General features: G+C 36.6%; 1 protein-coding gene across 1 annotated transcript; it reads left to right on the top strand.

The window, feature by feature from the left end:
* The first annotated feature begins 14,656 nt into the window (after window positions 1-14,656).
* LOC115630681 (protein phosphatase inhibitor 2-like) lies at window positions 14,657-15,674 on the top strand. The gene has a single exon (XM_030527327.1). It carries the CDS (start codon window positions 14,768-14,770, stop codon window positions 15,611-15,613), a length of 846 nt encoding a protein of 281 aa, XP_030383187.1. The 5' UTR covers window positions 14,657-14,767; the 3' UTR covers window positions 15,614-15,674.
* Window positions 15,675-55,618: the final 39,944 nt, after the last annotated feature.

Consider the following 55,618-nt stretch of genomic DNA (forward strand, 5'->3'; position numbering starts at 1 on the left):
ATAATCGGGCTTAGCAGAAAGAGATGCTCGTACTTGCAGAAGTATTTGTTATTTTTGTACCAATTATATTTTTGACAACTGTCAAGTTTTCAAGCATTGATTAATTTTACATATTTATCTTTATTTAATATAATTTTATCTTAGTTAAGCTGCTACTAACTCTTAAAAAATAACTCTGTTCAAAAAAAATCTAAAAGTACTATCCGTTGACAGAAATATTGCATCGTTTTTATTCCTATTAATTTAATATATATATATAGGGTTTATAATTTAAAAAATGTATAAATATACTGGTTTTCAGTTTTTACGTACTTTTTTCATCTTTTTTTCAATTTGTACATTTTTTTAAATTTTAATTTCTAACGATCTTACTGAATTGAAGCCTGTTCGGCTTCTATGCTGCTACTCATAAAAAACTTCCAACAACTAACCTATATGCTTAGGTTGAGTCCCTTTACAGAATATTTGATTCGGAATTATATGTTAGCATAGACAAGACTACTTTTTTATAACAAGCTTTTATTTAATTATACAAGAATTCGCAAGCTTCCATTTAATATGCTAGTTCGTAGTTCGAGTTTTACGTTCTGTGAGCGTTCACTGTAACGACATATACTCGTACATACTACGAAATCAACTTTACTGTATTTTTTTTTAATGTGTCCAACTTTCTTGTGCAATAAATATGAAGCACAACGTTACCAAGTTGCAAGGGAGAATGGCAAACTGGGATTTCGTTACCACTACGACTGCTGGCCATGACAACAAATGAAACTTCATGCGCTTTGGTGAAGGCAGAACTTTTTAGTGCCTGAAATTGGACGCACATTACTGCCACTGCCACTGCCACAGCAACTGCTGTTGTTGCAGCTGCAAGTGCGTAAGTCAATTTCAACAGCATTTCACGCAGCTCAAACGAACGCTTTGATTTTCTGTTACAGCCCTCTGTTTGCGCTCACTCTGCACTCGTATGCCTTGTATGTCAAACTCAACTTACATTTGACTTGGGTCAAGTCGGACCTGAGTGTGTGTATGTAAATGACACACGTGACCTCTTTTCCGCAGTAACTAGCAGCTTTTGCTGCCTGCTTGCTTACTTACTTTCTACAGAGTAAGACCAGACTTCAATTGCTTTCCAGAAACTCCATACAGTATAGTATGCCATTTCCTATTATAACTAGCAGCTGGAACAATTGATCTTAAGCTGCAACTTTTACCTAAACATTTTTCTTTGGACTACCCAATAAGAAATGAATACTTATTTGTCTAAACATATTCTTTGTTCAAAGAAATAATTATAAATACTTAGGGAGACTTTGCTTTTCATTTTGTTTTCATATAAAATAGTTTGTAAAGAGTACATCAGGTGGAAACAAGAGAGAAACTCCGACAGTGAAACAAACTTCCGCCACAGAAGCAAAAATGAGAAGAAGACTAAGAGCGAACACCACCAAAACCCCCCACCCCGCAGTAAAATTGTTTCGTTAATAACTTTTCTTAGAATTAACCGAATTATATGAAATTTAAAACAAAAGTAAGGAATTAGATATTACCTGTGTGATGTTTGGTTTATAGAGCTTTGAAATTATGGGCAGTATTAATGAAATTCGGCAGCAAGGAGAGGGAGGAAATATCATAATAAAATAAACTCGTGTTGCCTGGGGATTGGAAGCATCTACATACCAAGTTTGGTCAATGTGGGCTAAGCCGTCTTCGAAATCCAGACGGTCATGCAGACAGACGGGCGAACAAGTGGGCAGGACTGTATCGATTTCTCTTGTCACGCTGATTAAGAATAAATAGTAAGTATATACTTTATGTGGTCGAAGATGCTGTCTACTGCCTCTTACTTAGTCTTCGGATACAGAATTTTTAAGTGGCATAGAAAGAGCATCCTTCAAATTTGACGGTTTTGTTGGAAATATTAATGACAAACACATTAGCAACATAATTCAAATGTTTCCAAATGCCAACCGCTCTCCCCCTTTATCAGAACAGTAATATGGCTGCGAAAATGAACATGTGTTTCCTTGCTCTTAATTATTTGTAATTAATAAATTTTAATTGATATTCATGAGCATCATTTTACATTTTTACACTCTTACATTTATTCTGCCGTTTCTATTCTCAGTTAATATATTATTCCCTGATTTATTAGGATTTATTCTCTTTAAATACCTTTAAGTTAGAGGATATGCCACAAAATAACTTAACTGAAGCATTCCTGATTTTCGTGCCGCATCGTGGTCAATAAAATATTGTCGCTTTGCTAAAATCCTTGGCTTGTCTTTAAGACCTGCGCACTTTAATAGTTATGTTGTCCACTAGCTAAGCCTTTTGTGGAAGTACACGTGTGTGTACTTCTAGGTTGATTTATGCACAGCGAGCGAAGGCAAAAATAACACATTCAAGTGCATGGCAAACACTTGGCCCCAGACGCCGGCGGTTTTTTGTAATTTTTCATTTATACACACTTAGGCAGACTCGCAGGGAGGAGGACAGGCAGACAAGCCATAGGCAGCTGTAAATGCTGCATAAAAAGCCAGACAGCTGAGCATAAAATATTGTTGTTATATGAAAAGCAGCAGCCAGCCAGCCAGCCAGCCAGTCAGCACACAAAGGAAAATGCTAAAGCAGCTGCATTGGCCGCTTGTCTTGTGTGCCCGTTTTGAAAATGAGTGAAAAATGAACTGCCGTTGCACAAAAGTGCAGAAATGTCGTTGCCAGTTAGGCGTTTTGCGCAGTCATTGAACGGGCGTGCGTCAGAGTACAGAAGTTACGTATACGCAGCGTTGCGCAACTTTCGATGCTGCTACAAAATTCTTTTGCCACTCCACAGAGAACCAACAAAAAAAGTTTTGTGTGCTGGCTGTAAATGTTTGATAAGAAGCTGCTATTGATAGACGACTAAGAAGTTGCGCCAAGTTTCTTTAAAATATGCATTTTGCAAGTGTTTTTTCAAGTTGAAAGGCATTTGGTCATATAAACTAAGTATAAGCATTGACTGACTATAATAGATGCCACTAACTCTGTATCTCTTATAAATTCAACTTTTAAGAAGACCAATAAATTGAAATGTATAATCTTGTATTTTGTTGAGTGTACTTAGGCAATATATACATACAATATGTTTTAAAGTGTTGTTAAGCTTATTTAATTAGAAATCATAAATATAGATTGAGCAAACAGATCACACTACAGTGAAGATATAGATATAGATAGATACAAGAAAGGCTAATAACTACTTAAAAGAAGGAAACAAGACTTCAATTAAAGTAAAGTGTATGTAAAGTTATGATAAACTAAGTATGGTTTACGTTTTCAAAAGCTTTGCTGTGTATTCAATACCACGGCCATGGAGTAAAAGTCAGTTTATTCCAGTTCTCAAATTCTCAGATTCTCAATCTAGGTCTATTTGTAAATAAAGGCTTATCTAAGAAAAATAGTATAACATTAACTTAATCACATAAAATACTTGCGACTGAGACATAATTTATTTATTTGTTTATTTCATTTGTATAGTAATCTCTATCCTAGCGTTACAAGTATTAGGTTACTTTTAAGTTAGTATGCTAGTCATTAAATATTTAGAAGGATATAAATATACCTTAACAATACGTATCATGTTATTTTATCTAAATACATTTCTAATCTAATCTTATTCTTATTTCTTCTATTTTAATTTATAACACAATATTTTAAAAGTTAAATTTTTATCTACAAGTATAAATTTTAATATTATTAGGCTCTTTTCTTATTGTAATTACTTGCACATATGTATGTGTTGTACTATTTTCATTTAATTGTTCTCTTGAAAGTGTGCTTGAATACTAATTCTAAAATGCGTTTCACTGCTGATTACCGTTTGTTCCTGGATCTGGATCGTTTCCAAAAATAATTGGAATACTTCTGCTCAACAAATGAATAAAAACAACCCACAATATATGCTTACTTAGCGCTTCAGCTTCTATCAAGGAAACTGCCTTAGTTCGAGTTGCGAACGAAAATTGGCAGGAACAAGAGTATTTGCGGCTCCTTTCGATGCGAACTTGCTCTATGAAAATAAAGTAACTTTTTAAAAGTTATCCTTGGTGCTACCACATTACATTTCCCATATGTTCACCAAGACCAACACTCCGAACGGCCATCATAAGCTGTTGGCATTTGCCATTTATCACTTGAGCTCAAAAGCAGCCAGCAAGCCAACAAACTCCATGGAGCTAGATACTCGTACAAGTGCTAAATGCTTGGTGGTCACTTGTTTAATTTCTGTTTAACATTACGCTTAATGCGTTTACACAATAACCATGCGTCCGAACACATTCGTTTCTCCCCCTGCCCCTCTCGCAATGACATTGCCACGCGCTGCTAATGGCCCTATAATTACTGTCACTGGCGCACTGAGCTCAAGCGCCAAAAGCACCAGCACCAGCAGCAATAGCAACAGCAACAAACGCACTCAACATTAACGCCAAAAGTGGCCGGGGGAGAAAAAAATTGACTAAGCGAAGTTTTACAAGAGCACGGAATGGACAAAAAAAAAAGAAGGAAACTGCAGCAAGTTTCATTAACTGCTTGAATTATGTGCAGCGTCAACGACAAGCGGCAAGCATTTCAACGCGCCAAAAAGTGCTCTGCTTCAAGTACTGAGCAACGACAACCACAACCGCAACAACAACACAAGGTCGCTATAAGTGTCGCCGATTTAGAGAAGCGGGAGGGAAACGGAAGTGCGTTGAGCTGTCAGCCAGACACATCCCCCAGCGTCACATAAACTATGCAGAAAGCGTCCGCCCTGATATGCGCTTTTCGCTGAGGAGTTCAGCTTTAGCTGCATTTGCGCCCGTTCGCGTAACTCAGCTCCGCCAACTTTCGTCTAAGGCCAAAATGATGCTGGCCATATTTCGCGAAAAATATTGCTGGCAAAAATATGAAAATATTTTTTCCCATGCAAAATGTACGAAGACAAAAGTGCATAAGTTAAATGGACATATAAAAGTACTACATACATATATACAAATTCTAAGCCATTGCACAGTATCCCATTTCGATTATATAGGCAACCAAAAAAGGAATAGTTGTACCGAGATGCTAGCAACAAGCAATCTACTACTAAGGCAAGAATTTCACAAAAATCAAGCTCACTCAACGCTAAGTATATATCATTCGAAAGCTGATATCATCAATAAACATCTCGTTATCCAAGCATTTACGTAATTTAAGCAATGCTCTAGTTTTAAGCGATCATTTTAGAATAAGAATGTATGAAAAATATATGGACTTAAAATAACGCAGGTTAAATTTATATGAATTCATTCGTTATTTATTTTCATTCTCAATTAAAGTGTAAGCTCTTAGCAACTAGAGTTTGAAAATTTATTCGCTTTTAGGTTGACACGATTCCAATATTAAAACAAGATAGAACGCTACAGTCGAGCAAGCCCGACAGTAAAATAGCCTGTACTCTCCACAAAAAGGAAAAAATTAAAAAAAAAAAAAATTTTTTTAAAATTAAATTATTAAAAAAAATGAATGAATTAATTAATTAAAATAATTAATTAAATTAAATTAGAATACATGTTTATGTTCAGTTTAAACAGCATACATTTACATCACGTACCTATGCGTGTTTATATGCGTGTTTATATGCGTGTATGTATGCAGCACAAAGTTAAACCAAAGCAGCAACAACAACAACAGCTGCGGGCAGCGCTGCCGACAGAGGCAGCGCATGAGCAGCGATTTTACTTATGGCTATAACTTTCTTCAGAATTGACCTATCATGATGAAATTTGGCACACGGACACATTAGTACTAACTGGATGTACCTACCAAAATTGATTTCAAAATTCCGAGAATTACGGAAGTTATAAGAAAAAATACGAATTGCGGGGGAGTGGGGGGGTGTATCAGAAAAAATAAACAAACTCGTTCTGCCTAGGGCTTATAGGAACCTTGATACCAATTTTGGTTATCCTAGCTCTTGTACTTACTGAGATCCTTGCGCTCATACAGACAGACGGACAGACGGACAGACGGTCAGACGGACAGACGGACAGACGGACAGACGGACAGACGGACATGGCTATATCGACTCGTCTTCTCATCCTGATCAAGAATATATATACTTTGTGGGGTCTGCCACGCCTCCTTCTGTGTGTTACATACATGCGCACAAAACTAGTATAGCCTTTCACCCTTTGGGTACAGGCTATAACAAAACACCAATTGGTTACAGAATAATCAAAAGAGGTGAAAAAGCCTTAAATGCTGAAATAAAATTGAAGTTTTTCAAAAGTTCCAAATCTTCCAAGAGACTGCTCTTTGATAGATTATGCAGATGCTACAGTTCTAGTTAAAAAGTTCTTTATATCTTGACATATCATTATGATGTGGTTGGATAAAAAATTCAATGAAAGTAATACTAATAGCGGAATGTAGTGGGACGCATCTAGAAAAAACACTACACAAACAATGCGAACTTTCTGTTTTTTATACATTTGGAGATCCTTCCGTGCTATTCCGAGTCATCTGAACATATTGATCAAGAGTCTGCCAAAACTTCTCTTACCCTTTAACCTTTTGAGTAAAAGTTGAAGATCTGTTTAAAAACAAATTATTCCCCAATTAACTAAGGAAATACAAATACAAGTATGCATGTGTATGTTGAAACTTAGGAAGAACTGGAATATAGGCCAGCTGATCGATTATTTTTATTTATTTATTATAGGACGATAGGACGTTCTTTTCACATGCTCTGAATAAATAGAACCGCTCATGCTTTTTGAACACTCTCTTCTGACTGTTTGGTCACTACTAGTGATCGAATATTTTTTGTCGAAATATTTATATTAATTTTTTTAAACTTCTTTTACGTAATAAATAAAATAAGAACAACACAAGACCTGCTTAGATTGGAATGCGAAGAAACTTCTATAGTTACAGCGCAATTGTGTGCATAGCTCATATATCCAATGTATTCATCATATAGTTTTACAAGTCTACCAGGCGATAGAGACTGCTCCTGCTCCTGCTCCAGTCTCCGCCCTAAGCTGCAGCTGAAAGCTGTCCGCCCACTTTGATTGTGTCACCATGAGAGAGCCATGTGCGCAGAGCGAAGAAAGGAACGCTTGCCATGTAAATTGCCGCTGTGGCCTGTCATGCGAGTGGCTTTTGTTGTCTTATTGCTGTTGTTGTTGTTGTTGTGTCTGTAGTTACTACTGCTGCTACACTGGTTGTTGTTGTTGTTTTTGTTGTTGCTCTAGTTAGTGTTGTGCGGCGCTTAACCAACTCGTTTGACTAACGCCGCTAAGCGCAACGCTGCATGGTTAGTTAGACTGCCGGTCGCTCAATGCGCTGGCATTGCTTTTGCTGCTGATGTTCTTTTGTACATTTTTCCCATTTTTACAATTTTGAATTTGTAACAACATGCGCGCACGACAATTTGCATTTCCTGTGGCTCCCACACGCCATCGGGGGCGTTTGCTTCATTCCTTTTTTTTCCTTTAACTCGTAGCCTAGCTGCTCTATTTTCTGCGCTCTTGCGCAGCATTTTTGTTTTATGCACTCCAGGGGATTCTATTTCACTTTGAGCATATTTTGCTTATGATGCTTAAATTGTGCAAAAAACAAAAAAACATGATTTCAGAAGAGTAACAAATGAACAGAATGTTTAAAGTAGTCGGCATTAAATTGCATCGTGTTGCCTACTTCCAGGCGCACCCACATTGAAGACTCCTTTGTGTCGGAAAACAAACAGGATGCCAAACAGAAGTGCATTGAAGCCGAAAAACACAGCAGCAGCAACAACAACAACAACAACATGAACAATAGCCAAAACAACCACAGCGCCTGTCGCTTTGTTTGCCTAAACGGCCTGAACGGACAGCAGCTTATAATTGAACTGTATGCCGCTTGAGCAGTTTCTGTTCGAATTCGTTCGACATGGATCGCAGTGCAGATACCAAATATTGCAAATTTAACTTCATTTTTACCAATTTCTGCATTTGCTGCAATGCCAATTGTCACAATTTCAACTTTCATTAAACGAAGCCTCTCTCCTTTGCCTAAAATGAAGCCATAAGCCTTTTTGGCCAGCCTAGCCCAGCCAAGCCAAGCCACACGACAGTCTCAAACGAAGCCACATGCATAAAATGCGAGTGCATATAAAGCGTACGCTTTCTACCTTCACCACCGGTGCTGCTGCTGTTGTTGCTGCTGATGGTGCTATTGGTGTAAGCCAGCCATGACCACTACTGGAGCAAACGAAGCCGCACAATGGACACTAACTAACTGCACAGACTGATTTGAATGTAATAGCTTCGTAGTCTGTGTAGTTGTAGTTATTGTTGCTGTTGCTGTTGCTGTTGCTGTTGCCGCCGCTTTGATAGGTTCCTTGTTGACAATTTGTCCACAGTCGCCTCGTCAGAGCTCTACCATTGAGCCCAAAAATAACAATTTGCGGCCTCTGCACTGGCCATGATTTTTCAAATTGAAGCTTTCAATCAGTTTTTCTTCATTCTTTTTTTCATTTTCCTGCTATTGTGGCCAACACCCCAACACCCCTCCACATCAATGACCTTTATTGCTGTTTATTGGTTATTTCTTTTTCCTATAAGCTGCGCCAACGAATTGCCCAGGTAGAAAAACAAGCAGGCTTTATGGGCTTGTTATTGTCGTTCCTCATTCCGCACTCCGTCTCCGCACTCACTACGACGCCTTTTGTGTAGTCATAAAGTTTTTTATTAGCCAGCACAGCTGAACTGGGTAGCTTTAGCTCCTAATTGGAAGTTCTAAATTTCATTGTTTGCCTTTTAAGCTTCAATTGTTTGCGGTTAAAATGGTCATAAATATTGAGTGGCAGCAATGTGTTGTATTTTGGGCATGCATGACCTGTCAAGCGCGCATTCAACGACTTGCAGGCGTTGGAGGGTTAGACAAGTTTTTGGATTTCGCGGTACCATAAAAGCATTCATGGCAACTGTGCCAGTGTCGGGCTGTTTTGAAAATTTACCAACTTAAAGGTTATTCGAAGTAGCCTAAAGCTGCTTAAAGCTGGCAAACTATTCAGAAGCGAAAAAGACAGTTACTGTTAAGTTTAATTCATCAACCCTGGTAGCTGTCAAAGTGACTAGTCGACTTTTTATTGTGCGCTCCGTGAAAAATTGTAATAAATTCCTCTTTTTCAATTATTTCGCGTATAGTGCGTTAAAAAAAAAACCACCCGGAAACCTAGTTTCACCTTGGCTTTTTGGCAATCGTTTAGTATCCTTATTTTCTTGGATTCCAATCAACAATTAATCTGCTGTATGGGGCTGCTCTGCTGACGTATACACGTCATCGGAGCAGAGACAGCCCAGAATTTTTCTTCTTTGCTTGTTTTGCAAGTCATCTTATCTCACGTAAATGAATGCTGATGAAGACTCGGCCGCTCTCGGAGCAGCTGAGGAAGTAGTCAATAAGCTGCCGAAGTACGTGGAGATGAGAAAAATTTCTGGTAAATCACCTTCGGAGCTGAGAGCAAAAATAACCAAGGACTTGCATATGTCAATGGGAAAACCATACTTAAAGCCGTCAATCTCAACCAGTAACTGGATTGCCTCAACCACTTGTACATCGACTACAAGTACCCTAACATTTTCTGTGGTGAACTCTCAATCAACGTATACTACAGTAGCGACATCAAATGGCAGTTTGTGCTCCACACCCGCCGTTGTGAGTACACCGGCTTCAATCACAAACTTAGTTGCAAATCCAACTCTGGACAAATTTTGCTCGTTTCAAATGCCAGTACCCGGTATTAATAGGAAGCGGAAAGGAGCCGTCGAGTCACTAAAATCGGCTCAAAAAAATAAGCCAACTCCTGTCAATACAACCCAGGGACAACGAACTGCGTCCTCCTCTCCGCCAGCGCTTCAAAATAATAGATTTGCAGCCCTTTCGGAAGAAGCTGATTCCATTATGGAAATGGAAGAGCCAGATTCCGAAGATCCATCGAGCCAGCAAAATGAAGCCAGCCGTTTCCAGCAGGGAAGTAGTATTCCTAAGCCTCCTGCTATATGTGTGCCACAAGTCAACAAATTGGATAAGCTGGAGGTGGCGCTCAATTCTGCTGTCTCCCCTAACGATTACGACATACGCACATCGAAATCTGGGATCTCGCGTATTTATACGAAGAATTCGAATGCGTTTCGTGCAATAATCAAATTATTGTCCAATCAAAATTGTCAATTCTGGCACCACCAGTTGAAGGAGAACAAACCCTGCAGATTGGTGCTCAGAGATATTCATCCCAATGTACCCAGGCAATTAATAGAGCGCACCTTTACCGACAAGGGCTTTACAGTTTTGAATATATATTGCCCCAGAAAACCGGACTGGCGTAACATTCAAATTAATGAGGAGGATGGTGAGGACATAAATAATGTTAAAACAAGACAAAATATGTTTTACGTTAACCTCCAGAACGCACCCAACGTTGCTGAGGCACTAAAAATAACTCAAATTGGTAGACACAGGGTTACAATATCAAAGGCCAAACAGAGTAAAGTGCTGGTACAATGCTTCAGATGCCAAGATTTCGGGCACACGAGGAACTATTGCCTTAAAAAGCCGGTTTGCGGTAAATGCTCGGGGGACCATGATACTGGCTCAAAATCATGTAACCTGAATGATAATGGGGAATTTATATGCGCTAATTGCGGCGAAGACCACATGTCGAGCTTCAGAGGCTGCAAGGTAAGAATTGATCTAGCCAAAAAACTTAAGCCAGCTGTGAGGTTGCCGAAAGATGGACTAGTTATCGGTAGCAATAGGAGTTACCCAAATAACCAAGGCACTAAAGTACAGTTTATCTCAAACTCTACTGTTAAGAGTGGCTTCTCTTATGCTGATGCAGCTAGGCCAATTGGAGAAAAACGTACCAGCGCGCCAACAAACCAAAACTCGCCCCGATCACACAGTTCCGCCGAAGATTGGCATCTAAACAACAAATTTAGTATGCTGGAAAAGGCGATTTTAGATCTAAACGCAAGAATGGATCAAATGTATAAGCTCATACAGGAAAATATGGATTCCAATAGAGCCTTCCGTGACTTGGTACAAAAACTAATATCCAAATGTTAAATCCGCTGTTAAAAATCGGATTATGGAACGCACGGGGCCTGGTCAAAAACAATGATGAACTCAGGCTTTTCCTAAGTTCAAACTCGATCGATATCATGTTAATAACCGAAACGCATATGCGTCCTGGCTTGAACGCATATTTGCCAGGATACGACCAGTACTACGCTAATCATCCTAGTGGCACCGCTAAAAGTGGTTCTGCAGTCATCATTAGATCAAGTATCGCTCATTCACAGAATGAGCCAATTCTAAAAACAAGCATCCAAGCGGCCAGCGTAACTATACCGACGAATGGTGGAAGCATCAAAGTCTCCTCCCTATATCTTCCTCCCAATGAAGCTTGGTGCAGGGCCGACTTTGATCTATTGCTTGCAACCTTAGGAGATAAGTTTATTGTAGGCGGTGATTTTAATGCAAAACACCAATGGTGGGGTAATTCCAGATCTTGCAGGCGAGGAAGGTGTTTGCAAGAGGCCATAGCTAGTACTACTTGCCAAGTTCTTGCTACTGGAGAGCCAACTTTCTACTCTTACAACACACGACTTAACCCCTCTGCACTAGACTTCTTTATTGTCAACAGGATTGCCCTAAACAGACTCACCGTTGAAACAAAATATGAGCTCGCATCGGATCACCTTCCAGTAGTAGCGACGCTACATCATGCACCGCAATATAATCCCAAGAGGGAATATATTCTACCACCTGGCTCCCGTATTGATGTTTTTAAAGCCGATCTCGAAAGAAGAATTAACCTGAACGTCGAAATTAACAGCCCAGAGGATATCGAAGACGCGATATCAATCCTCATGAAGAACATTTCACTGGCTGCGTCTTCTGCTGCACCGAAAACTTTACGCTTGCCAACCCAACATAGTCAAGCTAGTCTACCACCAACGGCTGCTGCGCTCTTAAGCCTGAAAAGAAGAGTCAGGAAAGAATATGCAAGAACTGGAGATACTCGCATTCATCAAATCTACAAAAGACTGTCCAATCGACTGCAAAAAGAGCTTGCTAAAATCAGACAAGGCAGAATTGATGACATATTGGAAAGTGCTGGTCCAGATGCATCATTTAATTACTCGCTCTGGAAGCTTACGAGGCGATTTAAGAGGCTGGTCATCCCTAAGACTCCAATTAAGGATCCTACAGGTGGATGGAGCTACTCCAGTCAGCAGAAAGCTGAAATCTTTGCAAACAGCCTAGAGGAAAGATTTAAGCCTTTTGACTTTACAACAGCAGATAGGCGAAGGGTAGTCGAGCTTAGGCTGGAGATGCCATTCCAAATGGCCTTGCCTGCAAGCCCAGTTACACTTCAAGAAGTGGTACAGCAGATAAAAAATCTAAAGGTAAAAAAAGCGCCTGGAGAAGACCTTTTAGACAACAGGACGCTGAAACTGCTCCCCACAAGGGCTCTGCTGTATATTGTCTTGCTCATGAATAACATACTCAGGCTGAGGCACTTTCCAAACTGCTGGAAAATGGCGCTAATTACGATGATTCCAAAGCCAGAGAAACAGCATACTGAAGTAGATGGATATAGGCCGATTAGTCTGCTACCTGCCCTCGGGAAGATGATGGAACGCGTGATTCTGGACCGGATTCTCCAGCTCGAAGCCGTGACGCGCAGAATTCCAAAATGGCAATTTGGTTTTCGAAGAAGTCACGGAACACCGGAACAGCTCCACCGTGTGGTCAACTTCGCCCTGGAAGCCATGGAGCAAAAGATGTACTCAGTGGCTGTGTTTATGGATATTAAACAAGCTTTTGATAGAGTGTGGCATGATGGTCTCCTCTGCAAATTGAAAGGCATGCTAACTCCTCAATTGTTTCAACTCATCGAAAGCTTTCTAAGGGACAGAAGCTTCAGAGTTGCTGTTGATGGAGTGAAATCCACGAGGCGCTCAATTTGTGCAGGGGTGCCCCAAGGCAGTGTTCTCGGTCCTACCCTGTATACATTATTTACTGCTGATATGCCTGCACCGCAAGAGATCATTGGAGTAGACGAGGATGACGCACTAATAGCTACTTACGCAGACGACACTGCGGTGCTTACCAGAAGCAGAGATATCGATGTAGCTTCGGAAGCCTTACAGCAGTATGTAAGTAGTTTCGAGAAGTGGGCTCTGAATTGGAACATTGGTATCAACGCCAGCAAGTGTGCGAATGTCACATTTACAACAAGGCCGTCGTCATGCGGAGATATCACAATGTTGGGGTCCACGCTCAGTCATACAAATTCGCACAAATATCTTGGTGTAATTCTGGACAGAAGACTCAACTTCAGCAAGCATACAACAATGGTGAAGCGATCGGTCATGGCGAAAGCCGGAAAGATGGCATGGCTGCTTGCACCATGCAACAAGCTGTCCCTGCACAGTAAGGTGACAGTATACAAGTCCATATTAAGTCCAATATGGAAGTATGCGCTACCAATTTATGGCATTGCCGCTGCTTCAAACCTAAACAAAATAAGAGTTGCGCAAGCTAAAATACTTAGAAAAATATGCAACGCTCCCTGGTATATGCGCACTAGGGACATCGAAAGAGACTTATGTGTCCCCAAGGTTGGCGATGTCATTCAAATGCACGCAAGCAATTACGAGAAGCGACTCGGCAGTCACCCCAACGCACTAGCGAGGCGGCTCCTGTCCAAACCTAAGAAGAGAAGACTGAAGAAGTGCCATCCAAAGGATCTCCCCACAAGAGCCCTTGTATAAAATACATAGTATATATCATAAAATATAATCATTTTTCATGTAAAACATTGTAAATATTGTATATATGTACATAGATATAAGAGCGTCCTATAGATGCTTACTATAGACAACTTTTGTATTCCCTAACTTTCAACTAGCTTAAGCTGCCATATTGGTAGTAGAAAACTAGTTTAATAAATTGTATATATGTAAAAACTTCAAAAAAAAAAAAAAAAAAAAAAAAAAAAAAAAAAAAAAAAAAAAAGTTAAGTTTAATTCAATCAACTACTACACAAATCTATATAGCTATATCCATTAAAATACAAATATATTCTGCACACAAAAAATGTTTATGAATAACGCGGTACGACGGCAATGCAAAATCATACAATTAGAAAGATTATGGACCTTACATAATTTGATATGAAATATACTTTAGCTTAGAGAAAATAAATATATGAAGAGACACATAAATAAACTAAAGAATCTACTCGTTTGCGAGAATCAGAAAAGAAATCGCTTTTTAAGTGTATAAGCTCCTGAAGTTGTTTCAAGGCCTTGCAGTAAATAACTGGCTTATACTGTGTTGAATACTATAAGTACAAATACTTCATCCAATCATGGAAAATTAGCGTTGAATTTATTAAAAAGCTAGCCAAGTGGCGATTGTACTATGTGAACAATTTTAGAAAACTTGACCAAAAAAAAGCTCTACAAGAACATAAGAAATCAAGGGATATTGAAAGAGAAGCAGCGGATAAAGATTGTAACATTTAGAGGCCTGCAACAAGGTGGGCTTTTTTAAAACCCTCACATTGCCTGGATGTTTTTTCAGTTACTCTAAAGCTTCAACATACACATAAACTAAAATAAAAAAAACTTAAAAAAAAAACACAAAAATATAAAGATATTTACACGCAATCAGTTTCCTACACTTACCCTTTGCCATGCAGCGCAATCAGAATGAGCCTTCCAGGACAAGTATATTAAAAAATGCATATGGAGTTAAGGCCGAACCCACCATCTCATTAAAGAGAGCCAAGTTCGATGAGATGAATGTGTTGGAAACCCTTCATCCAGCTAACAAGGATTATGGCCACATGGTTATCGATGAGCCAAAGACCCCATTTGTATTCGATGATGAGCCGGCTCATGTTTTGGACACGGAAACTCTAATGGAAAAGTTACGTCGAGCTGCGCAATCAGAAACGCCGGCCTTTGGAATGGATAACGACTCGGACGATTCGTCAGGCGATGATGACTTTCCCGAATCTCTTGAGGAAAAGGTGGGTCGCCTGGAGTTCGAGCGCCGTCGCAAACTACACTACAAGGAATTTTTGACTGTGCCATTGGCCAGACGTCTAATAGCCGAAGAGTTCGGTGATTCCGAACTAAGTATTCCAGATAAACTAAATACGACAAGTGAAAGTTGCTTGTCTGAAGTGTGCGCCGAGCACGACAATCAAGACGACCAATCCGGTATTGAGACTTCATCGAGTTACTCATCACAGAGTGAGCCATCGGAATCGCATTTCGAGCCCGGTTTTCACCCATCTCATCCATGCTATCACAAGCTGAAGGCCCATATAGCTGCCGGAAAGAAGAAAGACAAGGCCGAACAGCCAACCCAAGACGTTGCACAATCCGTCAGAGCTGTGGGTCGACCAAGTGGCGTGGGCATGTCCATTGGGACCACCCAACCACGTCCGCACAGCTCCATAGCCGAAAGCAAGGGCTCCGTCGCGCTTACCGTCAAAAAGCGTTGCATTTCTAAGAAGCTATCGACCTCATAATATAATGGGGATCCCAAATTATGATCAGCAAATAAAACAATCAGACAAAAGCGAATTACCACTTTGATAATGATATCTATATTTCAAAATTTAAATTGTAGTGTTTTGGTCAAAGGGTCAAGGGATATACTAGGTTGGTGCAAGTACAGACTAACACACGGATGGATTCTTGATCAGTATGAAAAGACAACTTGAAATAGCCATGACAGTCTGTTAGTGCTTCTGTGCCTGTTGTGTTAGGCGAAGTGTAAAGGCATTTAATCCTATAAGTACCAGGAGTTGTGTTGGTCTTGACAACTCAACTCTGTACTTAGACAAAACACTACGAAAACGTATGCTTTTGAAACTTTTATATGTTTTTAAAAATTATTTTCATTCAACAAAGTGAAAACTTTAATTGCTAAATGCTATTGAGATTAAAAATGGATGGGACTGCATTCACTTAGTTGAATATTTCACTAATTTAGTGGAGGCCTGGCATAGCTCAACGAGCTAAAGCATAAAGCCTGATTGGAAAAATTACTTGCAGTCTGTAAAATATTAAGCTGTCGAAATAAACTAAAAACCCTAAATAAAGGCCAGCTCAAAAATGTACTTAAATTCTTTAATTATTATAGGTTTCAGCGCTACGCTGGCTTGGTGGAATTTTTTTTTTTAATTGTGCTAGTTTTTATTAATTCTAGACACCTATTCTTCCATTTTTCGCTGTACATATCGTAAATGTCGAGCAGGTAGCTAGAACTCCTCCTATTGGAGCAAATAGTGTAACTCGATTCTTTACCATAATGGCACTAAAATGAAGAAAAAAGTAATTGTTGAATTTAAAGCAAACAAAAAAAAAAGGCGACTAAATAGCTTTGCTCTTATAGTTATTATCTACGTTTAATGTAGAATGTTTCTTGATTCACATTGCTTTAATAGAACTAACTAATAGAAAAAAATTTATATACCACAAAAACGTGCCACAAATCCACAATTCTAGAAAAATAACAATTATAAACTGTAAATTGCCTATTAATATACGAGTTTTCGTATTTTTGATCAAATAAGACACAAATAAACCAGCAAATTCATTTCCGATCTCATTTCAAAGATCATAATTTCAAAATTACATGTGTTCAGCTCCAATGTTAAATAATTGATGAATTAAACAAGAATATTTGTATAATACATAAAATATCTGCAGCCACAAATTATTCCATGTTTAATCTAAGCTGCATTGACCGCTGATTAAAAACTTTAAGCGTTTGCAAATTCCCTTCAGGCGCAACTTTTGAACTTTTTACTTTTGTCTCGCCAGAAACAATCACAAAAGTCAGGACTTGGGGCACGCTTTTTTGCTATTAGCGCACAAGAGTCAACATTTAACACGCACACATTTAAAGACACACACACATACACATTCACAAATACATACAGCTAGAGGAACACACAGACATACATAGATGCAAAGTGCCAAGAGCATCGTTCAATCCAATGCCTCAGCTCCTCCAACCAAACCAAATAGTCCGAAAGCAACAAGAAAACTTTTCAATTTGTAGGCTGCGGTAACGAATAGGCGGCATCTCTGGCGGTTGCTTGGCTAGCGTTTGATTTCTTACAGCCACTCCGACTTCCGCCTCCGCACACGAGTGGCCACGGCACCAGCTTTGGTGAGTGCGCACGCAAATTCTGTTTGCCCAAGTGTAATTTCTTAAGTAAAAGGTAAACACTTTTAGCGCCGACGCTGCCGTTGCCACTGCCAATGCCACTACCACCACCACTGCTGTAACTGTAAATACTATATATACATACATATACAAGTATATGTACCGGGGCAACTTGAGCGCAACGCAAATGACACAGAGTACGAATGTGGCTGTGAATATGGTGCGTAAGTGGTAAGTGCAGTAGAAGCCTTGACTTCAACAGCAGCCTACACGCTGCGCTTGCTTGCCGTGTCTGTATTTATAGTTCAGGACTGCACAAGGCAGCCCCAGCACAAGAAAAGGCAAATAGAAAGCATTTTACAGAAAATCTCATACAAATTGCATTTATGGCGGAACTCCTAGTCAATTTTCAAATGAAGAAACCCCCTATTGATCGTGTGCTCACGGACAAATAACAGAAGGACAAGATTCTAGACCAATTTGGCTTCAATTTATGACATTTTGTTCTTAGCGCATTTGTTCTTAGCGGCACCAAAAGGATAAAAACTATACTACCGATATATGTTATATTTTATTACCTATATTTGTCCTTGTGCATTGCTCTCATACATATGTCTGTTATTTATAATTTCTCTTGAAGCACAGATAGAGAGCTGCTCCAAGGTTATACAAAATATAAAATTTACTAATTGCATGAAGATGGACATGCATTATTATTATTGTTATTCCATGACTGGACAATAGATTGCAGCTACTACGGCTTAACACTTCTCAACGAAGTTATGTTCTGTTCTGTTCTCCAATGTCGTCCGTATATTGAAAGACTAATTTCCTTTCCCCCGGAGGATACCGTCGAATAGATTCAAAGCACATCCAGTATATTGAAAAATGCATTGCCTTTCTTCCTTTACAGGCACTGATCAGCACTTCTGGCTGAATTAAAATGATTGCTCCATAATTTGTCACATGACTAAATGGGCTCTAAAGCAATGGTCTCAATTCAACATCACTAACGGGAGGTAATTGTTAAATTAGGTCTCCTTTGGATTTTGATAAATATATTTGTACATTCTAGTTTTTATATTTTTTAATCTCTAATTACAGATTGGGGGGATATGTCGGGAGTACAAAAATGCAAACTTGTCCCTGCAGATTGGTAACTCTAAAAAGGCGGACAGATGGATATGTTCAGAACGGTTTCTCCTGCTGACCAAGAAAATATGTATAGTACATTCATAATTCGTGAGGTCCACCATCGTTAAAATACAGACTATAAATAATATATGAAATGAAACGAGTAAAACAGCCCATTCGATTATACATTAGATTACAATGACGACTAAAAAAATCCCATTTGTTTAAGTGTCGTTATGAACAAGGTAAGAATTATTTGTACCGATAATTCCAACACAGAACGTTATTAAAATTGAAAAATTTCAAAACAGATTTACTATCAGTTTTTCTTACACACTATCTGTATTTTTTTTTAACAGCTCAGTTAGAACTAATTACAGAATAAATGAATAGTTTAGATTTATTTGACAATGCTCTTTCCTTTCATTTATGGTGTTGTTCTATTATTTAAGTTTTCTGCAATCAAAGGATTCAAAATATATGACTACTTTTTGTGCAATACATAAATATGGCCGTTGAACTTTGACAAAATTTAAATGCAAAGTCGAATATGTACTCTTATTTAAATGCCCAAGATTTGCTGTTATAGTCTTTCTAATATGCTGCAAATTAAGGTATTTATTTCATGCTCTAAAATGTTTACATTGTTAGCCCAACTGCAAACAGCCAAGAGCCGACAAGAAGCAATACAAATAGGCAATGTGTACAGATACAAAGACGTACACTCACACACATACTCGTACGCAGCAGAGGCTGGCTAAAGTTATTTGTGAGCCGCACTTAAATATACAACATTCAATGAATTTTCAATTAACTTTGATTGGCACTTTTCCTTACACACTTCACTGCCTGTTGTGTTGCGGTTGTCGTCTGATGCTTATATTGTGGCCCAATATTGTGGCGAGAGGAGAGCGGCAATGCTGCGTGCCAATGGCCGGACATGCGAAAATGATAGACTTTTACACTTGAGAGTACATGCAAAAATCGAATAACTAAACTGCCAAACATGAAGCCAAACAAATATATGCCTGGGTATGCCCGTCGAAAAATTATTCAGTGCACACTGGTCAACAGTGTTCGTTTTACACAAATATATATTTTACATGTATTCGCTATTCATTAAAAAATTACTATATATCTTATATTAGTGCCTAGAAATTATGGGGGCCAAACTGAGGTAAGTTTCTGCCATTGATCATTGATCTAAAATCCCGATCAACAAACTAATCCCAGTTTTCGAATATTAACTCGATACACCATGACGGAAATGATAAGCTTTAGATCTAACAAGCGGCCACATATCCTTTTCAGAGCATTTTGTTATAGGCCTTGAATAGGTTTCAACTAAGTTATGATATATGATATATAAGATATATGTCAATGTCAAAATCGCCCCCAAACTTGTGTACCATTTTACTATTTGGGTACATCTATACTAATATTATAAAGAGGAAAGATTTGATTGTTTGTTTGTTTGTTTGTATGTTTCTTTGTTTGTTTGAATTGAAAAGGCTCGGAATCTACTGGACCAATTTAATAGATTCTTTCACTGCTGTGAAGCTTCACTATCGACGGCGAACATGGGCTATATTATATTTGCAAAAAAGAATGGAATCCTTCATAATAATCTGGACTGCCGCCACTGTTTTTGAGAAATTAAAGTCTTCCAAGCATATGCAATGGGACGAGGCTGCTAATTAAGGAATTGCAGGACAATTTAAGTGTAGCAACTATTATCAACGGCCCAACAATAATAACAAAAAAATCTAAAAACGAACTAAATATCATTAAAATAATAATATCCAAAATAAAAGTTATTCCTTCTTAGTAACTCATTCAATTCTTCCAAATAGAAGTCATATATTTAATATTTTCAGACCACAAGTTACATGTACTTGGTCTGTAGGAGTGGCTAGGCGTGGCCCATCAATTCAACTTTTTAGTAATTATTACATTAAGTATTTATGAGTTCATAGTAATGCACCATTTAAATAAACTCATAATGATTTTGGATTTTACCCAATGATATTTTTAGATTCAACCAATGTGCGAGCAAGAAACATCAACTAAAACAACAATTGTACTTTCAGCTGTTATTGTTGTTGTTTCGGCAAGTCAACAGCAGCAGCAGCACCAGCAGCAGGGTTGACTAAAATATGTTCACACACACTTGGATAAATAAAAGCATTGTGTTGCACAGCAAAAATTTACCAATAATTTAGTTTATATATCAAAAATTAATACCGCAATATCAGGCAACGGCATCAAACAAATAATGGCTTTTATGCCACAAGCAAGTGAGGCACATCTGGTGTTTGTTGCATTAATGGATTGAACAATTGGCCAACTAATCAAACAGCCCGTGGGCTAAGTTTATTGAATTTTACGAATTTACAGGATATTGTTATTGTAGTATGTTATTGCAAATAGGTTCACATGCAGCTAATTTTCTTTGAAATAATATCTAGTGAAGTGCAATTTACTGAACATTGTTTTTATTGGCACATGCCACAACGTCAAGAGATGCAAGAGCACAATTCCATTTAAGCTCCGAGCGCTTTAAGTTCATTGATTTAAAAAAAAAATGTTATTGCAGGTGGGAAGAGATTTGTTGTTTATTGTTTTCTTTGCAATTTTTGTGCTTTAAAGCACGTAACACGATGTAGGACTAGGAAGTGAAAGGCAAATTGAAAAGTGGCTTTAGAATTTCTCATTATTTTCAAATTTCAAGCACTCTTTGTATTTAAAGTTAATAATAACCTTTTCACTACAAAACTAAATAATTTTCATGACAAAAACAGACTCCCATTTCATCCTTTTTGCAGCCAAGGACGAGTCACACACTGCTTGCCATAATCATACATCTGGTTGGTACTATTTTGGGACGGTATATGGCAAAATGTTAATTAACCATGACCACGCTCTCACATATGCACATGCATGCCATTTAGACATACAACTACACTGCCTGCTACTCAATTTTGTACGCTTCAAGTTCACAGCTGCAAAAATTGGCACACAAATGCCAGCAATCAACATGCAGTGTTGTAAAAGAAAAAAGGAAAAAAAGTTGAAAGTGGCTCATAAAAAAAAGCAAACAAACCCACGACACGCTTGGAAAAAAGCTTATTAAAAACGCATAAAAGAAACGGCACATTTACAAAGCGAAATGCACGCACACTCACTCATAGGCACACACACAGCAAGTGCTGTGTGCAACAACAACAACTACAGCAACAACATACACACATGCACATATGCCCACTCACTCAGAGCAGTGTGCGCAGCCGGGCGCATAAATCCGCGCTAAATGAGTTTAACACTTGGCTTAATAGTTTGGTTTTATGAAAGCACAAAAAAAAATAAAAAACGAGAAGAAGAAAAACCAACTATGGCACCAAGCAAAACGTCATGCAAAATGTAGGAAGGGAAAAAATGGTGCAGCATACTTTTATGCGCAATAGAAAACTTGCAAATACTTTTTTGTTTTTATTGCTCCAGCAATGCTGACGGTGAAGCAGAAGCTGAAGCTGGCCTCGGCTGCGACGCCGACTGCTGCGGTGATGGTGATGGCGATGGCGGCCATCGCTGCCTTTGAGCTTTTAGCTCAGCTTAGTTTGTGTGCAGTTTTGTTTTTATTTCTATTAGCAGCAGCAGTGGCAGCGGCTGGCTACTAAATGAAAAAAAAAAAACAAACAAAAAAGGAATAGAAAAACGAGAAAATATTTTCAATGAAAGTGCATGCAAATTTGCCGCTGTTGGTTTTTTGAGCCAAAGCAAATCGCTTGGTTTCTATGCTATGTGTGTAATAAAAAATAATACGTTGCTCTTAGTTAAACGCCACAACAAAAACATTTTAAATATTAAATTTGAGCTGCACGCATACACATAACACATGCAAACACACGCACGCACACACACACACATGCATTATGTGGCCGGCAGCAGTTAATATTTTACAAGCTTTTTACTTTCAACATAATTACAGTTGGTTGAATGTCTGCGGCACTCAGACGGACCAACGGACAGCAAGACAAGACAAGCGGGCATAAATATACAAATGTACATAGCTGAGATGCCCTGCCTTGCAATTTGAAAAACTACACACACACACACACACATATTAACAAGTATGCACTATGCCAGGCACATTCATTTATACATAATTTAGTATTGCACTTGGACAACATTAACGTGTGTGTATATACCTGAGTGCTGCTCGCGGCTTAGCTGTTGCTGATGTGGCTACAAGACCGAAACGGATGCGCCCCGCAGCCACACAAACTCTACCATTCGGGTGACCATTTACACAATTTTGAACAAACTTCACAATTTTTTCAGCCAAGCAAACATCAGATTATGGTGCGGAATTTACAGAAAAAACTATTAACAGCAAATTGGGTTGAAATATTCTTATAAATGGGTTTACACCGATCGTTCTCACCACACGAACATAGTTGGATTTCGATGTCAAGAAACATGAAGAAATAAACAAAAATACGAGTCCGTTATATATCTATTTGTCTCATCATGCTGATAATATATGTTTGTTCTTATAAAATAGAAACTGCCATTCCTCCCTCGGTTTTCAGGATTCACATTATTTTACATTTTAAATGTCAGTAGGATGTTATTTGAGACAATTCTTGCGACGAACAGAATAAGCAAACGGACATGAGTAGAATAACTTGGAGGGAATTTTTGCATTAAATAGCATACTATTAGTTGTTAATTCAAATAAGCTTTATTATTATGTGGAAATGTATATATTTTTAATTATTTTTCTTTAAATATTTAGGCTACATCAGTCAGTACTTCTATCTGCATAACCTCTGTTCACTCTTATACAGGCAGAGATACACGAACGCACATGCACATGTTGGTCACACACATGTGCACTAAGCAGCACCTGCTGTGCATATTTTGAACATAATACATACATAATTTTACACTGCTTTTACAGTTTTTCTTATATTTTATTGCAGTTGCTGCAGCATGTGCTTCTTCCTGCCAGACTCTACACCACACTGCCTGCCTGCCCCATTCCTGTCCCATGCCTGCCTGGTTGCCCGGCTATGTCCTTGGTTGAAAACTGCTGCCCCTTCAGCTTTGCTTATTTTAAATATTGTTTGCTTTAGCTACTTTATAGTTAAGTGCAGCTGTAAAATATTCTTGAAAAAGTACAAAGCGTTGACAAGCGCGAATTTCCCATGTTTTGTTTCTCTGCCTTCTATGCGTCTGTGTGTGTGTGAGTGTTTGTAAGCATTTTTTCTAGTGCGCCGCATAAATATTATTCCTACGAAGCGCTTAAAAAGTAGTATGCAATGGTTTTGTGTTTGCTTATATGCGTAAAGTTTTTATCACTAGCAACGCATAGTTCATGCTTTGCGCAATGCGCGCATTAAACATTAAAAATAAATAACTATCAGGCGTGTATGTATGTGTATGCATGTGTGTTTTAAGTCCCCACAGCCAACAATTAAGTCGCCCAAACTAACGAACGCTTTTGGTAGTTATAAAAGTTTTAAATGCCATACAAACATACACACTTGCGGGCATTTTTAACTTTCCTTCCCTGCGAGATAAGCAGCTTCAAAAAGTTTTCCACACATACACACACACATAGAGACAAACATACTTACATGCAATAAGAGACTATAACTGCTGGCGGTAACTACAATAACTGCCATAAATGAAAGACAAGCAGGAAGCCAACCAATTAATTTGCGGCCACGAAAGCGCTCCCTCCCTCTCTCGATATAAAAGTATGAATATGTGTCTGTGTGTGTTTTTGAGTATTAGGGTATGCGTGGGTGGTATTGCTAGCCTTGGTTGTTGTAGTAGTCAAGCGCCAACCATAACAAAACGTGCTAGGGTCTTATCTTTATAGCCCATCTTGTACCATTTAAATAATTACAAACTAACATTGCGTGTGAAGTGAGTTAGCTGAGGCCGAACGTTAAAAAAAGACTTGCAACTATTTAAGGACTTAATGAGTGGGAAGTGAGTGCAATTTTGGGTTCTATACGACCTCAAATGATGGGCACTGATAAGCCGAAAAAGGCAAATTAGATAGGATGCCCCGGAGCTGATTGTGAAGTGGCTTTAACGCAAAAGCATATTCCCACAATATTCTAATAATTTGCTTGTAATGGATATTTATATTATTTTTTAGTACACAATGTATTCATTATTTACCGAAATGCAAAATTATATCAACTACACTGATGTAGGTAGAAATTGGAGGGGCTTGGGGCCGGAACTGTGCTAGCACGATGGATCTGGAATAGCCCAACGCGACGTGACGCGGATCGTTGAATGGGAGCAAGACCATATATCTCCCATCTGCCTGTCTTCTTGTCTTGCGCTGAAACAGCTATTTACGAAACAGATCTGCTGGCTGGTACAACCGATTGAATCATGATCATTCATTTTAATTTATTCCTATTTTAAAAAGTTAACCCAAAGAGATACTTTTTAAATCGTAAACATCATATTCAGTCGTTTACAAAAGGATCTGAAATGCATGCAGTACTGGTATACAGTATATCAATACTCAAACATCTTCGAGAAATTTTTGGTTGAAAATTAAACTTTAATGCAATATTTCTCCTACAATAAATAAAGCAAAAGCAGTACTAGGATTCAATAATATAAATTCAACAATCCTTAAAGCATAATTTTCCCTTCTGCTTGCAACATCACACTCTGTGTCTATTTTTCTCTCACTCTTTGCGAATAAAATATGCTGTTAACTACTTACGGTTTGCTGCAAAATGCAAAATATAAAAGCAAGTGTTTATAAAGAAGATTCGACAGAGAATAAGCAATATAACTTTTTGAGCTGATTACAAAGCAAAGAATGAAAAATTTACTTGTTTCTGAATCTGTAACATGCATTTAATACCCCTTTGTTGGTATTTCTATTTTCAGCAATTAAATTTAAAGAGTATTTTATAAAACTTTATATTTTTTTCGTCAACTTTCAACTGCTTTAGAACGTAAATATATGCCATCCGGTTAATCTTCTTCTGGTGGGTTTTCATCTTCTTCTTCTTTCGACTGGGCAAACTTTTCAGCATGTTCATAGTCTGTTTGTTCCATAATTTCTAGCCCATTTTCTTGCCCAATTATGTAGGAAAAGTAAATATTATTTTTGTTTCCCATGAACAAATCTTCATTAAATTTTACGTCACGCTTTATTGCCACCGAGTTTAGTTCTGGGCCATATAACCTGTATCCCTTGACCTGTTCGCTCTACCCATAAATATATATTATTTGCGTCCGGCCTTGAAGTTTCCTTTCTGTGTCAGTAAAACTGTATTAAATCAAAACGTTTCGCTCAGTGCAAAATGTATCAATGTATCAATACTCTTGCCACAATGCTAAACCAATCTCACAATAAATGCTCGTGAATATAATGTGTGTGTGTGTGGGGGTGTATGTATATATGTATGTATGTATATATGTATCCATATTGAACTGTCTTGCTTAATAAAGCTCTGTGCGATATTTTAATACCAAATTGACAGTTTCAGACAAAAGTGTTGCCACTTCTTTATTTCGTGTTATTTTGTTCTCTCTGTTTGTCTTTTATTTTTGTTTTTGTTGCTATGCTATGTCAGGGACTCGCGCTGCTCAGTTAGCTGGCCAATTTATCACGCAGCATGCCCCAATAGATTTAAATTGTCACATCGTTTGTCATCCAAACTGGGCGGCGACAGCGATTCTGGCAACAGCAGCACCGTTTGCAGTGTTTTTAGTTTAGTTTCTCTGGCATATTTTTGTTGTTATTTTGGTTATTTGCAACACATGCACACATAATTATTTTGCACACATCGAAAACGTAATTTATCGCTGGGTTGGCTGTGAAGCAGCATTAACCAAGGCCAGCTACAAATTATCGCAGTAATTAGACAGCACACAGGCAGCTATTGATTAGGCATGCAAATTTATGTTTAACTAATTATCTATATCACATTTGTTAATAATTGCCAATAATCCGCTTAAAAGCACTTAGTGCATAAAACATGAGAAAAGTGCGAACAAAAAACACTCAACCAGAATCCTGATCACATGACAAATACCATTAATAAAAGCGAGCCGGAGAGCACGGAGAACACGCCTATGGCTGCACTAATCAGTGCGATTTTCAATTGCCATTAATGCGCTGGCTAAATACGTATAATAATAAAATAATTTATGCGGCGGCATAGCATAGAAAAAACAAACTTAGCAGCGAGTTGTGAACAGCCAACAGTCAGCGAGTAGATCTGAAAATGTTTTTCAAATCCCTGAGCAAACAATTGAAAAGTAAGTCGTGGCAAACGTCTAAGCAACACAGCTGGGATTTGTATTTTGAAATGTGCCATAAATTAAGAGATAAAATACCAATTAGTGTGAGAGTGTTTGTATTAGTGTGTGCTTCTGTTTGCAATTGAAAAATAAACTATATTTGCAACAAATTAAGCCAAAGACACGTACTACTTTGGGGGGGTCGGGGTTGTTTAATACTAAATGCCTGCAACTGCAGTAAAGCCGCAAGTTGGGGCACACTTTTCTAATACGAGTATGTACAAATATAAGTACGAATACAAACGGGTGCATTTGCAAGTCTTGCATTTCGAAATTATGAAATATAGAACGACATTTGTTTGTGTACATAGCCAAATGCAATTTTTGCGCCATGCAATCAAGCATTGGCAACGCAATTGGAGTGTTAAGCAAGCATTGTGTTTGACACTGCATTGAGAAAGTGCGTTGCATATCTACTCGCATGTGAATAGCTGCGCAAACGGAAACGGAAGTGGTACAACAGCGTGTTGCATTTCATATGCATTGCAGCAAACTTTCAACTGAATACCCTTTTACATTCGAAACTGATGTCAAAGAACAAAATGCACTGCAATCAATTTGCAAAATTTTGATATACTTACTTAAATTTCTGTTAATATAGTAAACTAACTAAATACCCATTAATAATTTCCAAAAAAAAACCCTCTTAAAAAGCTTAAAATTATTCAAAATAATCAAATGATTATTACGAGAGTATTGCGAGTATTGCCTACATAGAAATTTCGATGCGCCATTCATGCGCCATATTTAAAATTACATACTCGGATATCTTGATTAGCTTTAAAAGCACTCTTCAACATGCATAAGAAAAAATATAGTTGACTCCTGTAAAGTAACAAGAAGTCCATTGGTGTGTCTGACCATCTGTATTAGAACAGGCCTTGGTAACTCTACCTCTTATTCTTTTGGAGATCTTTGTTTCGTTTTATTATATTAATCAAGAATATAGACAAACTTTATGGGGTCCACTACGCCCCGTTCTGGGTGTTAAAAAAACTGCACGATTTAACTTAACTTAACTTTAACTTAACATTCCTTCGGGTATAGCTTATAAAAATAAATTAAATTAGACATTAAAACTTTTGAATTTAAATATTTAAAAATAGTTTAATAATTTAGATTTAATTAGACCAATTTATTTTGTTTTATCATTTGTATTAAATCTGAATATTTCTTGTATATAAACTAGTACTTAGGCACTCATAACTAACCTCGACTAACCATTTGTAATATGGCTGATCATTTGTAATACATATGATGTGAAAAATGTAAAGAAGACAATATTTTCGATTATTTGCTAAATGAATTTAACATTTTGTAGTACACACAAGGTCAAATTATTGAGTAAACTAAAAAATATCCAATTAATAACGTCACCCGTTTGTTATAATTTTTTGTTTTCCTATATTTGTGTTTTCTTATATTTAATTGCTTATGTTTTATTTTAGGTTATTGACAGAATCTAAGCTTTTTATAATTCTAAATAACATATGTGAAGCGCTAGTCCTTATTATTGAATCAAGTTAGAGCTAAACCTAGAGCTAGGCTACATATGTATTTCTCCAGGTGTATAGCATAATATACATCATCCATTTTTTGCCTCACCCTGTTTTGCCGAGCGAACTACAACAATATGCCACACAAATATAATACCGTTTTATCAAAAGAAATTCAATTTGAGGAAGTCGAGCTAAGCAAATAATACAGCAATACGTGTCGCTTGCAGTTGCAAACTAGTTCCCGCTCTTACTCGTATTCGAACTTGCAACGTACTTTCATTGAAAATATATATCAATTCACACATGATGTATACGTACGAGTATGCACAATTAATGTACCATCATAAAACAGAATGGCATTTTTATGTGCGGGAATGAGCGTGTCGCGATGCAGGAAAAAGACATCATAGCCATCATTTTAAGTGGCCACATTGCGCCACGATTACGACATAAGCTGACCAAGTGAAGAGCGGCCGAAAATGATGCAGCCAGCTGTATGAGTCTATATGAGTCGAAGGAACAGGCATTATATTGAAATGGGCAATAAAATTGCAAAAAGGAAGAAATGGCATTTAACTTGCACTTGGTATTCATGTTTACACACAAGTATACACAAACATGCATATGTCAGTACATGTGTATAAATACATATACATACATATGTATATGCACATTGTCAGTACATATTTAACATGGACATGTGTATGTGTATTTTTGCAGAAATATCTGTGTACTATATGCAGTCGATAATTGTTAACTCTCTAGCAGCCGAGGGGACAAAAACTTCGAAATGCTAAAAAACTGTTACAGAATTAAAAAACATTATTATAAAAACCAAAAAAATGTAAAATTTCCAAAAAAAAAAAGGGTAATATTTTTGCTATTTTTGAAAAAAGCGAATAAAGCTTTTTTTTAATTATTTAATTAAACAAAGGTGCTCTATAATGAAATCGGTATGCAGCTGTTTCTTTGAAGAACTGTTTATAAAGTATAATATAACAGTGGTCTTGAAGCTTAAAAAATACTTTGCATGTATATCCATCTTCTTACAGAAATACTAGAAAGAATTGTATAAAATAATTCAGTTATTATTATTTTCGTTATCATTATAATTCTATATAGGAGTTGTAGCATTGTGAGAGTGTCAGTTTTCGGTTTCTGTTTGAAAAGTTCTGCCCCTCTTCTGAGTAAATTTTCCTCGTTTAAGCATTATATTTAAGCTGTGATCTGAAATTTATATTCCCTTAGGCGTACCAAAAACTAACAATTAGCATCCCACAATTTGATTCTCATGTTGTTTTACTTTCTCATTATTTTTGGTTCAAAAAGAGTTAAGCGGCGCTTTACAAATATACACATACTTATAATACATACCAACACACACAAGCCAGCCTTGAAAAAGGCACAGACACAGAAAGGCACTTCATCTGTGTGGCTTTAAAAGGATATGTACGCACATATAAACGAGTATGATAAATGCGCGCTTACCAAACGAATGCCATAACAGCTTTAATGGTCATGTTAAAACGCCAGCAACAAAAACAGGATGTGTCCGCTTTTTCGTTTAATTGAGCCGACCATAGTTAACATCTTTGGTCACAAAATGAACGTTGCGTAATTGACTCTTTAAATATGGCACGAAGCGTTATGCATACGTCGTCTGATTGATGTGGACCCTGGCATTATTTATCCTCTGTATAATATACATATGTTCTTACATGTATGTAAGTATTTGCGTTAGATTCTCCCTTTTTTACATGAGTTAACAGCCGGCTAAGCAGCTTATGAAACACATAAAATTCAATTTTGGGGCATGCAACAAGCATCTAAAGACGTACTCGTTCGGCAACGCATGTTTATGAAAAATTACTTAAGCTGCAAAAACATGAAAATGAATTTTTCAACAGTTCCAGGGTCTTTTGTATTAACGATGTTAAGCAGACTATAACACAAACAACGTCATACGCACAGAGTAGCAGTAGCAGTCGCAACCATTGGCTAAATACCAAGCCCAACATCAAGCCGCAAGAGACCAAGACTAAGAGAAACCGCTTCAGCAACGCTAATAAATAATTGTCTGGTTACAACAGACAAAGACGCGCCTAAGCCAAAGACAGCGACGGGTTGAAAAATTCCCTAGCACTGCTAACAAACATAAATAAGGACACATAAATCATGCATGTCTTGGTTTGTCGTGAATGGAGAATGAGATCTAGTAGGGTGGGGAAATGTGTGTATGTAACACACATAAACAGTCGATAGTAAAAGTTTATGCTTAAAGAGACGGCGCAAACTGTATTAAAGGATTGACTAGCTCCAGTGAGCTATGTACAATTACTAGAGCTTATTTAAATGAATTCAATTACATCGCTCGTTTGTATTAAATTGTAAATAAACGTGTTAATTTTCAGAGTAAAACCGATTAACAACTTGAATAAACTATAACCAACACTTATTTGAATTTTTGTGAAGTTATCAAAATCCTTAGTAAAGTAATAAATAGGTTAAAATCATGTAAGGAGTAAGTTTTCACTGGGTAAGAAAAGGCGATTTTAATAGATATTTAGTCCAGCTTTCTGATTATTACTTTAAATTAAAGATTAAATTACAGATTATTTTTTTAAAACCATAAATATAAAGGGTTGATTTAATTTAAAGTTTATAAAGTGTAAATGGTATTCATGTCGTTACGATTGAGTAAGAATACTCATCAAGAAGTAAGAAATATAATTAACTGTGAAATAAATTAGAAAACGTGCATATCAAAGAGAATTATTTGGAAAAAAAAATTGTCAAGCTGTTCAATATTTCCCTCGATAAGAATATGTAATTTGCACATCTTGGCGTAAATTATAAATATCCCATATTAATTTTTAGGTATTAAATAACTTATTCGCAGCAAAACAAATTCATTCACTTAGGTAAGGTGGAAAAGTGACTACATTATACTTGTAGCTATACGCACACTTTTTATTCCCACTGTACAGCAATCTCCTTTCAGTTGGATAATTCCAAAACATTTAACTACAAACAAAGCTGTACAGAGTGTACTTCGTTCTCTACAGACCTATTTCATATTTTACAGCTCATTTACTGAATATTAATAATACATTTTTAACAAACCACACAACATAAAACTTAAACACTATCTTTGTCAAATAAAATAATATTATTAATGCAAAAAAAAGTCATTACATTATATCAAATATAAATGACTGCCGCACATAAAATATTTACAATGGTGTTTGTTTGAATGTTCACAAAATAGGGAAAGTCAATTTTCAAAATTACAAAATTTTGAAACAAATTTTATTTTTATTTGTATTGCTATTTATATATAATAAAGAGTCCCTTACTTTTTTCGACTTTGATTGCATCTATAATCGCAATCCCTGTTAAAAAATGTTATGCATCATAAATTTAATTTCAACATAATTTTTTAAATTTTTTTCATAATTTTTCATTAAAATAAACCTACAAGTATTATAATAATCTGCAAATGCAATGTACTGGACCAACATTTGAAAACAAATGCAAGCCTTAAGTTTGCATTGACTGTCGGGCTAATGCCACCGGCGACAAAAGTATTTTATTTTAATCACAATAATCTCCTTCTCACAGTATTCAGTATACGTTTTGTAGCATCAAAAAGCATTTAGAAAACTCGGCCGGCAGGTCCTTCGAAGGAATGACGTTTTCGTAGTTCTTAAATTTTACAAGAAATTGCAAATTCTCCAAATATGGTCATGGTTAATGGTCAACAACTCAGTCGACCGATAAATCCAATATTTGGTCAAGTCTGAACACAACTTTCGGGAACCCAATTGTTGTCTTAAAATGACATGAATCGTTGATTTGGATAGATTTAATTGTATTTCCATTAATTTCATCGAAGATTTAGTTTCTTTTTTGATATATTAACTAAATAAATACAGGATAAGCATTATCCAGCTAAGCTAAGATAATAACCTAAATATAAGAATGCTAAACTGTATAACTTCGCTAGCATATGAAAGGATTAAAATTGTTAAATTAATGTTTCCTAAAAGTCAGTTCAAGAAAAAATATTTTAAACTCTTGCAAAATATCTGTTTAAGCAGAATTAGCCACAATTTTCAATTGTCTCGTCCCGTATTCATTAACCATTTCACCAAATGTTTAGTACACTTCAAAGAAAGAAACAAAAACAAAAAGCCTGGCTAGCGTAATATGAACACAATCTGAACAGATTATATTAAACTGATTGTACTGATTGTGTCACTCAATAGCTTTTATTTAATAAGTTTATGGTGCAACAAACAGTTTTATTTAACTTTTGCGCAAATATGCAGTATTTATGGTTACTTAGACTCTGTTGTCTGGTCGATTTCTCATTAAGATTCAATTGAATTATAATATCTGTCATTGACAGATGCTCAACACTGCGCACCTATCAAAGCTCCATCTCAGTTCTTTGTTTGTTCTGTTCAACGCTAGAGCATGGCCACTCGATATTCGAAATTCCTCCACATTATCCCAGAAATACCCACAGATAGACACACACACACACACACGCGCACATTCACACGCACAGAAACCACAGGCGGAAGTACTTGGAATACTTGGCAGCAGTAGGCACAAGCGATTTATAACGGCAAGCGAACAATACTTAATTAGATATTTTATCTGTGCATTAGGTGTAACACCTACCCAACATATTGTCCATACTCACTGTCAGCTATCAAGGAAGCTAAGAAGTTATGGCAGCTCAACAGCTTGCCTTTAGACAGAATACCAAGTTATTGCCACGCCCACTACACCCACAATATACTCGTAGTGCTTGTCGGTATTCGAGTTTGTGCGAATATGTGTTTTTAGCAAATTAGGTACGCAAACTAATAGATATGCATGCGGCAGCTAGCAGCAGATACAGCAACAATAGCAACAACAGCAAATGTCTATTGGTAACTACAACTTCATTAGCTAATTCAATGCGGCCGTTACGTGAGTGCGGCTACGTTGGCCACAGTTTGCCAATAAACACAATTTTACGCTAATTGGGTAACAAATATAATTGCCAAGAGCAGCGTAAATAAACCACACACAAACATACAACATACCCTCATCCATCCACCTCGCCCTCCACCTATCAACCTATCCCCACCCACCCACGCACGCAACACACTTATGCGTGTGTTTGTAGTGGTCGTAAGAGGAGCATAAATATAACGAGGACCTTCAATTTGAACGCTGCTCTGTCGCCCATTGGACGGAGGCAAAACTCTATGATGTCTGTTGATAAAGCGCGGCAAACCAATCAAATGCCTAAATGCCTGTTTGACATTCTCTTGTGGTAGTAACATTATTGCTGTAGTTGTAGTTGTTGTTGTAGTTGTAGCTGTTGCCTCGTAGTGCTGGCCTGGTCTACCTCAACAGGTTCATTAACTAATTTCACTGCGCACAAGTAGCTCGCCAAGCAGCCACACTCCGTTGTCCTGGCAACTCGACAACGAAACCAACTCCAGGATCCTTGCAATGAACCAGAGATCTAATGCACATAATTAGCATGGCAAAGCGGCACAACTAGTTAGCCAGCTCAATGCCAATTGCTTACCAGCACCAGCTAAAAGCTGTAATAGAGATGGCCAAGTGTAGCTTATCAATTATTTATTAAGAACAATTAAATACAAATTCACTTTAGACATACCACTGCACACTATAAAGGTTATACGAGTAATCCCTAATAATACGTTGAGCTTTGCCTTTTATATTTTTATTTTATTACTGTTGTTTTTATTTAATCTTTTAATATTTAATTAGATGGGATTAGAAAGAAAAGAATTACAAATTTCAAAATTTCATCGAAGCACAAACACAAATTTAAAACAAGTCCAACGCCTGTACCTGAATCAGTACTTAATTAGGCATTTACATTTTTAATAAACCTGCATTTTATTTAAATTATTTTTGAATTTCAAGTTTGTTTAAAAAAGATAGCCAACGATAACAAAATAAAGGTTACATAGATAGCGTGATCTAATCGCAAGCAATTCTCCGCATACTCTTACAAATCATCTTTATTTACCTCTTAACTTCATTAACTTTCAAATGGTATTTTCTTTTCTGCATCCTTACTTATTGCCCGTATTTCGGAATGATTGTTTGCACGACTTATCTAAATGCTCAGATTTTATTATTTCATTTTAAAAAGTTGGCCAAGTGTCGACAAAAAATGTTACCTATATTTTTAATGAAGAGTCTATTTAATGATTGAGAACTATTATTGTACGAGTATAACTCAAGTGTAAACTATTCAATTGTATCTCTTGGTTATTATTTAACATTTCAATAATAAAAAATGTGTACGTTTTCGCTAGAAATGGGATTTTTTTAAAAAAAATAAAGCAATGTACATAATGTTTCCTAATGTAGGATAAATTTGTATCTGGGCTGACTCATGCAATCTTTTCGTAGTTGTTGAGAAAATGCAAAAGGTTATGCGAACATAACATTGCATATTCCAGATGGATCATTTAAAAAAGTTAAATTGCTGCACAGATGATTCTAATTAATTTGAAACCTTTATATTGTATCTTTCATTACATTTATTTACCGAAAGTCGTGCCCTAGAGAAGTTTGAATAATTAGCGTCATTTCACAAACATTACACAGCAACATAATTAAAGAAAAAGAACCATTCTGCATTGTGAACTTTTTTGAAATTCATTAAAAATAAAGATGAAGCATTGCATTTAAGAATATTGAAAAGAAACGTAACAATTTTTGTTACCATTTTTGCATCCTGTCCAATTTTGATCAATAAAGTATATGTATTGGTAGTATTCAAATTGTTAAATTTTAATATAATTGCAATGTCTATCTACTCTATATATTCTAAAAAATAATGTTTTTTTTTTCTATGCGACAACTAGCAAAGTCTCAGAGCAGATCTACAGGAACATTCCTATATGTTAAGTAATTTATATATGTTTATACTCGTACATATATATTCCTGCACGTACCCATCCCTAAAATCAGAACTCCTGCAACACACTCTTCCACTTAGCCTTTGCCAGTGGGCCGTTTGTTTGTTGCTGCGTAATGAGTTTCTCAATTCATTATTAATTAAAGCCTAAATAAACTCCAGCTAAATTATTATCAATTCAACAGGCAACGCCCTTGTCCAACTATACGATCCCTACCCGTAATGTGCCCTAGTCCTTCTTACCGTTTGCTGTTTTGCTTTTTGTTTACTTAACGCCATTCGATTTATTTGCATTTGGTTAATTGAAATAATTGTCCTTAATTTGTTTGTGCCTGCGAGCGCCATTGCGTTTCTTTTTATACCCCCCGCCCACCTCTAACCACCAGCGACTGCCTACGCCTTTTGCAAATTTGCCTTTGCCTTCGTCTTTCACAATTGATTGTCTGCGATTTGCGCCATTAATGGCAACCAAATAAATTATTTGTAAGCACTTGGACTTACATACAAACGAACGCTCGAGCTACCAAACGAACGAATGAATGCAAAAAAAAAAAAAATGATTAAAATTGATTTTCCGCCTGCCACCAAACAGTGCCAAGTCAAAAGCCAGACATTTGTTTAACTCACAGCAATCACTTATATATTATTTATTCTACTTAAATTCTCATCAGCAGCTTGAGGCAACAATTCCGAAATTACGTTGCGTGCTTCATTTGCGGCTTTATTTGTTTCTTTTTTAATGTTTCGAAAAATTCCGCTAAAAATATACAACTTAGTGTTCTACATGAAGACGAATATTTAAATTACATTTTATTTATTTTTGTTTGAGTGGATAAAGGGTATTTAAGGGTTGAGTCCGGTCGACTATAGCGTTCATTTCTTATTGAATTAAAGTCCTAACTATTTAAACCTTTTTCATTTCCTAGCATTAAGCATTTTATTAAGCATTTTTATTTCACAAAGAAAATTTTTAAAAATAAATAAACAGCAATTAAATTCAATTAGCAAGAAATAACGATTGGGTATTCATTAGCCATTTGAAAACAGCAATTTAAATTAATAGGGAGCTCAGTCCATTGTGGACTGCATCCAATCAACTGTCATAAACTTTTACATTTTGTTAGTTGGAATAGTGCTGCCCACAATACTCATTTCTGCTGACGCTGCGTCGCTCGTTCACGCACAATAAAATGCGCCAAAAACATTTTGCAAAATTTTGTGTAATTTTCATTACGCGCATTAACATAATAACTGTGGTTATAGGCGGTCGACCAACACAAAGTGCAAAAAAAAAATACTTGAAACACCAAATTGCAATGACAGTGCATTTTAATGTAATGAACGAAATCAATAATATTCTGCATTATGCCTATGAAGAGTTTAGTTTTTCCTCGCTCAGCAAATGCGCATATCGCTGCACCCTCAACACAGTCACGGATAATTGATGCATTAGTATTTAGCTCTTCCCCCCAATGTCAACTGTCGAATTGTGTGTACATAAATCAAATAAGCGAAAATGTATTTCCAATGTTTTGTGCATGTTGATTATCGACTGCATAAAGTACAGAGATACATTGGCATATTTGGGGAATGGTGTGGGGAATGGCGAATGAGCTTATCTCCCAGTTAGCCAAATATTCATAATGCGGCTTACATGTCGTATGCGTGATGTGTTATTCTTTTTGTGGCTTGTGTGTTGGCTGGGGCTTATGCGGCGTGTGGCGTGTGGCATTTGCCGCTTGGTGCGTGCTTAGCGGTTTCCTGGTTTTTTCGGCTTTGATCTCAACCAGGCAGCCCATGTATTGTACATACACAGAGAGTCCACATTAGTCAATGTGCGAGTGCATTCAAATTGATATAAATTGAAATGTATTTTTGGTGTTTGCCAAATTAGCAAATAATGTGTTCTGTATGTGTGTTGTACGGACGCATTCGTTGCATATTAAATCATTGTGATTAAAGGACAGAGCTAAAAGCAACACAATTTAATGGTTCAACATTTCCATTTCTTTTTAAAAATGTTTTTAGACATTTTTAGTTTAGTTTACTGTATAGATAATTAGTTTGTTAAATCCTGAAACTTGCTAAGCAGAATTATTTAAATTAAATATTAACATTTTCATTTTCATTTATTTAATAATAATTTTCCTTTTTGTCACCTTTTTCATCATCGTGCTGAACATTCTCAAAGATTCTTTTACAGTGTTGTTTTTAATTTGAGTGACAAGAAGATTCTGTAATTTATAGCTGAGCACTTCCGTTTCTTTTTTTAAGACATTGTTTACGGTATTAATAATGGTATAAATAATTTTACTTCGATTTAGTTTTTTTAATATTTGAGGACTTGCTTAGCACAATTATTCGAATTAAATTAAAGTATTACCATTTTCATTTATTTAGTAATAATGGTCCCCTTTGCCACCTTTTTCATCATCGTGTAGAATATTTTTAAATATTCTATCAAAAGTTTTTTTTTTTGTTTACGAAATCACTACTATATAATCGGTAAGTGACAAGAAGACTTTGTAAACGGCTTTATTTACAAAATATTCGTCGCTAAGGTCAACATCTTCCAAGCCGCTCTTACTTTAATTGTCAATAAATAATATAGTATCTGGCTTTGTCATAGTTGATCGATAAGAATGTTCAGTTTACAATTATTCAATACTAATTTTAAAGTGTCAGCCAAAGTGCCTTTTTTATTTTTCTAAAATCTCAAAACAAATAAATATAAATAAATAAGAAAAGTAGCCATTGGGATGAGTGCATTGAAATCCCCTATTTATTTCCTACAGTTTTGTTTATATAGTATTTATTTTATGATTACTTTTGTTTATTGTTTAATGCGGCGATTTATTTAAAGACACGTCCGCTTTTTTGAGCCTTGGGGTAGGGCAAGTGCAACAACAAGTAAAAGGCAGAACACCGACAATAAAGCAACACCAACAATTGGAAGCAATGGCTCTGTGGCTGTGTGGCTCTGCACCTGCACTTTTTGTATGCTTACAATAAATACTATATGTACATATATGCCTACACATACAATCATGTATAAGTATTTGGTGTTTACTTTTATTTGTTCATTGTTAAAGGGACTGTGGTTATTGTGGGAATGCGGCGCACCTGAATTTCCATGATTGCGGCATTTTACGTGATTGCGCAATATGCGAGTAAGGAGGCAGCACAACAAGATTGTTGCATGCCACCACCACCAACAGCAACAAAAAGCACAAAAACAATACTGAATAATATCAGCAACAGCAGCAATAAGAAATTCAAAAAATAAATACATACTAAGGTACATGCACACATACTCTGTGTGTGTGTGTGTATGTGTCTGTGTATGTGGTGAAAAGTATGCTACACTTTTAACTTGCCTGCCTGCAATGGCTGCCCATGGCTTAGGCCTTTTGGCAGTCCTGTGCAGGACACAGCTGCTCGAACGCCGATGGCAATGCATTGATAAGACTATGGCAATGGCAGTCCATTATGCAGCTCACTTGGCACGCCACAAAAATTGTATTGAAGTTGATAAAAGTGAAAAGTCGGCACAATTATTGGCGCTTGGGCGAACCACAAACCAGAGAGGAAATGGCAACAAAAAACATGGCTGGCATCGAAAATTAAGTCGACTATAAAAAGGTGGCAGTTTAAATTAAATGCTTGTTTGATGTTTAAATGCTATAAAGTGCTATTCGTGTGAAGAGGAATTTTAAAAATTAAAACGAGAATTGGTGCTTTAAAAAAAAAAGAGTGGAAAAGAGTCCGGTGATTATAATATAAATAAAACACTTCATTTCCTTTATACAAAAAAATGTTTGATAATATGTACCTTGTGTAGTAGAGTATCATACTGTTTATTTAACATACATATAGATATGGTATGGTGCAGTTTATTGATTGTATTTAAGGTATATGGTGTTGTATTGTTTATAACGAATACTCATACATACTCGCATGACGCTCGCTCTCTTCAAGAAAGTCAGGCAGTTCACAAAGCTAAAGAGAGAGCATCAGCCGGTTAGTAGGCTTGGCCTGCCTGTTAACAAATTATACATACAAGGTGTGTTCAAAAGTAAACAAAACAGTAAAAAAAAAAAACAGAACAAATGGTTTGTTCAGCAAAATCAATTTATTTTATTTAATAGTCTAATTCTGCTTCAATACAGCTTTTTGAACGATCCCAAAGGATGTCGAACGAGTGTTTTAGCTTGTTGGCCGGTAAGGCCGCCAGTATGCCGGTGCAAGCCTTTTGAATGGCCTCTACGTCTGCATAACGCTTTCCTTTCATGGGCAAATGCATTTTTCGAAAAGGTAGAAGTCGCACGTTGCCATATCAGGTGAATATGGCGAGTGGTTAATAGTTAAAATGTCATTTTTGGTCAAATAATCGGTCACAAGAGTCGATCGATGAGAGCAATTTTTGGTCGTCAGTCAATTTGTGAGGAACAAACCGTGGACACATCTCTCGTAAGCCCAAATGTTCGGTCAAAATGCGAAAAATCGATGTTTTGGAGATGTTCAATTCCATTTCCATCAATTTCAATGATGATTTCGGCTAATTTTTGATGAATTCGCGCAAAGTTTCGATGGATCACGAATTTTGATTGGCCCACATGTTGATCGTCATTTATGTCCTCACGACCACTTTGAAACCACTCGTGCACTCTGCTACGGGATAGGCAATCACCGCCATAAACTTGTTCTATCAATTGAAACGTTTCAGTAAAAGTTTTACCAATTTTAAAAGAAAATTTAATGTTGGAACTTTGTTCGAAGCTCATTTATGCACCGATAACACAAACATACTGACAATTAAAACGCAATAACTTCACTTCCAATTAATGAAATGTCATGAAATTCTCACTGGACAATCGATAAAGATAGCAGATTCTAACGCACCAGTCAACATATTGGGGGGACGCTAAAGTCCTGTTTACTTTCGAACGCACCTTGTATTTTCTCCACAACATTTTTTTCATTTATGTAAAAGCTTGGGGTTAGGTTAGATCGAGTTGGTTATTAGTTTCGCCGTGTAGTTGTTGATCAGTTGGCTGAGCGATCAGGATCTTGTTGTGTTTTAAAAACACCAGCAATGCGCCAAGGCAGAGTCTTGTTATGAGTCTGCACTCCTTTCTCTTGTGTTGCATGAGGAATTGGGTGAGTTTATGATATCTACCCAGGCAGATGTATAGTCGACCCTCAAGTCTTGTGCTAGAAGCTAAAACAATCATATATTTTTAAGAATACTAACCAGCTTTGACGTATTCAATTTTCAAAGTCATAAATCAAGACTAAAATACATTTTACAAAATAATGTATTTTTTATTGGCCGAATAATTTGCAAGTTAGATATGTCTAATTATTCTTTTACATTAATTTAAGGCAGCCCAATCAAAACTAATTGTACATTAACAGCTCGCAGCATTACAATACTATCTTCAAATACATTCAATAGCAATATATCGATTAGCTTTGAAAACAAAAAGCCAGCAATTTAAGATTTCATTTACATTGATTAACAATGTGGTGCTGTTCGGCAAATGGCCCTTAAATCGAAATGAAAACCGATTACCTAAAATCAACTTCTCAACGAAAACTAATTACACTAACAGCTAAGAGCACAGCAAGTATGTTCAACCACTGGGAATAGTTTTTGCCAATGAACTATTTTAACTATGCTGTTGGGCAGCTAAGAAAGTAAAACTGATTGGCAGCTAACAAAAAATGCGAGCAAACCCTAACTGGGAGGATATCCGATTCAAGTACAAGGTAAAGCTGTGCAAAACGTACCAAAATTCGCAATGTTTTTACAAAGTCGTTGTACGTTGGATTAACAACAGAGCCCGGCAATGTACATAAGCCCACATACACCAAAACGAGCCTGGGAAAATCAGTTTTAATTGATATTTACCAAAGTGCTCATGTAAGCAAACACTTTCAATCTGCGTCCAAAGCAAATTCAGTTCCGAATGTTGGCCTGAGCGCTGGAGCTGTGTTGAATTGGAATTCTGATTTAGCAACTGTTTGGCAATAAGCACAGGACCCAAAAGTACAAATGCATACAAATCCAATACATATTATAAACAGACAATTACAAAATTAAGAATGATTTTTGCGAAAAGATTTTATCATGGATGCCAGTTAAAACGTTCATTGTTCGATATACGTATTTATGCAAAGTGTTGTAACGCCTAATTTCAACATTTGTTGTGGCACGCTTGAAAATAATTTTTATACAATTGCAATTTTCGTTGGACGATTTGTTGCAATTGAAATATAAAACCGCAGCTGGTAGTCATTTGAACCTAGATACACGAATATGAGTTTGTGTGAATATTAGAGACGGGTGCCCTCAAAATTTAGCGTGACCCAGTGCTTAGGTTTATTTTTGTTCTTATAATATTACATCCTAATTAAATTGATAAATTAGGAAAAATGAGTAGTAGCAGTAAACATATAGATTAAAGAAATATATTGACGCATCTACTCTTTTTATTCGTACTTAAACTTAAACTATTCACATTCTACTTGCCTAATTCAATTTGTTAATTACAAATAATGAAAACTGCGTACAAGGTGCATGCATTTGAAAAATCAAACTTTGGGAAAACTTTTAAATATGCATTGGAAATAGAAAAGAGAAATTACTCTTAGTTTGGTTCTTTGCACCAGGAGGTGCAGGAGCAAGGAAGTGATAAACGGAACACAATAATGAGTATTGCTGGGATAAGGGTGGAGTTGGGAGTTGGGTGGCATTGCACTAGGGCATAAGAGTCGAGATGGATAGTAACAGTAAAAATAGCTGGCTTTTATCGGATTTATCTTGGCCAAATGCAACATGAAAACACAAATTAATTGATCTTCGATGCAACTCAAAGGTGAAAAAGCACATCTCTAGTCGAAAATGTTGCATGCCGCCATCCAGGCTGTTGACAAACTGTTGAAAACTGCTCGCTCAAAATTAACGTTTCACCGCAAAACGTTCGACAGTGCAGCCACCAACTGCATTGCTCTGTCAACACTCGCCATACGCACACACGCAAATTGTTAACCGAAAAATTGCAGACGAGCAACCAGCAGTTGAGTGCTTGTCGCTACTCTCTGACTCACTTTGTGCCCATATCTGTGTGTCTGCGTGTGTGTGTGTGTGTGTGCGGCTTTTGCGGTTTTGCACACAAACACACGCATACACGCACATGCAATGTTAATTGATCCAACAGCAAGCAGCAATAAAGGATTTGATTTGCTACCACATGACAAAAGGCAGACTCTGAGTGTGACTGCTACTGTCTGTCATTTGCTTCGCCAATGCTCGGCCATTCTGTTAGTCAGTCCATCAGTAAGTTCCTCTATCAACCAGCCAGTCAGTCAGTTAGTCAGCTTGGCAATCAACTTGTGAGCCATTGCCTAGTAATTGAATTTTAAACTTTATTTACTGTTTGCACTGTGCACTTTTCCCAGACACACAATTGCGTGGGCGTGGTTGCACGGCGCAAAATCTGTGCTTACAGTTCAATTACCCAAAAGCCAAAAGAAGGAATAGGAGCAAACAGGGCGAAACTAAAATCGTAGCATACTTTTTTGGGCATTTCAAAAATATAACATGGCCATTTTTTACTACTGATGTTGTTGTTGATTTTGTTGCTGCCTGTCAATCAAAAAAGGAGTGAAGTAGTATACCAAAGCGCGCCCATAGGCATGAGCACACATGCCTTTGTCTGTCGGCATTTCCATATGTACATATGTGTAGTAAGTGGGTGGCATGAGTTATGTGGCACACCAAAAAGCAGGAAACACTAAATAAATAGAATTTTGTATACCCTTACAAATGTCATTTACAAGCACAATGAACCGATCTTGTTATTCTAATTAGTTTAATTTAAGGTTGAAATGTTGTACCTATTTTTCATATGCGTTCAAATGCAAAAACATTTATTGCAATAATCGTTTAAACAATGTTTGCCCAAATCCGAAAACAACTTAGTAGTAGTAGTCGTGTGAAATGTATGCTTCTAAGATGCAAATAATGGAAAAATCCAATACAAAGTTAGACACGGAATAATGATTTTTTTAACATTTAAAATGGCAATTATATCCAAGTGCAACAAGTGGAGCTACTTATATGTTAAAGCACTAGTCACACACACATATTGGTTAAGATTTATTTATTTTTGAATTATAAAAAAAAAATTGAAACAATTTTAAAAATTGGTTCTTAATGAAATTATAAGTTATTTATTTGCTAATTTTATAATTCTAAATGAATATAGATGAATATAACAAACTTTTAGGATAGTTATTTATCCAAAAGACTAGAAAATTTCTGGCAAGCGAATTATTTTTAAGAAGTAGACTTCGCTACTTTCATTTCAATAACTTATGCAAGACTAAGTTAAGCCACACTATTTAAGTACACATTAAATAATATCTTAAGCAAAAGAGTATTACACAATTTGTGCCTCCGGACTTATTCTATATTACACAACAAAGATTAGTGAGTGTTATTATTTAATTTAGTCAACACGTTAAAAGAGTTCATTGTTACAAATATCGAGGAATATGTAAAATTCCTTCTTCAACTTAAAGAGTATAAATATGTTGGCACCTACATGCTTTAGGCATTGTCTTCCTGCCTGCTGTGCATTGCAGCGTACTCGTCCTTACCGACAGAACATAATAATTTTGCGCTGACTTATTGTTGAAATTTGTAAATTTGCGCTGAGCTAGACATGCCAGTCAAAATGGAAAACTGGCAAAATAGCAAAATGGCAAATGGCAGTCAGATAATCACCAGACCATTGACAGCCAAACAAAAAATGATAGTTGAGATTTTGAACAGCAGACATTGCCAAACATTTTAATGCATGTCCGACCAAGTATTTGCACTAATGACAGCCAGCCAATGTTGAATTGAGTCGGCAGTAAAAAAGAGCAGCAAAAAAAATAGGAGAAGAATTCTGGAACGAAATGAAACGAGAAATAAATACATTATTAATAAGCTGCTAAATTTTTCGTTCAAATATAAAATGCATAAATAATTCATGGCATAGCTGGGCTATGTAGGGGTGGAAAAAGGTTAAGACTGACACGGTGAGGCGCAGCGCCAGCAGCATGTGACGTTTGCACACGTTAGCACAAATCGAAGTGGAAATTATGCGCATCGAATGTTGAAAGAGAGAAGTTCAAATTCGCGTACATTTCTACGATTACAATATTTTGAATATTTTATGCCGTTGGCATTGCATACAAGCATGCGGCACGTTTGTGACAGATCGAGGGACACAGCGACTGAAAGACACTCAGACGGACCAACACAGACAGATAGACAGAAGGACACACAAGGATATTCTGTAACCCGTAAGCAAAAGATTGGGAGCTGGCTGGGTAGTCTGTGTCTTGTTTGTGGCCTGTCAATGTGTGTCACATTGGCTGCTGCCTGTGTTGGCTGATGCTGATGCCGATGCCACTGCCTTCTAATGCAATTTGCACAGCACACATGACGCTGTCAGCGTGCTCTGTTGTGCTTTTCCATGCAGCAGCAACAACATTAACAACAACAACAACAACAACAAAAGCAGCAGCAGCAACAACAACTGCTAGTAGTGCACAGCTGGCACTGGAATAATATCAAACTGTGTTTATGCATTTGCAATGCAGCTGCAGGAACAGCAGGAGCAGCGACAACGGCATCGTCTTGATGTATGCAACCTGCAGCAAGCAAATGCAGGATGCTGAACGCTCCAGCCGCTCCAGCCGCTCACCCTGGACCAACTATCAAGACTATCTGCTACTGTGGATGTTAGCTCTTTACTTTTTATTAAAAATTCATTTTTCTGCGTGTTGTTTACATTGACATTTCATTTATGTTTGCTTATGCAGCTGCACAAAGTTTTGCCGCAGCACATACTCGTGCGAGTACGCAACCATTGAGTGAAAGAGATACGAGTGTAAAGTAAGGTAGAAATGCGGAGCTCAGCACTCCAGTATGCCAGCAGCTTCTGGGAGTTTTGTGAATATGATAAGTAATTGATATGGTTTTCATGCTTTTGTGCGACAGAAAGTGCAGCCACTGTTAAGTGTCCTGTGGCGTCGATACACCACAGAATCAGGGTGCTAGATGCTCTGCTAGGTAGTTTTAAAATGTTAGAGTTATTTTCTCGCTGAAATTCGAAGCTGTAAACCATTAATTTACTTAGCCTTTCGAGGAGAAATATGCAATTTAAATTTACTGCTTTTACTCATGAAGATTCTTTATAATACAACGCTCGTACGTCTACGAACACACTTCAAAATATTGCTTCAAAACAAACAGCAGCTTTAAATTTGGGCATTAAATCTTAATCGAAGACTTATTCCATTTCACTTTCACCAAAATATATACTTTTAAGCTTTTCTTTTAAAAAAACGTTCTGTCTAATTCCTAGTTCATTGTTATGTTACTATACTTCTTTTTAGGTTTTGCTATTATGTGCCTTTTCCCTATCCAGTTTTTCCCAAACTCCTTCTACTATGCATGCATGAGTACGCCCGAATTTGGCTTTTGCATTTTTTCATTCTTATTACTCTTAAGTGGCTCTTCATCTCAACTACCCTTGTCATCCTGCTTCAAAACATATACAGCTACTAAGACTCTTATACTATTAAATCGTGTATGGCGCTGACATACGGACACACATCAACACCCATATACACATGCACATTTATTATTTGCTGCCTAATCCGTCTGCGTTATCCGTCTGCTGATTTATGTCTTTATTTGCTCTTAAATTAAATATATATTTCATTTTTGGCAGCAGACGCCAACAGCAGGACAATCTGTCTCGATTCCGTTTATGCCACCAACTAGACGTTGCAACAAAAATTTCAGAAGTGCCACAGATACCGCAGCCAAAGTGACAAAAAAAATTGTGTCTGTCGTCTAACTAGAGCAAGTGTCAATTACGCCTTAATAGCCAAAGGATAACCGAAAACGCCGCAGCAAAGTGTGGCATGGTCACGCTGCGGCAACTTTTTTTTTGCAGCATCTCATGATGCTGCGGCTCTGTGCTCTCCGGCAGTTTCTACTGCTACTGCAACAACCCACCCACAGAGTGAAAGTGTAAAAACCGAATGACAATGAACGCGCTGCCAGACGACATTATGGCGCTTTGAAGTGCCGACCATAGATGACAATGGCGGCGGCGACGACTGCAACACTACTGTTGTTGTTATCTTGCCAATACACTAAGAGAATTTTGTATTGAAATAAAAATATTGCCTTAAAAACAGTCCACGGTGGAAATAATAATTTAAAAGACAATTTTCACCAATCAAATGATCAAAAGTTTCGTGGTTAGAATGTTAGAAACTTTTATTTACATATAGTACAGTTTATGCTTATAAATATTTAGATCTTGCAAATTTTAGTACATTAGTATATGAAATTGTAAGCGAAATCGATTATATTTTTTTCCCGTTGCATGAAACGTTCATGATTCATTTAAGAAAAACCAGAGTGTAAATTCTTTTGGCTTTGATGATTATTCGTGAAACTATAAAAGAATATTCTGGCTTCCTAGATTTCCATAATTTCTGTATCAATTAATAATGATGGAAAATCCTAGACAATGGAAAACAGAATTGCAATTTATGGAATATGAACTAGAAATAATGGTAAATGGACTGGCAGCAAATCATTAAAAACAAGAAAGGAATGGTAAGGTCGAGCAGGCCCAACTTTTAAATACTCTGTACCTCCCACCAAAAAGGAACAATGAAAAGAACAAATTTTTAATTAATTAAAAAAATTATATTAATTAAATTATTTAATTTAATTAAATACAGTTTCAACAGCATACATTTGCGTCAGAATCGTGTCTCTGTGTGTTTATATGCTTGTATGTATGCAGCACAATGTTGAACCAAAGCAACAACAACAACAGCTGCTGGCAGCGCTGCGGGCAGAGTTTGGTTATTCTTGCTCTTGTACTTGCTGAGATCCTTGCGTTTATACAGAAGAACGGACATGGCTATATCAACTCGGCTTGATCAATAATATATATACACATTGGCACAAAACTAGTATAGCCTTTGGGTACAGGCTATAAAAATTTCCTATAAACAACAAAAATTACTTTTGAGGGCCCATGTTGCTCTCATTTGTAAGTATATTTGACTCCATCGCCTTTCTATTTCCCCATCCTGCAATCACTTGACAACAGAATCTCATTTCGCTGGCATCGTTGAATCAGTGTTATTTAGTTAAGCCAACCCTTTAGCCAGATATCGTCAATAAACAATCAAATATAAACATAACATAAAAACCATATTGTCATGAAATAATTATAAATTAAATTAACTTTCAATTCTATGTAGCTATAAGAAGATTTTCTAAAACACAAACCGCTTTTAATTTGATCAGTGTACTCTTGTTGCGACCGATGTCATCGCATAACAACAAGTGCGCGCGTACAACAACGGAAGCCAACAAAAAGGAAACAGGAAATGTCACAAACACTAAATCAGTGAAGTGCATTAGAACAAGCAAAGCTGGGGATGTTACTGAGTGTCCAAATGTATATGTACATACATATAAGTAGTATGTGTGTGTGTGTGTGTGTGCGGTTGTGGTTGTGTCTGTCAACGGAAGCAAGTGAGCTTCGCTTGGTCTGGCCAGCGACGCTCTTTGTAAATATTGATTCCATTATGGCAAATCAAATAAAGAAATCTGCACGCTTGTCTGCCCTTACGTTTTTATTGCGACAGTTGCAGAAACCCGCGACATTGCTGCTACTCGCTCGCTCATAAATCATTCGCCAGACAAGCGGAAACGCTCAAGAACTTATTTCAATTTGGTTTTCAGCTGTTGCTTTGAAGTAGCGCGCCTTCGAAATTAGCGAACACCCACACATGCTCCCATATGCAAATCGTCAGCGAATTGCTGATTACGTGTGTCGCGTGCTGCGTGCAACTCGTTCGTGCGTCACTGTCAGCGCCAACTTGAAATTAACAATGGGTAACATGGCGTATGAGCAATGCGAGAAAGCAAAGCATGTTCACCACTGTGTACACTTTTCTGTTGTCAGCGGCTACTGCGGGACGATAAAGCGAAAGATAACAAAACCCATACACATACTATGGCTGGAGTTACACAATTCAAAATTACTGCACATCGCGGTTATTGTTTTAGTCAACACTGAAGAAACAGTCGTTATTTTTATTAAATGTAATTTTACAACGGAGATAAGAACATTGAACTGACAGCTTAATTTTGAATAAAATCAGAGTTTAATCTAATCGAGAAACGATTTATTGAAAATAGATAAGCTTCTCAGCAATTTCTACTTTATAAGTATTATTATATTTGTAATTTATAATTACATTTATCTTTTACTGCAATCGAATAATATGTTTCAGCCCTTTGCTCCTTCTTGGACAATAGAAATAAATATTATTTTATATATACTTATGTAAATTGAAATCGGGAAAGTTTTAAGCATTCAATCCAGTCGCTTTAATAAAACAGAATGATATAATGATATTGCTGCAAGACATGTTCAGCTACCCGGAAGTGTTCTTTACACTCTAAGAAGAGCACCACATATTGGGACACCGCACAGTAATTGCTTACTTACTCAGAGCCTTACATAAAACAAAATACATACAGAAACTTCAATGAGCATCATTAAAAATACAAAACCGCAACATTAAACCTGACACACGTAAAAGGGAATGCTAAATCAAAGTGTGATGAGCGTAAGGAACAAGTGGAGCGAAAGCCCAATGCCGCAACAAGAGCCGCGCCATTGCAACCAAGCACAGTCCATTAAACGTGTCAGGAGATGAGAAATGCACCAGCAACATAAGCAAACGATGTCGCTGAGAGACCACCAAGCCCAGCGCCCAGGATCAGACGAAGCGGCCACACCAAGTAGTAACGCTTGAAGCGAAAGCAGAAAACAAACGGAGTCAAGTTGCTTTTTGTGCTTTGTGCGCTTTGTGTGTCCTTCTTCTCGGTAGCTCAACTATTCTCAACTGCATGCAACGAATAAATATATGTGACCTCATTTATAGACATAGAAACAGGCATTTATGTTATTATTGTTATTTTAAAACAAAGTGTCCCTATTCTATATACTATTTTATAAAATTTGAAATTTTTAAATTTCGCTATATTACTCACTTTTTATACCCTGTACCCAAAGGGTAAAAGGGTATATTAGTTTTGTGCGAGTGTACATGGAACACACAGAAAGAGGCGTGGCAGACCCCACAAAGTGTATATATTCTTAATCAGGATGACAAGCCGAGTCGATATAGCCATGTCCATCTGTCTGTCTGTCTGCCCGTCTGTCTGTCTGTATGAACGCAAGGATCTCAGAAAGTATTAGAGCTAGAATAACCAAACTTGGTATCCAGATTCTCCTGAGCCCGAGAAAGGAAGAGTTTGATCTTTTTTCTGATGCAACCCCCACTTCCCCCAACTCACGATTTTCTATAACTCCCGTAATTCATGGAATTTGGTAGTCACATCCAGTTAGTGATTATATATCCGTGTACCAAGTTTCATTATGATAGGTTGATCAGAAATAAAGTTATATAACCAGGCCCGCATTGTTGCTGCTTTGACATAATTATGTAATGCACACATACATATGTACAAGTACACAAACACGCATAGACACGATTCTGATGTAAATGTTAATGTATGTATGGAATATTTTAATTAATTAATTTAATTAATTAATTTTTTTATATTTGTTTGTGGGTGGTACTATGAGGTGGTATTTAAGAATTGAGTCTGCTCGACTTTAGCATTCCTTTCTTGTTTTTACTTTACCTAAAATAATGAATATTTGTATTGTGACTATTAAAACGAAATAAAATTTCCATTACAAGATGTGAGAAATTGAATTACCGTCTATAAAATCGAAATCAATCAAAACATCCGAAGAAGTTGTAAACAAATGTATACATTTTTTTGTCACAATATAATTAAAAATATAAATATATTCGGGTTTTTAGTAGTTATTTGGCTAGTAATTTTTCCAATAGGAGGTGTATTAAGTTCTTGTGGTGAAATATATGTTCTTGAAATGTGAAATATATTACTAGCTAAAATCTGTAAAGCTTATCATGTCTTAAAACCCCAAGATTTCACAGTACTTTTTGTGAAATTATCTAAAGTTTATTCTTATGTATAATATGTTTTTAAATAATTTTCAAAAATTTCCTTTATTTATCCACTTAAATACAAGAGTATTGGTTCTGTTTTTGTGACCGATGTGCACTTTTTTTGAAATTACCACAAGGCAGCGCATTCATACACATACATTCACACAAGAGCAAACGCTTAACTTACTACTTTCTACTAAATATCTTTATTGGACAGTATTCACGGAAATTAATTCTGCTTTATGACAGTATTGGTTGGAACTTAAAACAAGAAAAAAAGAAGCTTAAACATTTTGTATATGTAGGAGGCGAAGTAGGGTATCAGCCATTTCACAATGCTTATCAGCTACTTCATCACATTCTGTCCTTTCTCGGCATTCTTTTTTATCATGTTACTATTTTATTCCATTGCTTTTGTAAAAGGGTCGAGTTCAACAAGAGCGGAAACGGCATCTGTGTTGCCGTCGAGTGTGTCTCCGTTTGTAGAGCATATGAACGAGAACGCTTAATGTACAATGGCAGCAACTATGAAGCTGACAATTCAGCATTGAATGGTTTATTGAGCTACGATGAGCGGCGTTGGGAAAAATCAACCTCATTCTCCAACAGATACTTAATTATTTAGATTCTAAGTTCCAATAGATCAATTCACTACTCATTTAATTAATCGTATAGGAATTATTGCCAGAGCACTTCTTTAATTATTGAATTTCTACAAGTATCTATCCATATTAGTTCTATGTGGTTCTATTTAATGGTATATCCTTTAATCTATTTACTAGCAGTTTTTTTTTTTGCTCTTTTAATTTACTTACTCGCTTAAATCAAATCATGTTTGCTTTGGGCTAATTTTCTCATTGGTACTGTTCTTAATGTTTCTATAATTTGGCCATCGCTGCTGCACAGCTATACATCTATAATTCTATAAATTACACTTGAAATAGTGCTTCAGTAGTTTGTTTCCAGATTTTCACGTTCGTCACGGGCGTACGGCCATCCCTTCTGATCGCGTATACAACTTAGTTTATACTTGGAGTAAGAAACAAATATAAGAAACTTATTTGACGAACTTCTTCTTGTTGTTTTAATTTTGCTTAATTCGCATAAAATATTTCTACTCAATTGAATTTGCTTAAATTTCAATTCTAGAGATCTAGTTGTTATACAATCATATGGCCAAACTAGTTGAACAGACGCTGTAAGTCACGCAGAGTACATTTAATGTAAACAATGCGCTTGAATTATTAAATAATGCAATACACTAATGCATGATTAGCGAACGCTGAATAATTTAATGCAAGAACGCAAAAACCATTTTAAATGTTCATGTGGAATCATTGTAGTATTATGTGTTTGTTTTTTGTCTGGGTTTTTTTTCAGTATACTATAAATATTTAAATGTTTTAACTTATTGAACACTTGAAAGATGTCATAAGGGATAACTAAGCACAAAGTGGGCAACAAATAGTCGTTATTCGTAATCGAGGGAATTATGTGTCTATCCCACTCCTACCACCCGCCAACAGGTAGTACGATGATACGCGATTGAGTATAAATATTGCCAGTCTGTATTTGACAAAGACTACGCCTACAACAACACCCAGCAACATAATTATAGCAACAACAACAACAACAAATCACGTATATGTAATGACTATTTAAGGCAAAACTGAGAGACGAAATGGCCAGGCACATAAAAAAATATACAAGTGCGTCTGTTGGCGCTGTTTGTAGGTTGTTTTTGTTTGTTTCCTTGTTACTCCTTTCCATTGTATGAATGCCAAATGGTTAACACATTTAAGGCCATAAAATCAAATAAATGAGCAGTCATTTGGGGCCATCAGCCAGGCGACCAACAGAGCATTTTATTTTTTGAACTTCGTTACGTTGCCTGCATAATTGCATTTGATTGTACATACATGTGCGTGTGCGTGTGTTTGTGTGTGTGTGTGTGATTTTTACTGTTATGTTAACTGTGATTGCCTGCCATACTATACATGGGTAGCAAAGTGTAAGCAGTTTGCGCTCGGCTGGCCAACAATTTTATTGACCATTTGCTTTGGACAACAAAGCAAAACATGTAGAACGGACCAGTGTGAGCGAGATACTCGTAGAGGGAGAGAGGTAGATATGTAGAGAAAGAATGTAAGGAAAATATGTTTGCACAATAAAAAAAGACAAAAGGCAGGGCTAACAAACGCATGTAATGATGCCAAAAATGAAACAAACAAGCAACAAAACAAAACACAAACTATAACAATTGCTGCCATAACGAAATGGCAACAAACGAAATCAAGCAACATGCAACAACCACAACAACAACATATGCATAATAAAGATTTCCTATTTCAGTTAACAATTTGATAACTGCACTTGTCCTTTTTCTTTTCCATTCGAGTGTCAGCAGCGCTAACCAAGCGTTTCTCTGAATTTGTTCGCTTTTGCTTTCAGTTTGTGCATCTCTTCAAGCATGCAACCATCCTCCAGTGTACTGAGGCATGTGGCCATTTCCAAGTGTTCAACAAAACAATGCTAAGCAATATGCCGTAAAAATGAAACTCAGACAGACATCAAAAAATAAAAGCATGCATACTCATACGAGTATTGTACAAATATGCAAGTGAAGTGAATATTTTTTGGTTACTTTTACTTTGTGCAATTGTTTGAGGTCGCATTCAAAGGTATTCAGTTGAAAATTGTTATTAGCAAGCAATTAGCAGCAACCAAATGATTTACATCCTCAACAGGCAATGGCAATTAGAGTTGAGCCTATTTTCACAAAAAATAAATAAATAAGGCACAATTCTTCATTCTCTACTCGTTGAGTTTTAAATTTATGCCAGCACACATTTTACAGCTTTTTGTTGCTTTCGGCTTTTTTTTTCGTACGTATTCCCGATTGTCATTTATCACTTTTTATTGATTGCTGGGAATTTATCAATATCCGCTGCTGCCAAGTGCGTACAACGACAGCCACACGTTGGACGCGACGCATACGTAACAATACTTTTTAATGCCTTTCAATGGAGTTTTCTTCTCCAGTTTTTTTCTGTATAAAAGCCACGAAATTGATGAGCTTTACATGTGTATGCATGTGTGTTCTGTTTTGGTTAAGGTGGTATTTATGGGCGTGGCTTGAAAGCAACGTTTATGGGCGTACATTATACATACATACATATATATAATGTGATTATTTAAAACATTTGACTGCGCGTATGGTTAGGGTGAAAACCACATTTTTCCAAATGACTAATGTGGAAATTTTAAATGGGATACAAATTAAATTTCATATAATACAAAACAGAATTTGAAAAAATAATTCGAGTCAGAATACTATTATTCACTTAGAAATGAAAAAATCCAACATTCATTAAAGCAGCAAATAAATTATTATCGTAACTTAAAGGCTCCACTTTGCCACTTTGCTCCACTTTCAAGAATTACGGGATGTTTGGAAAATCACTAATTGAGGGGTAGAGGGGGGAGGAAGAGAAAATCCCAAATACACCTTTTTGCGTATTCATAAAAGGGGTCTAAAATCTTAATAATTGTGCTCAGAAGCAATAATTCAATTCCGAATATTGATGACAATAATAATTTATTTCACATCGGTGAACATATAATTGAAATACCAACAGTTTCATATGAGCTTGAATACATTGCTGGCTATATATTAAATCTATGTAGAGAACTAAGTTATATGTATATTCAGCTTTAATGATCTTACGATACACTTCATGTAGAAATTTGCAGTGAGACTCATCCAATATACTTTAATAAAGATCGATCGATTGGTCATTTGATGGGTTTTTCAAAAAGTGTGCTTCCAGCAAAGGTTAATCAGATCAGATCTTCAGACCTACTCATTAATATATTAAAATTGAACGCAATCTGCTTAGAAGGTAACGAAGTAAACGGAGCATATGTTATGAAAACAATACCGCTTCAGATACACTTCATGAATTTGCGGTTAATGTTCCACCACTTATGTAACCTATATTAATGCACTTAATGCAAATGATGAAGTTCGCATAGCCATACGCAACTAAGATTTAATGTAACGAAAGTTATCTTCAAATTTAAGGTTCAATAACTTTGCATGACGATAAGCCCGTAAAAACTGTTGTATTAAAAAATAATTGTACGGCACATTTATTTGATGTAATTCAATATGAGTTAAATGGGAAAATTTTGGATCGAACACGAATTGTTGGTGTTACTTCAACCATAAACAACTAAGTGTCTTTGAATAAGAGAGCGTTTTTCTTGAAAATGCCGGTTGGTTTGATGGAGACACTCTCAATCTAGCATCTAATGTTTACTTGGATTTTCTGAGGACTTCAACAAAATCATAGTTAATGCAAAACATGAACTCTTACTATCAATAACCAAGAATATGGTATTTGTGCTCAAAGTCGATGAGTCTAAACAAATTTTCAAAAATGTTTAATATGGTTAAATAAACTAGCTAGTTTCTACCAATATCATTCCGCTGTTGGGACTGCTATATGAATCCAACACTCATAAATGGCACCCAATTCACTGCCTCCACTATAGAAGATGTTCCTCCTTATTGCGTACTTATTAATGAACAAACTTTTGAATATTCACTACAACACAACATATTGCGCAATGCCATAAATTAAGAAATCGTATGATATATTTATAAAATTAAAACTGAAATATAAAAAGAAAAAAATGTTATTCTGTGCAATCTTTTTTCTTCAGGTTAATTGATTTGTTTTTAAAATTTTCGCTAGCCTCTAAAAACGTAAGCCGGACGCATATTCAACCCTCCCATCACCTTATCTCAGAATTTCATAAGCAACAACAAATTTGACGTCTCCCTATATTTCATAATTTGAACGCCTTATCTTGGATTTAGCTCCGGTTGTTAAGATTTTAATTGGTTTGTTTCAGAATTTCACTAAGGTTAAGTTATTTTTCACGCACATCAAATAAAAGGTGCACCCCTTATCAACATACAATGTGTGTGTGTGTGTTTGACTTTGAACGCGAACTATTTCTTGTTCCCATGCGCCTTATCTCTGGTTTGGACTTAGCTCTACTTGTGTGAGCACACATGCTTGACTCCATCTTTAAATAGTTTTGACACCTCCCCTTGCCTTATCTCTGAATTTCAATAATTGATTTGTTTTTAGAATTTAATATGCATTTAAAAAAAGCCTCATGCATCCAATCTATCAATCGGTAGGTGCTTCGCTATACTATATAAAAAGAATAATAA

This window comes from Scaptodrosophila lebanonensis, unplaced genomic scaffold (genome assembly GCF_003285725.1).
Source record: "Scaptodrosophila lebanonensis strain 11010-0011.00,11010-0021.00 unplaced genomic scaffold, SlebRS2 tig00001410-arrow-pilon, whole genome shotgun sequence".
Classification (NCBI taxonomy): Eukaryota; Metazoa; Arthropoda; class Insecta; order Diptera; family Drosophilidae; genus Scaptodrosophila; species Scaptodrosophila lebanonensis.

Excerpts from the sequence above, each read along its gene's own strand:
- LOC115630681 (XM_030527327.1), top strand. The coding sequence starts at position 14,768 with ATGCAGCGCAATCAGAATGAGCCTTCCAGGACAAGTATATTAAAAAAT.